The sequence below is a fragment of the Xyrauchen texanus genome, chromosome 36, assembly GCF_025860055.1.
Source record: "Xyrauchen texanus isolate HMW12.3.18 chromosome 36, RBS_HiC_50CHRs, whole genome shotgun sequence".
Lineage (NCBI taxonomy): Eukaryota > Metazoa > Chordata > Actinopteri > Cypriniformes > Catostomidae > Xyrauchen > Xyrauchen texanus.
The window spans coordinates 31983449-32055537 of record NC_068311.1 but is presented as its reverse complement, the minus strand read 5'-3'; the positions used below and the strand labels follow the sequence as shown (position 1 = coordinate 32055537).

General features: G+C 40.9%; 2 protein-coding genes across 3 annotated transcripts in view; one reads left to right on the top strand and one right to left on the bottom strand.

The window, feature by feature from the left end:
• Nucleotides 1-13329: 13329 nt before the first annotated feature.
• LOC127629426 (ADP-ribosylhydrolase ARH1-like) lies at nt 13330-43633 on the top strand. Its single transcript, XM_052106513.1, has 8 exons — nt 13330-13686; nt 30626-30740; nt 30936-31044; nt 31141-31239; nt 31485-31590; nt 33783-34049; nt 36408-36622; nt 42612-43633. Exons 1-8 carry the CDS (start codon nt 13679-13681, stop codon nt 42758-42760), a joined length of 1068 nt encoding a protein of 355 aa, XP_051962473.1. The 5' UTR covers nt 13330-13678; the 3' UTR covers nt 42761-43633.
• A 21838-nt stretch (nt 43634-65471) lies between these two features.
• The window catches only part of neu4 (sialidase 4), a 21389-nt gene continuing 14771 nt past the window's right edge, over nt 65472-72089 (bottom strand). For both annotated transcript variants that reach the window (XM_052106510.1, XM_052106511.1), the window contains one exon: nt 65472-66668. In XM_052106510.1, the coding sequence (XP_051962470.1) occupies nt 65827-66668 (842 nt within the window). In that variant the 3' untranslated portion in view covers nt 65472-65826. The remainder of the gene's footprint in view (nt 66669-72089) is intronic.

Genomic DNA, 72089 nt, shown 5'->3' with positions numbered 1-72089 from the left:
CATTTTTTACGTCTTTTTATGTAATCGAGTATTTTATTTGGACTGTCTGTTTATATGTGTGTCTGTTGTTATTCAATGTCTGACCACTGGGATGTATGCTTGGTGACGGGGGGTGGGGGTGTCATATATTGATAAATGTTGATTCTGTGTTTTCATGTGACGTTTGTGTTAATTTGAGGATCAATAAAAATTGTTAATGACAGAAAAAACTATTACAGACAGTATTAACAATTCCCATTAAATGTTATAGCACAATACATACAATTTGTTCACTTTTGAATGTGTGAGACTGGAAATGCCGGAATGAAGAAGATTTGTTAGGTAAAGATTACATTTTACCGTAATATTGCTTTAAAAGTATAATATTGTGCTGACAGCCTCTGAAACTTACTGACATCTACCTGAAATAAACTACTCTGGAGCAGGTTATTTTCAGAGTATGTTAGTAACTAACTAACTAACTAACATACCCTGAAAGTTACCTCAGTTTTGGAACAGAAAGCTGAGGTTATATGCTTTCTCGGAGTAAATTTATCTGGAATACCCCACTGGGATGGCATGAGGGTGAGTAAATGATGAGAGAATTTAAATTTTTGGTTGAACTATCACCTTATGCTCAAGCTACTACACACACACACACACTCGCTCGCTCACTCACTCACTCGCTCACTCACTGTCCGTCCGTCCGTCTATCTATCATCATCTTTTTTTATCTCTCTCTCTTTTTTTAGGAGCTGGTTGCTTGTGGCAGGGAAACTGGCTTCATCTCTATAACTGGTGGTGGTTAATTTCACTGCGTGCTGTGCTCTTTGCCTTTTTTGTGGTACTCCAGTGAGTATGTGTGTGAGTATGTGTTATGGATGCAGACGAGGGCAGACAAGGAGTGGGATCTAAATGCGGGTTCTTGTTTATTTAATAAAAGAAAACACAGAATTAAACAAAACACTGGGAACAAACAAAACATCCACGATGGGATAACAAAAAATGTAAACATAAGCAACAACCATGGAGGAACACGGAACTAAGAAAACACGGCAGGACAGGCAACGAAGCGAACATAGAAACATCAACATTCAACGATCGACATACACTGGAGAACAAACAGGGTTTAAATACACAAAAGGTAATGAGACTAAACGACAAACAGGTGAAAACAATGAGTGACTGCTGGCAGTGATGAGGGCCGGGAATTGTGGGAAGTGTAGTTTTTAGACAAGGACTAGTGAAACACGGGGCGGACAACAAGGAAAACATGACATGGAATCTGATAAGTGACGTGTGAAACAGAAAACACGGGGCAGACGACAAGGGATCGTGACAGTATGTGTGATAGTTTTGTGGGTTTCAAACAAGTGTATTTTTTATGGGGTTTCCCCTTGTATTTTATTTCTAAATTGTGACGTGAACATTTCAGCGCTAGAGTTTGAAGTGCTTCCTTTTAAACCCTTTTGTTAATATGTGACAAATTTATTTTATTTTTGTGCTGTTATTCAGTACATGTCTCTTGACCTTTCCTTGGGGAAATGTACCTGTGTGTTCCTTTTTTTTTGTAGGTGGATTTAAATCCACATCAGTGAAATTCCCAGGGTGGCCAAAGTTTGGAATCCCAAAGTTTGGAATAATGCACAGAATTTGCTCTTATGGAAAGAAATTGTTACTTTAATTCACCAAAGTGGCATTCAACTGATCACAAAGTATAGTCAGGACATTACTGATGTAAAAAACAGCACCATCACTATTTGAAATTTTTTTATTTTTAATCAAATCTAGACAGGTCCCATTTCCAGCAGCCATCACTCCAACACCTTATCCTTGAGTAATCATGCTAAATTGCTAATTTAGTACTAGAAACCACTTGCCATTATATCAAACACAGCTGAAAGCTATTTGGTTCATTAAATAAAGCTTAACATTGTCTTTGTGTTTGTTTTTGAGTTGTCACAGTATGCAATAGACTGGCATGTCGTAAGGTCAATATTAGGTCAAAAATGGCAACAAAAAACAAAAAACTGCTTTCTCTAGAAACTCATTAGTCAATCATTGATTTGAGGAAAGAAGGCTATACAATGCTTGAAATTGCCAGAAAACTGAAGATTTCATATAAAGATGTACACGACAGTCTTCAAAGACAAAGGACAACTGGCTCTAACAAGGACAGAAAGAGATGTGGAAGACCAGATGTACAACTAAACAAGAGGATAAGTACATCAGAGTCTCTAGTTTGAGAAATAGATGCCTCACATGTCCTCCGCTGACAGCTTCATTGAATTCTACCCACTCAACACCAGTTTCATGTACAACAGTAAAGAGAAGACTCAGAGGTGCAGGCCTTATGGGAAAAATTGCAAAGAAAAAGCCACTTTTGAAACAGAAGAACAAAAGGAAAAGGTTTGAGTGGGCAAAGAAAATCAGACAATGGACAACAGATAATTGGAAAAGAGAGAACAGGATCTGAACCCCATTGAGCTTTTGTGGGATCAATTAGACTGTAAGGTGCGTGAGAAGTGCCCGACAAGACAACCACATCTATGGCAAGTGCTACAGGAAGTGTGGGGTGAAATGTCACCTGAGTATCTGGACAAACTGACAAACTGTCATTGCTGCACGTGGAGGAGTTTTTGATGAGAACTCTTTGAAGTAGTTTAAGAAGTTATGAATATTTTTTTTTTCAAATTGTAATAGTAATTTTTCACATTATTAATATCCTGACTAAACCTTGTGATCAGTTGAATGCCACTTTGGTGAATAAATTTACAAATTTCTTGCCATAAGAGTCAAATCTGTAAATTATCCCAAACTTTTGGCCACCAGTGTATATGCATATACACACACACACACACACACACACACACATATATATATTAGTTAAACAAGTATTATTCATTTGTAATATATCTAACATAGATATGAACTACAGTATATACATTTGAAGAAAAACATAGTTCTATACAGTGTGTGTGTGTATATGTTATATAGTATTATTTGTAAAATTATGATGTTATCATACCCAATACCTCTTACTAAAAATACTAATTTAGTGGGTCTTTGTATTCTGACATTTGCTCATTCAGGCTTTGTTGCTAACAGGTCTAAAGCACATAACTGGTAATCAGAAGGTTGCTGGTTCGAACCCCACAGTCACCACCATTGTGTCCTTGAGCAAGGCACTTAACTCCAGGTTGCTCCAGGGGGATTGTCCCTGTAATAAGTGCACTGTAAGTCACTTTGGATAAAAGCGTCTGCCAAATGCATAAATGTAAATGTAAATGTAAAAGGTGGAGCTGTCTTCAGAATCCCCACATATCTAAGAAACCAACTGCACTTGTAAAGCAGGATTAGGACACTGCAATAATATAATTAGACTACTGTACACATTGACTCACTATATAAAAATGGGACACAAGTCGGTACCACCCACAATAAGTAAAACCTCTTTGCCTCAAACATGGCATGTGCCATCAAGAACATTGGGATTAAAGCCAAGGCCAATCGGCACAGTAAAAATGACAAAAGTAAAATCAACAGAGTCAAGTGGCGTCATGCGAGGGTCGGACGTGTGAAAGATGAGCTCAGTGCATTTTGTTTGTTTTTAATTCTTTTTGTATCATAAACAGGTAAGATTCATTACACCCTGCTACATAACTGTTCTAAAGAAATCAACATGTAAAAAATTTCAAAATCCTTGGGCTCTGGAGATATTAAAAGACACTTACATGCTCAAGCTGATACCTCAGACAGGGTCATAGACCAGGAACTCGGTTTGGACGGTGCGGTGGGAGAAATTCAGCGGCTTCACGAATCTGCGCGACATAACAGGCCATAAGCTGGAAATCGAGTGAGCTCACAGGGTCCCGGCACACAGATCCACTGAGGGAGACAGGCCCTGATCAATTCTGGCCAAATTTTGGAGATCATCCGATAAAGATCTTGTGTTACGGGAGGCGAGGAGTAAAGGAAGGCTCTCTTGGAAAAACCACAGCTTTTTCTTGTTCCCAGAATTTGCAAATTCAACAACAGAGAAACGTGATAGATTCAAGTAATGCAAGAAACTCTTACATCAGTGGAAGATTAAGAATAGATGCTAAGAATGGCTGCAAAATATTTACATGCCCAAAGCAAGCATTGTCATTCATAGAGACAATGGGGTGAGTAAGCCATTTGGTGTTTCTCACGTGGCCCCCGAGTGGATTGACTCGCTAAATATACAGTCGACTGTCTGAGGAGGCTGGGCGCCATTTTGTTTTTGTTTGTGCTGGTTCCACCTAGCGGCTGGAGTTTGTTTTGTGTAGTAACACTTTTCGAAAAACTCTTGCACAAAATGCAGGATCGCTTTTGCACTAATGTTTCCGGCCAAATTGAGAATAGATACTAAGGATGGCTGCAAAATATTTACATGCCCACAAGAAGTGATGTCTTTCATAAAAGTAATGGACTGAGGAAGTCATGGCCTGAGGAAGTCATGGCATGTTTCTCATGTTGCCCACAAGTGAACTTGTCTCGCTGAACAAACACTTGACCATTTGAGGAAGCCTTTCTTGTTTCTTTTTGTGCTGGCTCCGCCTAGCAGCTGGGGTTTGTTTAGTAAAATAACACTCCACCAGGACAGTTGTGGATGAATCTGCTCATTCTTTGTGCTTATGGCTGCTATTGGCTGGAGTTTGTTTTGTGAAGTATTTTTTCAGGACATTGGAAGGATTAGGTCATCTGCTTCTCACTGAACATTCGTTTGACTGCCCTAGGAAACTGAATGTTTTTTTTGTGTGTGTGTGTGTGTGCTGGTTCTACTAGTGGCTGGAGTTTGTTATGTGGAGGAACACACATTCGAGACAGTTTTGTGAATGAATCTACATGTTCTTTGTGTTTTATTCTGGCTGGAGTTCATTTTATAGATTATTTTCTGTTATGTAATTCTGTTTTACAAAGTTTGTACAGAAGCACCTGACCAAGAAATGCACCTTTCCCTGAAGGAAGCTGGAAAATTTGGGAAGATTTGGGGTGGACACGTTTTCTTTAGTGCTGGCTCGAGTAAGAGCAGGTGAGTCATTACATTGATAAGTAAACATCTACAACTCAAATGTCTCAAACAGATTAAAGATAAATTATGAAGAGTCATTATTGTTTTATCAGAAATTCAAGGGCAAATGTTGATTTTGGCCAATATTTATGCACCTGTGTTGATGATCAGGGCATTTTTATAGATCTTGAGGGGATGCTGCAAGCTGCTGGCACGCCTCATGATATAATATTGGGAGGAAAGTTTGATCTATTGATGAACCTCGATCATAGTGAAGCAAAAGTGTGTAAGCCCCCTAGAACAACAGTGACACTTCACAGGATGTGTAAAATTCTTGGTCTTACAGATATTTGGAGACTTTTGAACCCATCTGGTACGGGCTATACATTTTCATCAGTCCATAAGATTTATTCTAGAATATAGATTTTTTTTTATACATATCTAAGTCCCTCATTTCATCTGTTGTGGATTGCTCATCTGTCTCAGATCACACCCTGGTGTGTTTAGAGGTGTTGCCACATACAGAGAAAAATAAATAATATAGTTGGCGCTTTAATGTGTCCCTTTTGAAAAATCCTGATTTCCAACAAATGTAAAAGGTTGAAATCAATGTTTATATGGAGACCAACTGGTCCTCAGTATCCTCTGTGGGCGTGGCTTGGGAGAACCTTAAAGTGGTTCTTAGGGGTCGGATCATACAGTATGCCTCATGCTAATGGTTCCAGGGAAGGACAGAACAATAATGGGGAAATTGGCCAACCCTGCCAGGTGCCCCTATCCAGAGTAAAATAATCAGAATTTAATCAATTTGTTTACAAACACCCAGTAGCGGCGGTACAAAGTAACTTAATCCATCCAATAAAAGTATTCCCGAACCCATGTATTTCCAAAATCTTAAAATGATAAAGCCACTCTAGCATATCAAATGCCTTTCGGAATCAAGTGAGATGGATGCGACCAGAGGCTTATCATTCGCCACTGACCACATGATATTGATGAAATGCCAAAGGTTATCAGAAGAGATGAAGCCCAGAATAAACCCCACCTGATCTATATGTATGAGAGATGTCATAACTTTACTTAATCTGTTAGCCAGAATTTTTGACAATATTTTTTTGTCCAGCTGGATCAGGGAAATTGGACGGTAATTCACTTGAATCTTTGTCCTTTTTAAGAATCAGACTGATTCAGGCTTGTGTCATGGTTGGCAGAAGCTTTCAATTCTTTAATGATTCCATATAAACTTTTAACAAAATTGGAGCCAGTTCTGCAGCATAAAATCAAAAAAATTCAGTGGCAAAACCATCTGGCCCCAGAGCCTTGCCTGTAGGCAAGGCCTTAATTAACTTGCCAAGCTCCTCCAATGTTATCTCAGAATCAAGATAATTTTTTTGCTCAGCCGTCAATTTAGGGAGTTCTAAAGGTTCCACAAAGTTTCTAATATCTTCATCAGTAGACAAAGATGTGGAACTGTAAAGATTAAGACAGAATTCTTTAAAAGCATTATTAATATCAATGGCTGAGGTAAATATTTCACACCAGCAGATTTCACTGAGGGAATGGTCTAGTCAAAAGCTTCCCTGCTTTGTCCCCCAACTCAAAGTATTACTGTCTTGCCCGTAATAGCAAAACTCCACATTCCACAACATATATAATAGTATTACACAGTAGTATTATATCTGCATTTCAATCATGTCAACTGTCTGAGCTTACACACACTTTTGCTTCACTATGATCAAGGATTGAGTCCATCAAAAGTTTAAAGTCTCCTCCCAATATTATATCATAAGGGGTGCCAGCAGCTTGCAAAATCCCTTCAAGATCTATAAAAAAGCCCCGATCATCAGCGTTAGGTGTGTAAATATTAGCCAAAATTAACTCTGAATTTCTGCTAAAACAACAATGACTCTTCCTAATTTATCATTAATCTGTTTGAGACATTTGAATTGAAGATGTTTATTTATCAAAGTAATGCCTCCCCTGCTCTTACTCGAGCCAGCACTAAAGAAAACATGTCCACCCCATTGATGAAATCTTGCCAAATTTTTCAGCTTCCTGTGGGGAAAGATGCATTTCTTCTTCTTTCTAAACCTAAACCTACTTTTAAGAAAATAAATAACCATCCTTTTTTTATGGGGTGCCCAAACCTATCCACATTCCACGTGGAGAGAGATAATCCACTAATACTAACATTTGACATATTAGAAAAAATAGATTGTGTGTCACAAACAAACCCCCGAACTTCTACCAGAACCAAAAAAAAAAGAAAAACAGAAAAAAGAATATAGCTGCGAGCAGCGATGGCGGGCCCAAGCCGGTGGCACCGCCACCCCCTGTGCCTTTAGGGTTGCTGTGCACGATGGGCAATAACGTAACCTCGCTTTGACTGTCGAGAAGATGTGTGCTGTAGAGCTTGCACTGCAAAAGTGCGCATTGAGGGCACATATCGACCACAAAGTATGCGTGAGCACCCTTCCGGTACCTAAAATGAAAAATGAGACACCCTACGGTTTCATGGAGTTAATGGACACATGAAAAAAGTACACAAGACTGAAAATTAATATGAAGTGTGCCATTTGGGACAGGGCCTATGACCGTGAACCACAATAGTCACATCTATGAGATAATTCAAATGAAGAATAATTTTTTATGTCATAGGATGTCATAGGTCAATATCTTTTGCAGCACTTAAATGTGTTAATCCAGAAGGCCAGTATTTATCTGGAGGTCTTTGTACAGGTTTATCAATGTAATTATAATTTACGCTTATGTGTTCCTATGATATGCAATGGAAGTACATTTTTATGTTTAACATGGGTGTATTCACAATACATAGCATACAATATAATATTTTAAGATTATTTATCATTATGTTATAACCGTCTCGTATTTTTAATGCAAAACAAAGTTATAAAACGCAATAATGGGGAATTCTGTTTGTCTAATAGCTGTTCAAGAAGGAAAGATGATGCCCAAATGAATAAACACTATATCCGTTTTTATATTCCCATGCAAACAACAATAATTGTCAACACCCAAAAAGTAATTACAAGAAAAAACAAATCAACTACAATAAACAAAACAATGTAACGGGTAGGTCATTGGTTGCACACTTCAATGAAGTGTAAATTGATGTGAGTAGGTCTTATCTGCTGGTATAGATCCTCAAACAATGTCCAAAGTAGCAGCAGTCCCTTTGTAGATTAATAATCCAACCATTTGCGATGAATTGACTCCAAACAATAACAATTCTCATGCATCTGACTCTTACAAATGAGGAACAGTCATAAGTAAGTCAAAAGTCCCAAGCTTACATCCCTCTGGGCTCTAAATCCATATTTATAGTTGGAGACATGCAGTGTTAAAGTCATCAACAAAGAGTCCTTTTTAAGTTGAGCTTGAAATGGAACATTTCCCAACCAGGACATAACACAAATACAGGTAAGCCATGCTTCCTACTGCTGCTGTTCTGCTAACTTCCTCTACAAACCCACCTTTACTTAAGGAGCACATTTAGGAACCATAGCACCCCTAGCGGTGTGGAAGAAAGACTGCAGATAAAAAAAAAAACTTCGTAACAAGCTTGTCTGTTACAAGTACATCACACAAATTTGACTGTATTCACCTGTAATGTCTCCAATAAGTACAGTATATATTGGCCTGTATGGCCATGATATATTGCCTTAGCTAGACTTTAGCTAACCTATTACATTAGCTAGTAGCTCATGAGTCATGAATGTTAGCAAGACACAAGTTAACTATATTTGCTTTTGGCTAATTAGCTCGACAAAATATCATCTACCTGATGTTTTGATTTTTTATTTAATAAATATATTTGTTTGACAGGGAAGCTGTGTGCAAACAGGAATATATATATTAATTTATTTATAAAAATAAATAAAAAACACCCCAGAAAAAAGGGCACTTTCTCTCGAGGAAGAAAAAGGGCAGGTGCTCAAGCCCCCTTTGATGTCTATGTGTGCACGTGCCTGAGGGTGAGTAAATGATGAGAGAAATATATTTTTGGGGTAAACTCAATTTATTTGAAAGACTATCTAGGCACATAATAACACTGCATTGCTGTGACTGTTTATAACTATTTCAAAATGTACAAGCTCACACTTTAAATGGTCAGTGCTTTGATTTTTAAATCATTAAAATAGCAACAGATCAGAGAAAAAAATGGAGATTGAGTGATTATTTTTACATTTTACATGCCATTCAAAAACGTGGCATTTTACAACGTAAGAGAGAAATAAAAAAAACTTGAAATAATACCATTTGTACTTTTCAATGACTTGGGATGTCTATGTTCAGGGCGATTTGGAGCTTCAAAGTTCCAACAGAGAAATTCCCTCCCCCTCCCCTCCCCACACACACACACACACACACACACACAGACAGAATGGCAGGGCCACTATGTCTGGCAGAGAGAGACAGAGAGAAAAAACACAGAACGGGAGGGGGCAAATTCCAAGAAATCCACATTCAAACCACAATATTTGACATTCTGTTGGTCGGAGCTAATGACTGTAAATTAGAAAGTTGTTCGGCTTGACGAGAACAATATACACGCCGAGTTTTGTAACTGTAGATAGAACTAACTAAGTTATAGCACACTTTATGTGTCCTTTTTTAGTCCTAAATCAATTTCCTCGCCACGGCCAAACCGTTCGAGATATCAATAATCCGTCCGGAATGTAGCATCCTCAATGTCTTGACTTCATGCCGACCGAGTTTGGTGGCGATTGGATTCATTCTCTAGGAGGAATATATATAATTCCAGAGCATGTGTTTCCAAACAACCCATAATAGCCGACTTCCTGTTGGGTTGGCGTAAAACTTAGAGCACGAAAGTTATTCGGCCCGATGAGATCTACAAGTGTACCGAGTTTCATATTATTACATGCAAGCATGTTTGATATATGGACAAGTGTTCGAATCCCATTCCAGGGGGCGCTGTTGAGCCCCCCTGCCACGCCCGGGTATCATCTTCGGCCCGACCCTGATGGCCGCGGGTTCTGACCCGTGTGCAAAGTTTCAAGAGTTTTCGAGCACGTTAAAGGCCCCAAAACCTTGAAAAACAAAAATAAAAGCATTCTCACTCAACAGCCAAATCATCCCCCTCCCCCCAGACACAGAGAGACGTAGGGTCAGTGGGTGAGGCAGAGAAAATTCTCCAAAACATCCACATTCAAACCAAAATATCTGACTTTCTGTTGGTCTGAGCTAATGACTGTAAATTAGAAAGTTGTCCGGCTCGATGAGAACAATATAATTACTGAGTTTTGTGACTGTGGGTCAAAGTGTAAAACCAACCCCTCACTTTTGTCAAAAGGTGGCGCTACTGAGCCCCTGCACCACGCCCGTTTCTGAAACTTTGCACATGTCTACTGGCTAATAAATGTGATGTGTCTGTCGAGTTTCATGCAATTTCAAGAATGCTAAGAGTCTCAAAAGCATCAAAAAGAATATTCGAGTTTGAAGCATTGCCGCGGCAACAGTATCCAAGATATCAATAATCCTTTCACATGTCTACATCTGCCGTGTGTTTACATTACACACCAAAAGTTTTAAGTAAATCGGGTAAAAATAAGAGGGTGATTTCAAAGCATTTTCAAAGTGACACACTTCCTTCTGCCAGTTGGTGGCGCTATAACTTTGACTCACAATAGTCACATCCATGCGATCGGCCTGTTACAGCGAACACACTGCTGAAGTTTCATCGAGATCAATTATTGTATGCAGAAGTTATAACACACTTCCTGTTTCTCTTTTCGCACCATCATTTCGTTTCCTCGCCACGGCCAAACCGTTCGAGATATCAAAAATCCGCCGGCAATTTTTCATCCTCAATGTCTTGACTTCATGCTGACCGAGTTTCGTGGCGATTGGTGGAATTCTCTAGGAGGAGTATTTCAAATTCCATTGCATGCGATTTCCAAACAACCCTAAATAGACGATTTCCTGTTGGGCTGGGGTAAAAAGTAAAAGTATGAAGGATATATGAAACGATGAGATCTATATGTGTACCGAGTTTCATATTATTACATGCAAGCGTGTTTGATTTATGGACCAAGTTTTTGGACCGCGTTCCAGGGGGCGCTGTCGAGCCCCCCTGCCACGCCCGGGTACCAGCTTCAGTCCGGCCCTAATGGCCGCGGGTTCTGACCCTTGTGCAAAGTTTCAAGAGTTTTAGAGCACGTTAAGAGCCCCAAAAGTGCCCGAATAGTCGTAAGAAAAATTATATTCTAACGAAAACAATAGGGCCTTGACTTTTCAAGGCTTGGGCCCTAAAAATTGTGCGCATTAACCCAATCCTTCTAAACTCAAACAGTCGATGTACACCTATGAGAGCCCCCGTGACAACATCACCATCAGATTGCTCAAGTCTGGTGCTTCTATGCAAATTTTGTGAGACAGAATTACACAACAGAAAATTATTTGTAAAACAAACTCTAGCCAATAGGTGGGATAAACACAAAGATGTGCGGATTCATCCACAACTGTTCCGAAGGAGTGATATTCCACAAAACAAACTCCAGCCACTAGGTGGAACCAGCACAAAAAGAAACAAAAAAGGCGCACAGTTTCCTCGGACGGTCAAGTGAATGTTCAGTGAGTCAAGCTCACTCGACTGATACACAAGAGCAACAAGTGCCTTAATCACTCTAATGATTGCAAGAAATATTCCAGAAAACAAACTCCAACCAATAGGAGACATAAGAACAAATAACATGCCGGTTCATCCTCAAACTGTTCCGAAGGAGTTACTCCATAAAACATGGTTTTCGAGCCATGTGGGCAGGTGGGCTTCATTACATTTAACGATGATTGGGAAGGTTAATGTTATTAAAATGAATTGTATTCCAAAATTAAACTACCTGTTACAATCTCTCCTTGTAGATGTTCCCCACTCTTATTTCAAGCAATTTGATAGCATAGCAAAGTCCTTCATTTGGAATGGTAAATGTCCCAGATTACATTTATAAAATTGAATTCCAAATATTCTGTTATGTTTTTTTTTTTATTTGTTATATGGAATCAATAAAAACTGCTAATAACAAAATAAGGTCATAATAAGCTGAGGTTATTTCAAGGACAACAGTGGGCAGTCACATGCACTCTTTATCAGCACACTTGGTCATGATTGGTTAATGTTGTGTCAATACTGACCACACAAAATGGTTAAAGGTCAGGTAGTACTTTATTAAGTTATTTTATTCAGTTTATTTGCATGCAGACATATAAACTGTAGTGTATTATAGGTTCCGTTTGAATAATTTTGTTTTTCTTTTGTGTCTTTTCAATAATCTGATTATTTTAGTGTTGTACCGCACCCAGAGTTGATCACCCTAGTTCGGCAATAGTCTCACAAATCCGTGTTTTTAAAACAGAACGTCATGTTTTATTATGTTTGTCAAAGTAATATTATGTTTATTCTTAAAAAAACATTCAAAATGATAAATTACTGATTCCTTTTTTGGTATTAAAATAATACAGGCGTTTATTGGACTTTCTTTGTGTACACACAGCAGGCATTATATTAAGCAGTACATAAACCTGTAAAATGAACAATGTTTCTGATTATTTAGTTTAAAATTAAAGCATCTGTCTATAGGACTTCCACTTCGTCTGCAAACATCGCGCGATTTTCCGTTACTTGTATAGGTTCCGCACAGGACGGGAAGAGCAAAGTGGGTGGTGTCTCGAAGGTAACCCCCGATTGCCTAAAGTCTCGCGAGAGCCGCATTGACCTTTCACACACTGTGGCTTTTGAGTTTACTTGGAGTCCTACAGAAACCCAACACATACCCCTAAATCTAACCATAAACCTAACCTTATTAACAGCGAATGAGGCTCTCGCAAGACTTAGGCTGCCGGAGGGGGGTTACATTTGAGACACAACCAGCAAAGTGTCCTGCTTGAAAGGTCACTTTTTAACTCCTCCCGACTGCAACCGGCAAATCTCACCGATCGGTAAATCGGGGAGTCACAAGTAGGTCATGTTCTAACAACTTCCGCGCTTTTACCATTTGAAAGCGTTACGGTCAACTAGCATGTTACGACAGTAAGTCGCCGTTTGCGGATACCAATCAAACGAACGGGGAGAGCCGTAAAGTGACACATAAATGTCGCAAAATCGTCCGTGACTTCCCCAATGAAACAGCTATTTTATCATAGTAAACGGCACATATAGTCCACTCAAAAATGATTTTTTTAGTGTAAAAATATTGAAAATTAGAAGTGAGGTGGTCAGTTGATTAAATTATGAACTGTTTCCTCATAAAAGCAGTTTTATTCAGCGTCGGGGAGCATCTCCTCCATAGACATCCATTCATAAAGCCACACGCCAGTGTATCGCTCATGTCTACGGGGCCGCCGCGTGATGCTATTCTAATTTAAAACCATCAGACGGTCTCTGGTGATATCTCCGGAAAATCAACTCTCGTGTTTTTATTTCGACAGATGTATAGCTGGAAAAACGTCGTAGCTCCAGACCATCTTTGGAGAGAGCCATTAAAATAACATCAAACCGTTTACTGCAGTCTGGTGACTTATAATAGGAATAAGACTTGTGAATATAAACGGAGTTTGTGTGCGTGTTGTTTGTCAGCCCCGTCCCCCTATAACGAGTCTCTGAAGCTGCCGTGAGATTCACACATGGACAGGTGAGTTACTGTGAGCACTAAATAATATTTTATATTGAAAGTGCATTATGTACAGCGATTGCTCCGCTACTAGAGAGTACGTTGATCGTGATGATACCAGAAAAAACATGCTATTTGATAAGTCTATTGTTTTATTATTTTAACAACACACTGCGGTCAGGTCTGTTTCATGTTCACACATTTGGACTTCTTTTTTTTTTTTTTTCAATAGTTTTATAATAATGGAAGCAATGCTGTACAGTTTTGCCAACTATTTCTCATGGGAAGTTGCCAAAGGCTCGCTGAAATGTTGCCAAAAGTAGCTTAATCACGTGTTGAAGTCATTTATTACGTAATACGTCAAATTTACATATGTAAATGAACTGGCGTGAGGAGCTACGGCATTTCTTTGAAGGTGCAAAACCATGTTTATTTGTTATTGAACTAATGATTTAACAATTAGTATTTAACTACTAATCATCTAGCCATCACTAATTTAACTTGTCAAACATTCAGACAGAGGGGGATTTATTTATTTTGTTTTGTAATTAAACTGCATTATTTAACAATGACAAAGTCCAAAATTATACTAGCAGTAGCAACCGGGGGTAGGCAGCGGTGTAGTTTTGGGGATGTTTTTATTATTATTTATTTATAAACATGGATCTATATGGCTTATAATGCCTCAAGTGGAGCTGTTCTGAATATGTAATATATATTTTTTTCTTCTTTTTTTGAAAAAAATATCATATATCTGTTGTGTGATGATGAAACTGTCTGTATTGTGCCAGTGTTACTGTGTCACAATTATATTTTTGACTGTGACACCTTATCTATTCATATCACTTTATTATAGATCAGTGTTTCATATCCATTCCATTCTTTCTCTCTCTCACCCTGCTCGATAATTTCTCAATGCTCTTCTATCGCTGTAGGCTTACTTTTCTTTTCTAAACGGAGAGTATGCATGTGAATTGAGGTTGAGTTTGTCGCAACAAATACCAACAACACATAAGCTCGTCAGTCAATCGATTTATAGAACTCCCTTATGCACATAAATCCAAATCCTAATGGCATACATGTCACTCATATTACTTTAAACACACAAGCAAATGAGACCCCATTAATAATAGAGTTTTGTGTCGCCAGAAAGCGTTTGAGTCACTTTTCAAAAGTTGATAAAATAAGTCCAAATACATTTTAAAAATAGCAACATTTGTTGGTTGGTGCTTTTTGAAGAAAAAGTTGCCAGGGCAGTCTTAAAAGTTGATAAATCTATCAACAAAATGGCTAAGTTGGCATCACTGATGCTGTAAGTGTTGTCATGTGGGTCAGAAGTTAGGGGCCATCTATAAAGTGTGTGAATCTTCAGTTTGTCTGATCGGCTTGCTTCATTAATTCTTTGATATGTCTTTCCTGTTCTTAAAATAGGTACATTTCTACTCTTTTAACAGATACTCTTCATATTGAAACATGATTTTCAAACAACCATAAAGTGATAGTTCACCCAAAATGACCTACAAAACTGAGATAGTCTTCTAAAAATCTTCATTTGTGTTAAGCAGAAGAAAGTCATATACATCAGGACCCATATTCACAAAATATCTTAAGGCTACTTAAGGTTATTAGTCTTCTACTAATGCAGAAATTCTGTATGGATTTAATATGAAACACAATTTTCATCAAATACGGGACGAGTCCATATTATACGGTACTATTGGCAACTACAGTGGGTACGGGAAGTATTCAGACCCCCTTAAATTTTTCACTCTTTGTTATATTGCAGCCATTTGCTAAAATCATTTAAGTTCATTTTTCTTCCTCATTATTGTACACACAGCACCCCATATTGACAGAAAAACACAGAATTGTTGATATTTTTGCACATTTATTAAAAAAGAAAAACTGAAATATCACATGGTCCTAAGTATTCAGACCCTTTGCTGTGACACTCATATATTTAACTCTGGTGCTGTCCATTTCTTCTGATCATCCTTGAGATGGTTCTACACCTTCAATTGAGTCCAGCTGTGTTTGATTATACTGATTGGACTTGATTAGGAAAGCCACACACCTGTCTATATAAGACCTTACAGCTCACAGTGCATGTCAGAGCAAATGAGAATCATGAGGTCAAAGGAGAACTGCCTGAAGAGCTCAGAGACAGAATTGTGGCAAGGCACAGATCTGGCCAAGGTTACAAAAAAATTTCTGCTGCCCTTAAGGTTCATAAGAGCACAGTGGCCTCCATAATCCTTAAATGGAAGACGTTTGTGACGACCAGAACCCTTCCTAGAGCTGGCCGTCCGGCCAAACTGAGCTATCGGGGGAGAAGAGCCTTGGTGAGAGAGGTAAAGAAGAACCCAAAGATCACTGTGGCTGAGCTCCAGAGATGCAGTCGGGAGATGGGAGAAAGTTGTAGTAAGTCAACCATCACTGCAGCCATCCACCAGTCGGGGCTTTATGGCAGAGTGGCGCGACGGAAGCCTCTCCTCAGTGCAAGACACATGAAAGCCCGCATGGAGATTGCTAAAAAAACACCTGAAGGACTCCAAGATGGTGATAAATAAAATTCTCTGGTCTGTTGAGACCAAGATAGAACTTTTTGGCCTTAATTCTAAGCGGTATGTGTGGAGAAAACCAGGCACTGCTCATCACCTGTCCAATACAGTCTCAACAGTGAAGCATGGTGGTGGCAGCATCATGCTGTGTGGGTGTTTTTCAGCTGCAGGGACAGGACGACTGGTTGCAATCGAGGGAAAGATGAATGCGGCCAAGTACAGGGATATCCTGGACGAAAACCTTCTCCAGAGTGCTCTGGACCTCAGACTGGGCCGAAGGTTCACCTTCCAACAAGACAATGACCCTAAGCACACCGCTAAAATAACGAAGGAGTGGCTTCACAACAACTCCGTGACTGTTCTTGAATGGCCCAGCCAGAGCCCTGACTTAAACCCAATTGAGCATCTCTGGAGAGACCTGAAAATGGCTGTCCACCAACGTTTACCATCCAACCTGACAGAACTGGAGAGGATCTGCAAGGAGGAATGGCAGAGGATACCCAAATCCAGATGTGAAAAACTTGTTGTATCTTTCCCAAAAAGACTCATGGCTGTATTAGATCAAAAGGGTGCTTCTACTAAATACTGAACAAAGGGTCTGAATACTTAGGACCATGTGATATTTCAGTTTTTCTTTTTTAATAAATGTGCAAAAATGTCAACAATTCTGTGTTTTTCTGTCAATATGGGGTGCTGTGTGTACAATAATGAGGAAAAAAAAATGAACTTAAATGATTTTAGCAAATGGCTGCAATATAACAAAGAGTGAAAAATTTAAGGGGGTCTGAATACTTTCCGTACCCACTGTATACCTTTGTCACAAGCATACCATCTCTGCAGAGCATCACATGCTTTTACCGAGGTTTGTGCGACTTCCTCAAGAAATCATATGCCATTTTTTCACATTTCAATTTAAGTTTTTATTCTTTAGTGGGTTTCTATTGTTCCAAACAGAGATCCCTGACAGTGGCTTTAAAAACTGCCTAAAGTGAAAGAGGAAGAAAGCATCGGAGTAGGGCTGGACAATAATTCAATATCAATGTGTATCGCGATATCATTTTTTTTCAATTTCGATAGGCTACATTACAGCATTTTTCACTGACTAACGTTCAGGGCGCAACCGTCAGTTCTAGGGTTGTGCCGATAGACGATGATATCAGGGATCGCCAGTAGCTGATGCCTTTGACGATATCAAGATGATTTTTGGCACATTTTCCCATTAATATAGTATTATTATCAAATTAATATTACAGTTAATTTGCCCTGCCATATTTTCACATCGACATCACCGCATATAATCGACACTTGCGGATTATAAAAATGATTTGTTTTTTCAATGAATGAAATATTGAAAAAAAAAAAACAGACTACAAAACTACATCCCACATCAAAATTAAATTGCAAGGTGATAGACCTATATTCACAAATTATGTCAAGAGTGCTTGTTATAAAAGACACATTCTTTTACAGCTGTTGTTTGAGCCATGGCGAAAATGGCATCGTCATTCATCAGCATTTCATTTTCTTTGCATAGCAGATTAACATAACAGCAATTTGTTATTTCATTGTTATTATTAGTGTCATTTCAATTATTATATGATTAAAAATTATTAAAAACTCTGCAGTGTGGTTCTCCGGGATGAATGTCGTTTCGAGACATTTGCCTCCAGTTTCCAATCCTCCGAAATATAATGGACTGTCACAGACATGTAGGGGTAATGTTTATGCTTGACCACATGTCTGTGGTCAAAGAGACAAAGTCAGCCGCTTTCAAATCTTTAGTGATGCTCTCCCTCGTTTTATTGTACAGTTTGGGATAGCAGTGTTGGTGAAGTACTTGCACCCCGGCAGCTCGTTTGCAGGTTTGGAGTAGTTCTCTAAAACAGTGTTTCCCAACCTTTTTTCTGCACAGCACAGTTTTTATGATTAAAAAAATTCTACGGCACACCACTATCCCTCATAGACTAACCATCGTCAATATTTTTCCTTTTCAAGAACTTGTCCATGTTTTCTGTCCGTCTTAGTAGCGTGTTTACTTGTAATGTTTGAAATTCAGCGATTCAAACTATCAGTGCGTTAGACTTTCTCATCGTCCGTCATTTTGACTAACAGGGTCATAAAAATTCTGTCATAATCTATTATTACCAGTCATTTTAATGTTCATATTTGAATGATAATAATACATTTAATAGCTTTTATATTCGTTCTCATTTTCATTTTTAATCATGAACTCACAGGACGAGCCTATAGCATATTATACATTTATTTATTTATGAAGAGAACAGATGAACAACAGAGACACCACACGAAGCAGATTCATGTTTCAGTGGAGGCCACTAAAACACAACATATGAACAACGCAATATTAATAAACCCTCCACTTGAGTTGCAGAAAGCGTCACAGAGGGGCCATGTAATAAAGCGGGAGGTGTGCACAATAAACATTGAAAACAGGTATTATGAAGAGAAGAGAAAAAAGCTTGTAGTTGCTTCGATAGCAGAAAGTTATAAAAGGACTTGTTTAGTTTTAGATGATTTAAATTAGTTCAATAACTGGGGTCTCTGATATTCATAAACGATAAGGTAATATTTAATTAAAAGAAATAATGAGACATTCAATGTCTCCACAAAATTTGGACAGTTTTTAAATATTTCTTGTTACTTAGTACTCTCAAAGATATTGTTGGCGAAGCAGAAACATGTGTGAAAAACACTTTGGTGTGACGTCGCTTCTTAGACTTCAATGTATTCTGCAGCGCTGACGCGAGTCATGTGATGACCCTTTACACTTATAAACATCACTCACTTCATAGACTTCTATGTATTCTGCAGCGCTGACGCGAGTCATGTGATGACCCTTTACACTTATAAACATCACTCACTTCATAGACTTCTATGTATTCTGCAGCACTGACGCGAGTCATGTGATGACCCTTTACACGTATAAATATCACTCACTTCATAGACTTCTATGTATTCTGCAGCACTGACGCAAGTCATGTGATGACCCTTTACACTTCTAAATATCACTCACTTCACAGACTTCAATGTATTCTGCAGCGCTGACACGAGTCATCTGATGATCCTTTACTCGTATAAATATCACTCACTTCATAGACATCAATGTGTTCTGTAGCGCTAATTAGTTCTGGAGCGCTGACTAATGCGTTGCATCTTTAACGTGTTATATTTAATGTGTTGCATCTTCAATGGGTTATATTTAATGCGTTACATCTTTAATGCGGTTATATTTAATGCGTTACATCTTTAATGGGTTATATTTAATGTGTTGCATCTTTATTGCAGTTATATTTAATGCGTTTCATCTTTAACTCTTTCCCCGCCAAACACGGAATTTTCCGTGTTTTATGAAAAAACGCTTCCCCGCCAAACACGGAATTTTCCGGGTTTCAGTGTTTTAGGTGTTATACGGTAAGGAAGACCACTGCACATGTTTTGAAAGAGTACGCAACTCTTTGATCAAAGAAACAGACTGCGATCGTCTCAAACATGAAGAAGTGGAGTATGAGAAGCTCAAAATATCAGACATAAACATGCCTTTTTCTCAGCTTTTTGTCTGAAATGTTGTTTTTTGACAAAACCTACCTCTGTTCAAGTCGCAATAAAAAAAGAACAAATTAAGATAAAATAAAATCTTTTTTTTTTTGCCTAAAAGCAGAGGCCCAGATCTTTATTTTGATATATAGCATCTTCATATATTCATGGAAGAAAATATTCTGCGGGCCATTAAAGTTTAGCGAAAATCGTCAAAAACCCTGGCGGTGGCTGGCAACTTTTTTTTTTAAAAACGCTGGCGGGGAAAGAGTTAATGGGTTATATTTAATGGGTTGCATCTTTAATCCGTTACATCTTTAATGCAGTTATATTTAATCCGTTACATCTTTAATGCAGTTACATTTTAATGCGTTACATCTTTAATGCGTTGCATCTTTAATTCAGTTATATTTAATGTGTTGCATCTTTAATGCATTGCATCTTTAATGCGTTACATCTTTAATGCAGTTATATTTAATGTGTTGCATCTTTAATGCATTACATCTTTAATGCATTACATCTTTAATGCGTTGCATCTTTAATGCAGTTATATTTAATGTGTTGCATCTTTAATGCAGTTATATTTAATGCGTTGCATCTTTAATGCGTTGCATCTTTATTGCAGTTATATTTAATGTGTTGCATCTTTATTGCAGTTATATTTAATGTGTTGCATCTTTATTGCAGTTATATTTAATGCGTTGCATCTTTAATGCGTTGCATCTTTAATGCAGTTATATTTAATGCGTTGCATCTTTAATGCATGACATCTTTAATGCAGTTATATTTAATGCGTTACATATTTAATGTGTTGCATCTTTAATGCAGTTATATTTAATGTGTTGCATCTTTAATGCAGTTATATTTAATGCGTTACATCTTTAATGCAGTTATATTTAATGTGTTGCATCTTTAATGCAGTTATATTTAATCCGTTACATCTTTAATGCGGTTACATCTTTAATGCGGTTATATTTCATGCGTTGCATCTTTAATGCAGTTATATTTCATGCGTTGCATCTTTAATGCAGTTATATTTAATCCGTTACATCTTTAATGCAGTTACATTTTAATGCGTTACATCTTTAATGCGTTGCATCTTTAATTCAGTTATATTTAATGTGTTGCATCTTTAATGCATTACATCTTTAATGCGTTACATCTTTAATGCAGTTATATTTAATGTGTTGCATCTTTAATGCAGTTATATTTAATGCGTTGCATCTTTATTGCAGTTATATTTAATGTGTTGCATCTTTATTGCAGTTATCTTTAATGCGTTGCATCTTTAATGCGTTGCATCTTTAATGCAGTTATATTTAATGCGTTACATATTTAATGCATTACATCTTTAATGCAGTTATATTTAATGCGTTGCATCTTTAATGCATGACATCTTTAATGCAGTTATATTTAATGCGTTACATATTTAATGCGTTGCATCTTTAATGCAGTTATATTTAATGTGTTGCATCTTTAATGCAGTTATATTTAATGTGTTGCATCTTTAATGCAGTTATATTTAATGCGTTGCATCTTTATTGCAGTTATATTTAATGTGTTGCATCTTTATTGCAGTTATATTTAATGCGTTGCATCTTTAATGCGTTGCATCTTTAATGCAGTTATATTTAATGCGTTACGTATTTAATGCATTACAGCTTTAATGCAGTTATATTTAATGCATTGCATCTTTAATGCATGACATCTTTAATGCAGTTATATTTAATGCGTTACATATTTAATGCGTTGCATCTTTAATGCAGTTATATTTAATGTGTTGCATCTTTAATGCAGTTATATTTAATGCGTTGCATCTTTAATGCAGTTATATTTAATGTGTTGCATCTTTAATGCAGTTATATTTAATGCGTTACATCTTTAATGCAGTTATATTTAATGCGTTGCATCTTTAATGCGTTGCATCTTTAATGCATTACATCTTTAATGCGTTACATCTTTAATGCAGTTATATTTCATGCGTTGCATCTTTAATGCAGTTATATTTAATCAGTTGCATCTTTAATGGGTTGCATCTTTAATGCGTTACATCTTTAATGCAGTTATATTTAATGTGTTGCATCTTTAATGCAGTTATATTTAATGCGTTACATCTTTAATGCAGTTATATTTAATGCGTTGCATCTTTAATGCAGTTATATTTAATGCGTCACATCTTTAATGCGTCACATCTTTAATGCGTCACATCTTTAATGCAGTTATATTTAATGCGTTGCATCTTTAATGCGTCACATCTTTAATGCAGTTATATTTAATGCGCTACATCTTTAATGGATTATATTTAATTTGCTGCATATTTAATGCAGTTATATTTAATGCATAATAGCTTCATTAATGTTCAAATAATACAGAAGCAGATCATGTAAATAAGTCTCTGAAACGGTAATTTCTATGTGTGGTCAGCGCCTCTTCTAAGAGTTGTGTGAATGTCCCGATCTAATGGGGAGAGATTGAAACTGCACCGGCTGATGCACACTCTGTCACAGGGACACTCATCCCTCGAGCACACATGCTTAATGCAGCTAGATTATAACGTGATGACTTATTGAATCATAAAATATATCACTTTCCATTTCTTATTGTGAAGATGTGCAGCTTTTTTAATAAGAGAGAGTTTGTTTTGTGTGTGTTAAGGATGGATTGAAGTGAACAGAAAGGTGAGAGAGTCTTTGCCCCATTATACACTGCAACAAAATAAATGTTTGTTTTTTTTGTGCTTTTTTTCCCCAATAAAAATAGCTAAAACTCATTTAAAACGATGTACATTTTCTTTAACAGCTATACTGCAGAAGAAACAATTGTTATCTGAGAATGTTGAATATAATAGTAAAAATTCAAGATCTATTCTCTTAAAACACTCTCAGAAGTATAACCAAGTGAAAAAAAATACACTTATACACAACATACACTTACACACAAACACAAAATACACTTATATACAACGTATACAAGGATTTTAATGAAAATTAACAAAAACAAATGACTGGTAAACAAAGGAACAAAGAAAACCTCCACGATGGGAAACAAGAACATAAACAGGAAAGACATCCTCGAAGGGCACATTCAAAACATGGTAGATCTGGATACATACACATTTAAATTCATACAACAACTGACCAAGAAAAAGCAAACAACAGAGCATTATATACACAGTGGGTAATGGCTTAATGAAACACAGGTGAAGACAATGAAAGACAGCTGGCAGTGATGAGGGCAGGGAATTATGGGAAGTGTAGTCCATGGGGAACAGATGACAGAGGCAAAACACAGGGCAGACAACAGTGAATCGTGACACTTATATATTATTATATTTTTGTTATATAAAAAATACACTTATATACAACATACACTTTTATACAAAATACAATTTAATACAAAATACACTTATATACAACATACACTTATATAAAATACACTTTTATATAAAATACACTTATATACAACATACACTTTTACAAAAAATATTCTCTCAAAGCACGTCTAAATATCTTGTTGCTTCTCAAGTAAATTTATCTTGTTAAGGATTTTTAGACCATTTTGAATGGTAAACAAGAAAAAACTTGATACAAATGGAGTTTTAGCAGTAAATTTCTTTACTGAATTAAAGGTAATAAAAAGTATTTTTCCCTTTAATTCAGTGAATGTTATTAAGAGGTATTTTTAAAAGATGATTTTTTTCCCCTCTTTATTGTTAGTAAGCATATTTAATACAACCTTTTAAGCCAGAACACAAGCTGAATAATAGTTTGCTGATGATTAATCGTCGCAATAATCGCTGAATAGTCGAATAATCGTTCTAATAATCGATTATTAAAATAATCGTTAGTTGCAGTGCTAAACCATACTAGACAGGGCTTCGTACCAGCTTTTTATCTTTGTTGGAATGGGTTTAGCAACAACTTTAGGATGTATTCTTTAGATTTGCTGCAAGGGTATTTCACTGAGCCGAGGAATGAAACACATTGGACTACTGGAGAAGAAATAAATGCTGTTCCTTGTGAAATCAAAGTAGTAAAGCTATCTTCTATTTTATTTAACCTGACAGGGTTCCAGACTGCGACCATTTTTTGAGAATGTGCGAGTTCAAATTTTATGTAGTCGCATTTGTGCGAGTGGACGCTCGCGCAACAGAACGCCGTTGTATCAACAGCAGCTGCTGCAGTCCGTAACTTATGTTCAAAATGAACGAGTACATCATGAATCCTTTTTCCAAATCGTGTTTTTGACTTATCCTGAATCACTACGGTACACCTATAATAAGTGTTTATATTCTGACTATTTTATCCCGGGCTCGGCTTGGCTGCGATGTTGCCCAGTGCCTGCGTGACTCGCCATAGACATTAACGGAGAGAAGTAGCTCCGGCTACAGTGTTCTTCCGCAAGAAACGTGCAGTTTATTTATAAACAACGTACACGTCACGCTCATCGCATACTGATGGTGAAACGCGCCAATTCCGAATTCACGAATTAAAATGAAAAGGTCAATTGCTGAATACTTTAAAAAACAAAGTGTGGAAGTCAATGATGCTGGACACAACTGATGACGAGAGCACAGGTGCGGACAGGGAGGAACCGAGTGAGCAAAGGAAAAAGAAAAGGCACAACTTCCAGCAGCAATGGCTTAGACAGTACCCGTGGTTGCGATACGAGGCTAATGCCATGCATTGTTTGTACTGTAAACAGTGTGGCCCATCCATTGCAGGTCATTCTAAATTTGTTACAGGGTCTACGCAATTTAAGATTGAGTCTTTTAAACTGCACAATGAAAGCAAAAAACATAAAACCTGTAGGGACCGGTGTGTCTCACGAAACACCGAGCCCCTTCCTACGTCTTTTCAGCGGTTAGATGAGAGTAATCGCTCGACAGAGGAAAAGGAAATGATTATAAAATGTAACAAAACTAGGGTATGCAGATTAAGACCACTATTCATTAGCATGCATTGATTAATCCCATGGCATGTATCAGAAAAAAAAAAGGTGCGACCAATTCATATGCTGGTGCGACCAACTGAGAAAGTTGGTAGCACCAGTGCAACCAGTGGAAAAGTTAGTCTGGAGCCCTGCCTGACACCTTTTTTTGTGCAGAATATGACTATGACGGGGGCTGGCAAATTTTTTTGACAGGGAGTGCCATTCTTGATTTTCCTGGTCAATGGCTGTGCCACCCATCCACCCACACCCTATTTCAACCTTTTATTTCTCATTACAAATGATATTATCAGCATAACAGCTTAGGTTAAAAATGTGTGCAAAACCCAATTATTATGATATAATTACGATCCTGCATGTGAATTTTCACAAAGCATCTTTAGTGCTTCAATAAAAGAAAAGCTGTCTTTTTGTACAAAATGAGTTAACAGTTAATGTCACAAATTTGATTACTGATCATGAAATGACTCAAGATGGCGCCGAGTATGGCTGCTGCGTTGCGAGCTCCGTTACAACACTGCGGTTTATTGTTTGTTTTGTTTACAGTTCTTAGTTTTTTTGTCTTGGATGTTGTCTGCCTTATTGTTTACGACAGACAAACGCTTTTGGACATTGGTTCTACAATTACACATCGAAAACCGGACTTTAAATTCCTCAACGCCGACCCGCTGTTTACAAACACGCCGGCGGAGCCCTTTGTCTGGGCTGCTCGGCCGCGGAAACGCAGAAGGAAAAGGGGAAAAAGAGCCGGCGTTCTCATCAGAGTAAGACGTCGTGCAAATCGACCCCCGCTACCCAGTATACTACTGGCAAATGTTCAGTCTCTGGACAACAAGCTCTGCGAGCTGAGAGCGCAGATCTCTTTCCAACGAGAGACAAGGGATTGCTGTGTTATCTGCCTTACAGAAACCTGGCAGGTTGCGGAGATTCCAGACTCGGCCATCGAAATCACAGGCTTTTCCGTACACAGAGCGGACAGAGCGAAAGACCTCTCGGGTAAAAGCAGAGGTGGTGGTGTATGTTTTATGATCAACAAATCATGGTGTGATCAGAGGAACGTACATTTCAACAAATCCCTCCCCCGCCCCCCCATTTGGCAAATCGGACCACTCTTCCGTTCTTCTTCTGCCCACTTACAGGCAGAAACTGAAACGGGAAGCACCTACCCTCAGAACGATCCAGTGCTGGTCGGACCAGTCAGACTCTGCGCTACAAGACTGTTTTGATCACGCGGACTGGGAGATGTTCCTGTCCGCCTCTGATGACGACATCGAGGTTTACGCTGACAGCGTAACGTGTTTCATCAGGAAGTGCGTAGAGGATGTTGTTCCGACCAAAACGATATGGATATACTCCAACCAGAAACCATGGGTTAACGGCGATGTTCGCACGGCACTCACTGCGCGGACCTCCGCTTTTAATTCTTCTAACACGGAGGAGCGTAAACAAGCCAGTTATGCCCTCCGTAACACTATCAGTGAAGCCAAACGCCAGTACAGGCACAAACTTGAAGGTCAGTTCAACACCACTGACTCTAGAAGTATGTGGCAGGGAATTAACATCATCACGGACTACAAACGGAATAAAGACTCCGCCGTGAACACCGCTGCATCTCTCCCGGACGAACTTAATACATTTTATGCTCATTTCGAGGACAATAACACGTTCTCGCGGAGAGAGCACTCGCGGCTGACGCTTCAGATGTTGGTTCACTCTCCGTCTCTGTTGTGGATGTAACCCGATCCTTCCGACGGGTGAACATCCGTAAAGCTACGGGTCCAGACTGCATTCCGGGCCGCGTCATCAGAGCGTGCGCGAATCAACTAGCAGGTGTTTTTACAGACGTTTTCATTCTGTCCCTCTCCCTGTCTGTAGTCCCACATGCTTCAAAACATCAACCATTGTGCCTGTACTGAAGCAAGCCACAATCACTTGCTTAAATGACTGGCGTCCTGTTGCTCTGACCCCCATCATCAGCAAATGCTTTGAGAGGTTAATCAGAGATTACATCTGCCCTGTTCTGCCCACCTCTTTGGACCCATTGCAGTTTGCCTACCGCAACAACCGCTCCACTGATGATGCCATTGCATCTACACTTCACACTGCTCTCTCCCACCTGGAAAAAAGGAACACATACATGAGAATGCTGTTTGTAGACCACAGCTCAGCATTCAACACCATAGTGCCCTCCAAGCTTGATGAGAAACTCCGGACTCTGGGCTTAAACAGCTCGCTGTGCAGCTGGATCCTGGATTTCCTGTCAGGCAGACGTCAGGTGGTTAGAATGGGCAGCAACACCTCCTCATCACTGACCCTCAACACTGGAGCCCTGCAGGGCTGTGTTCTCAGTCCACTCCTGTATTCACTATACACGCATGACTGTGTGGCAACACATAGCTCCAATGCCATCATTAAGTTTGCTGACGATACGACGGTGGTAGGTCTGATCACTGACAATGATGAAAGAGCCTACAGAGAGGAGGTGCGCACTCTGACACGCTGGTGTCAGGAGCACAAGCTCTCCCTCAACGTCAGTAAGACCAAGGAGCTTGTAGTGGATTTCAGGAAGAAAGACAGAGAACACAGCCCCATCACCATTAATGGAGCACCGGTGGAGAGAGTCAGCAGCTACAAGTTCCTCGGTGTCCACATTACTGAGGAACTCACATGGTCCGTCCACACGGAGGCCGTTGTGAAGAAGGCTCACCAGCGCCTCTTCTTCCTGAGACGGCTGAGGAAGTTTGGAATGAACCACCACATCCTCACACGGTTCTACACCAGTACTGTAGAGAGCATCCTGACTGGCTGCATCACCGCAAAAGCCCTGCAAAGGGTGGTGCGAACTGCCAGAAACATCATCAGAGGTGAGCTTCCCTCCCTCCAGGATATATATAACAGGCGGTGTGTGAAAAAAGCTCGGAGGATCATCAGAGACTCCAGCCACCCGAGTCATGGTCTGTTCTCACTGCTACCATCAGGCAGGCGGTATCGCAGCATCAGGACCCGCACCAGCCGACTACATGACAGCTTCTTCCCCTAAGCAGTCAGACTGTTTAACAATTGATCTCTCACGATCAATAATTTGCACTGCACTTTATTAATCTATAATCTCACACTGGACTGTCAACATATTCTCCTCAATACAACTACTTTACATTTTATATATATATATATATATATATATATTATATACTCTTTACTTATTGTATATTGTGTATTCTATATTGTGTGTATTGTCTACTGTACATTGTATATAATTATAGTGTTGTGTAAGTATGTGTACATTTGATATGTAAATTGTTGTTGTGTAAATATATTGTTTACTGTAATTAATATATGTCTCGTCACTGTCATGACTGCAGTGTTGCTCGGACCTGCACACAAGAATTTCACCTACTGTTGCACTTGTGTACGTGGTAGTGTGACAATAAAGTGATTTGATTTTGATTTTGATCATACATTGTGTGGAATATATAAATATATATATATATATATATATTTTTTTTTTCTCCCTAATTTGGAATGCCCAATTCCCAATGTGCTCTAAGTCCTCGTGGTGGTGTAGCGACTCAGTGACGAACCTCATTTGCCTCCTCATCTGAGACCCCCAATCCGTGCATCTTATCGCGTGACTCGTTGAGCACGTGTCATGGAAAATCTTTGAAGAATCTCTCTAAAATGCAAGAAAACTCAGAGTCCAGGTTTCCAGATGCCAAAGTTGAAGTTTATTGTGTCACCAACAAACTTGAGAAGGCCAGCTGTCTATTCTGACTCTTCTATACAGTTTGTTATCTGGCATTACCTAATTTCTACGCCCCTTCATTATTTTTGTAACCAATGGATATTATTCGACACCATTATCTCACAGAGCCTTTTGATATCTTTTTCCTGGTAGAAACTTGGCTTTAGTCTTTTTAATTAATTTGACCACTAGTTGTTTTTACTCTTTATCTTCAGCTGTGTTTCAAGGTCCATAGCCTCATTATTTTGTTACAGCTGGGTGCTCTTTGTGGTTTTTGCAGCATCAACAATTATAGTAACCTCATATGCTCTCTCCTGGGTCACACAAAGGCCAGGAAACTCATATAAGTACTTTGATATAAAAACATACTATACACGTTACTGCGGAGACATGGCGCATGTGGAAGCTTCAAACTATTCTCCACGGTGTCCACACACAGCTCCCCATGCACCCCACCAAGTGCGAGAACCAGATTATAGCAACCACGAGGAGGTTACCCCATGTGACTCTACCCTCCCTAGCAACCGGGCCAATTTGGTTACCCCATGTGACTACCCTCCCTAGCAACCGGGCCAATTTGGTTGCTTAGGAACCCTGACTGGAGTCACTCAGCACTGCCCTGGATTCAAACTCACGACTCCAAGTGTGATAGTCTTTACTTCCTGAGCTACCCAGACCCCCAGTTGTGTGGAATCTTAAATATTTCTTATATTTTGTAATTGTAATCATGTAATCACTAGCATGCAAGCAACAGCGAGAGAGGAGCAGGCTATATTATTTACAGTATATGAAGTTTTTTGCACCTGTATTCCAATCTACATCTTGATGTAATCCTCCTTTATGATCATGCATCATGGTTTCGCCAGCTGAATGGGAGGTTAAACACTTTTAAAGTGTGACAAGAATTGTGCTGCGCGTGAAAGACATTCGTGCATCACAAGCCGATCATCTATTTAGTCCTTTTCGGTGAATCGCACACGTAAAATACTGAAACTTTATTTCCAGGTTTAATTTATATTTTGAATAGACTTAAATTTTGAATCCCACGATGTGGGTTTATGTTTTCTCTTTTAATCGTTTAATGTCATTTTAGTGTGACCGTGGTTTAAGGAGGGTGTCCCTGTAATGCGGGGTTGGAAATCTCAAAGATTAATTGTGGTGTTTTCCTTATTTCATCACGTGTTATTCTGAAAGTAAAACGAAACAAATGAAACACTGAATGGAGGCTGTCAATCGCGCAGCCTGAACAACTTCTGCGATTAATAGAAAGTGAAGCTCTGCTGGCTCGTGATGTGTGAATGGCTTACGCGTGTTGCACGAGTCTGTTGGGTATATTGAAGTCTCGTCATATTTTAACTTGTTGTTTAGCCTCCCATTCTGCTCATGAAAACACGCTCCGTGATCATGAGGAAGGATTATGTCAAGATGTAGATTGAAATGCAGGTGCGGAATTTATATAAATAAAATAGTCTACCTCTCTCGCCATTGCAGGCATGCCAGTGTTTAGCCCTCCATGTGCCGCAGCTGATATTAAAACGTCTTGGCGCAATTGCATATTTCTCAGGATAATAACAAATTGCGATTTGCGTCACCTAATTTATATACAATACACCCACAGTAGCACAACACGTACACTCCCAATCTCGCCCACTTGTGCTGGCTAGAAAATTGCTCTTAGAATTAGCGCTGTCACGGAAATTGGATAAGATGGTCATACCGCTGTGCTTTGCAAACTCAATAATAGAAAATAGAGCCAATATTTGGAGACGGTCCCTTAAAGATTGTTCACCCACCATCCATAGAGATCAATGCTTTTGTAAACATTTTAAAAACGTTGTTGAAGAGAAAACAGCATTGTAGCTGATTGATATACTTGCCAATAGTAATAATTAACTGATACCAACCTTTTTTGACCCACCATTAGAAAGCTATTGAGAGAAGAAATGTTATGTTTGAAACCAACTTTACCGCAGTGTGGTGCTTGGTTAAAAACCTTGGTATTACTATAGTAGATTTCCAGAACACTATATGGGATTACCATGGTGCCATGTTCAGAAAACTTTGGTTGTACCGTGGTAGCCTTACCAGACCTCAAGTGAGTGTCGCATGGCACCTATAATGTGTGGATATTAATGGATGGATGTTCTTGCAGACCTGTCTCTAAGGAACATTATATAGCGGGCATGCTGCTCAGTGGTGTAGGAGATGCGATGGGATACAGGAATGGGCTGTGGGAATTTAACAAATCCGGTCCTGCCATCCACAAGGTCTGACAAACTACAATTACAGCATACAACTATTTTCTGTTTAATTTATTGGTACATCTTCAACCTAGAAGAATACCAAATAATTTATTTTTAAATGTTTTGTCACGTGTTTTTGAACTGATAAATGTGAGCAACCAGAATATTCCTTTAATGCTGGTCAGTATTTGCCATCAGTAATTTATCATGTTCAAATAGGAACTGCAAAACCTCGGAGGACTGAAAAAGATCTGTGTGAAGCTTCCTGATTGGCCTGTTAGTGACGACACAGTGCTTCACCTGGCAACTGCTGAAGCTCTAGCAACAGGTTGGTCCATCATTCGATGTGTTTGGACAGGAAAACAGAATGATGATGTTGATTTCACTTAAAGGTCATTAAGGAGTCGTCATTGTTGTCTTGCAGGTAAAGAAGGTGAGGCGTTACTTCATGAGGTTGCCTTGCGTTATGTGGAGGCAATGAAGGACATGGACAACAGGGCACCAGGACATACATGCATTCTGGGTAAAAAAAGGTTTTTAATTAGGGCAGCTTTTCTGTCTGTAATCACATATTACACCAAAATCCACTTAAGGGTTGATCAAGACCATTATCACATCTTTATTCTAGGATGTAAAGAACAAAAAGAATCTAACTGCATTGAAGCTTATTAAAGAAGGAAATATTATATATTGTGACAGTGTAGGTTCTTGTGTGTTGTCCATTCATATCTTGTCTCCTTCTTTTATAAATGCTTTCTCTGTGTAAAGGGGCTTCACAGTTGCGTCCGGGCACTGAAGGGGGTTACAGGGTCCCCTACAATCCAAGGGGCGCAGGGTGTGGGGCAGCTATGAGGGCCATGTGCATCGGCCTTAGGTGAGGGTCAAACATGTTTGCATTTGTATTATTAACCCTGTAAAGCCTGACATATGAATTGTCAGAGAATTCTATTTTTTGACATTGAACTGTTTTTAGTTCCATTTAGACAAATTATAAAAAGAAATCGTTAAAAAAAATAAAATCATACACTTTATGTATCATATTTGATATATTAGACTTAAGGTCATTATCCTCCTGAGGCCCAGCGATTTATTTTTGTATAGGACATTTTTTTTTTTCCAAATTGGAATGCCCAATTCCCAATGTGCTCAAAGTCCTCATGGTGGTGTAGAGAATCTCAGTTGCCTCTGCGTCTGAGACAGTCAATCCACGCAACTTATCACGTGGCTTGTTTAGCGCGTTACTGCGGACACATAATGCTTGTTAACGCAATTCTCCAGGGCATCCACGCACAACTCATCCCGCGCCCCATCGAGAGCGAACCACATTATAGCAACCACATGTGATCTATCCTCCCTAGCGACCGGGCCAATTTGGTTGCTTTGGAAGCCTAACTGGAGTCACTCAGCACGCCCTGGATTCAAACTCGCGACACCAGGTGTGATAGTCAGCGCCTTTACTTCCTGAGCTACCCAGGCCCCCATAGGACATTTGATATTGAGGTTTTTGTACAGGGGTAAATCTTGGGGTATTATCAGATGACTCTTTGGGCTTTTCAGAGATACCAAATGTTTGAGAGTTTGACCAGGACAACTTCCACTCCTTGGTCAATAAATATGGGTTGAAATTTATCACAATACAATTTATTTTTCAATAAACATTTTTTATCATATATATTTTATGCACCAAACACTCTATTGACATTTAAAAAAGGGAAATTGTTCAACTTTTTTTTCTGGGTCTCAAGAACTTGTGGTAAGGTGACATTATAATAGCTTTTAATGTAAAATAATGAGATCTTTATAAAGACGGGGCAGACTGCATATATGAAAATACACAGAAATATTATTTCACACTTTAAATACATCTTATAAAATGTCAGAATTTTCAAAGGGGGGTTTCAATAAAATAATATAAAACATTTTAACTAAGCACAAGTAGCTTATATTCAGCAAATATTCATTTTAAAATATCAGTAGCAATATAATCATTGCCATCACTTTTACTTTATTAAAATAAGATGTAATTTATCCCAACAAGAGTCACTTTTCACGCCAATCTGCCACAAATAGATCGATATAAACATTGAAACCACTTTTTTCTCAGATAACCATTAGATGGTGCCATAAACATTTGAAACTTGCATACCATAGGTTGTTTGGCTCGTCAGCTTGAACAGAGAGTGAAACTGGAACCGTCAAATGTTGCGTATCATATTTGATACACACAGCGTTATAAGGTTAAATACAGTATATTTGGCACAGGGATGGCTAACTTTATTTGGCCAATAACGATTAGCTAAATATACAGTAAAAAGGTAAATGCGTGTTTTAGATAAAACAAGTCTGTAAGATCTTCAATTTCTCCTTGTGTGATGCCATTGTTCTGACTTTGTGAATGACATTAGGTGGAAGACTGTAATTTCAACAGCTTTTGCTGCAAGCTAAAAGGCCATATCATATGTGAAGGATGGAGTTCACAGTCCCAAGATTTCAAGTAGATGATTTCTGATGACTTGCGTGTGTATTTGCTCAAAGTCACAAGATATATTTAAATAGCATAGCCAAAATAGCTCCTTAGTGCAAAACCCCATTAATAGTTGCAGCAAACATGAGAATGTCGCTAAATTTTGTGACAAATTCCCCATATTGGCAACACTGCTAGTCAGTGGGTAAGGTTGATTAGTTTCAATATTTTAGTGACACTGCTTCAATTAGCATGCTGTGCTGTAGCTGCTAGACAGTTTGCACAGTGAATACTCTTTGATAACTCACGATTCACATTATTTTTGAGTGCCTCACGCAATGAACATTACACTGTTAAAACTGGGTGTCAAATTAGACCCTGCAATCTGTTCCATTCTATTGCACACTGCATTTTTTTGAATGCAAAAATGCATCTGATGTAAAAGCCCCATAAAAAACGTGTGTCTGATGATGGGTGAACCTGAAGCTGGCCTAATTATACAGGGCTTCCTTAAGACAGATTTCGAAAACATGTAGTTTTGCACGGCCGTAATTTAGCAGTGGTGTTGTTTGTTAGCTACAGTAAGTGTCTTTGCTCCTCAGATACCCTAATCCTGAGCAGTTGTCCTCACTGGTTGCGGTTGCTGTGGAGACTGGACGAATGACTCATAATCATCCAACCGGATTTCTCGGAGCTGTGGCTGCAGCTTTGTTCTCTGCCTATGCGGTCCAGCGCAGACCAGTCATGAGCTGGGGTTTGGGTTTGTTGGAGGAAGCTTGTCCTGTAGCAAAGCAGTATGTACAGACTGCAGGATATGCTGTTGGCGAGACCGAGAAAGACTGGGGCTACTTTACTGACAAATGGAAATGGTGAGAAACTACAGTGGATATAAAAATTCTACACACCCCTGTTAAAATGCCAGGTTCTTGTGATGTAAAAGAATGAGACAAAGATAAATCATGTCAGAACTTTTTCCACCTTTAATGTGATCTATAACTTGAACATTTCAATTGGAAAAACAAACTGAAATCTTTGAGGGGGAAAAATAAAAAAAATTCACAATAACCTGGTTGCATAAGTGTGAACACCCTTAAACTAATACTTTGTTGAAGCACTCAGTCTTTTTGGGTAGGAGTCTATTAGCATGGCACATCTTGACGTGGCAATATTTGCCCACTCTACTTTGCAAAAGCGCTCCAAATCTGTCAGATTGCGAGGACATCTCCTGTGCACAGCCCTCTTCAGATCACCCCACAGATGTTCAATTGGATTCAGGTCTGGGCTCTGGCTGGGCCATTCCAAAACGTTAATCTTCTTCTGGTGAAGCCATGCTTTTGTGGATTTGGATGCGTGCTTTGGGTCATTGTCATGCTGAAAGGTGAACTTCCATCTTCATCTTCTTCTTTCTAACAAACGCCTGAAGGTTTTGTGCCAAAATTGCCTGGTATTTGGAACTGTTCATAATTCCCTCCACCCTGACTGGTTCCAGCTGAAGAAAAACAGCCCCAAAGCATGATGCTGCCACCACCATGCTTCACTGTGGGTATGGTGTTCTTTGGGTGATGTACAGTGTTGTTTTTACGCCAAACATTCCTTTTGGAATTATGGCCAAAAAGTTCAACCTTGGTTTCTTCAGACCATAACACATTTTCCCACGTGCTTTTGGGAGACTTGATGTTTGTTTTTGCAAACTTTAGCCGGGCTTGGATGTTTTTCTTTGTAAGAAAAGGCTTCCGTCTTACCACCCTACCCCATAGCCCATTCATATGAAGAATATGACAGATTTGGTCTTTACTGCACCTCATCTAGCTGTTTTTTTTAGTGCCACCTTTTTAGACATTGTTTAAGGTAAACAATGGAACCTAAAACCTAAACAAAGGAACCTCAACTTTTAAAAGTGTGTCTCGAGATCCCTTCATACTGTTGGATGTATAGAGTTGCATCTAGCTTTTTTAGCACAAGAATGCATTTGGTCTGAACGGCCCTTGAGCTTTAAAATGCTGTGTCAAGCTAAAAGAAGTTTGAAAAGCGCTTCTCAATGATTTTGTTGAGCTTTGTCCAGTCAAAGCCCCTTTCTAGCGAGTCAGTCCATGTTTGGAACACTCTCCGGAGGATATTTCCGGTCATGACAGTGCAGCTCCCATCTACTTGAATGGAGAAAGACCAAAATCTCAAAAACTGTTGATCAAGATCAGCACTAAAATCTGACAATACTGGTATCATAAATGCTGCTTCTTTACCTTTACCATTTTCCCAGCTTGTATAGCTAATGCGCATGCACGTTCTCGAGTTGATTGACAGGCAATGTCTGTATCTAAAAGGTGATTTGCTCTTTTACCTGTAAGGCGGGACTCCCTATCTACATCCGTTGACCATTGAATGCCGTTGGGCTTTTCAATTTCTCCCATTCATTTTAATGGCCCATCTCTGGTTGTTATTCACTCTAAAATCAAATCAAGCCATTGATGAACTCGACCAGTTAATTCTAAGTGCTATTTTTGTGCCAGCACAAAGTGCAGGTGGCCGTGGGTGGGACTGTTTGGTCTATCTGTGGCTGTACAGTATGTAAATGAAGTGGCACAAAGCGCAATTTTCTATTTTCCTGAGAAGTTGGTCATTGCGCTAAGACATTTCAAAACCACGCCAATTCTCAGAGCAAAGTCTAAATTCAATTCCTACATTTGCAGTTTGGAGATTCCACCAGCACATGGTAATAAAGTTCATGTCCAAACTGTAAATAAATATAGTGGAACATTACACTGTTTTAGCTGTTTTATAAATCAGAAATGTTTGAGATTTGTTAAACTTTTTGAAGGTTTTATTAGTAGTACTACTATTGTAGTAGTGGACCTTGATTTTACTGCTGATTTGAAACATGTTCTATGATTGGTCTTTCCCCATTCAAGTTGATAGGAGCTGCACTTGCATGACTTCTGGTAACAACTTGAATTTTTGTCTGTTATTATCAGAAGCCTTCAGAAAACTTGGGCTATGAGGTGTGAGTCACATGGACAACTTTTGGGTGCTTTTTAAACTGCTATGGAAATCAATGATCACAACATTCTTTAAAGCATCTCCATTTGTGTTCCAAATAAAGAAATTCATAGGGGTGTGGAATGACATTGAGGGCGAGTAAATAATGACGGAATGTTAATTTTTGTTTGAAATATTCCTATAATTTGACCATTAAAATCTTCACATGTGAAATATTTTAATTTCTTCTTAAGGTATTTGGATCTCCGGGGATTGTCTTCTGGTACTGGTCCAGTTGTCTGGCCTGAACCATACGGTTTAGCTGAACGAGACAGGACCTACAAGAGTTTCAGCCTGTCTGGGTGGGCGGGTAGCTGCGGTCACGATGCTCCAATGATAGCTCTGGATTCTCTGTTGGGGGCAGGATCAGACTGGGAGGAGCTAATGAGTCGAGCAGCATTTCATGGAGGTCAGTAGGCAGTCCATTAACTTTAGGTGTTTGACTTCATGGAGCACTGCACAAACAGATTACCATGTGGCTTGATGCGATGCTAGGGTTCCCACATGTCCTGAAAAACCTGGAATTTTGCAATGCAGTTTTATTATTCATTATTCATTTCTTAAAATGAATGAATAAAATAGGCATTCCCACAGATTTCTACTAGCCCTAGCTCTGTAACTAGTGGAATCTCAAACAAATTCTTTTTTTTTTTTACAGTAGAATGCTACTATAGAGGACTTGTGAAAATGTAATGTTCCTATCTCCCACTAGAGATAACCAACACGAAATTGAAGGGAATTTAAAAAAATTGCACATTCTCGCCCCCATAAAAAATAAGAGAAGTCTCAAACCTGAAATGTTCTGCATGCACACTACACTAGCTAGGTCCCCCCCAAAAAACTGACCCGATGTCAACATGCAGCACTACGCATGGCATAAAAAGGGCACCACATACCAACATGAAAACATCATCCCAACGGTGAAGTACAGTGGAGGGAGTGTCATGATTTGGTGCTGCTTCAGGGATGGATTGCTTGCCATCATCAAGCAAATGAATTCCCAAGTATATCAAGATATCCTACAGGACAATGTCAGGGTGGCTGTGCACCAGCTGAAGATTAGTAGAAGTTGGTTGATGCAGCAGGACAATGACCCTAAACACTGAAGTAAATCCACTATAGAATGACTTAAAAAAATTCCTCCTTTTGGATTGTCCCAGTCAGAGCCCAGACATTAACCCAATAGAGATGCTGTGGAATGACCTCAAGAGAGACACCAGACATCCTAAGAATATGTCTGATCTGAAGCAGTTCTGAAAGGAAGAATGGGCCAAAATCCTGAATGTTGTGCAGGTGTAATCCGCAGCTACCAGAAACACTTGGTTGAGGTTACTGTTGCCAAAGGAGGATCGACCAGTTATTAAATACAAGAGTTCACTTACGTTTTCCACAGCACTGTGAATGTTTAATGGGATGTGTTCAATAAAAAGATGAAAGAATATAATTGTTTGTCAGTGATGTCCTTCAGGTGGGCCAACACCAGTCTCTCAAATTATTTCATGACCACAGACGTCAAGGCGACATGTCTGTAGTCATTCATTCCTGTGATTTTTAGTTTCTTTGGGACAGTAATGATGATTGAGCGTTTGATGCAGCATGGGAATTCACACTGCTCCAGTGATATTTTTGAAGATCTGTGTGAAGAGGGGGGACAGTTGGTTAGCACAGGATCTAAGACACGTGGGTGAAACATCATCTGGGCCTGAACCTTTCCTAGTCTTTTGTTTCCGAAAGATGGGGCACACCTCTTCGTCACAGATCTTAAGTGCAAGTTGAGTATCAGGAGGTGTTTGTGTGAAGTGAAGTGAAGGTCAGAGCTGTTAATCGTGTAAAAAAAAAAGTTATTAAATAATAATTGTGTTTATAACCCCAGTGAGCAAGTTAAAACTCCATACAATGTTGATTAATGGAGAAAAATAACCTTGGGAGAAACCAGACTCACTGTGGGGGCCAGTTCCCCTCTGACTAACCCCAACCTAACCCTAAACCAGACTCACTGTGGGGGCCAGTTCCCCTCTGGCTAACACCAACCTAACCCTAAACCAGACTCACTGTGGGGGCCAGTTCCCCTCTGACTAACCCCAACCTAACCCTAAACCAGACTCACTGTGGGGGCCAGTTCCCCTCTGACTAACCCCACCCTAACCCTAAACCAGACTCACTGTGGGGGCCAGTTCCCCTCTGACTAACACCAACCTAACCCTAAACCAGACACACTGTGGGGGCCAGTTCCCCTCTGGCTAACCCCAACCTAACCCTAAACCAGACTCACTGTGGGGGCCAGTTTCCCTCTGACTAACCCCGCCCTAACCCTAAACCAGACTCACTGTGGGGGCCAGTTCCCCTCTGACTAACCCCAACCTAACCCTAAACCAGACTCACTGTGGGGGCCAGTTCCCCTCTGACTAACCCCAACCTAACCCTAAACCAGACTCACTGTGGGGGCCAGTTCCCCTCTGACTAACCCCAACCTAACCCTAAACCAGACTCACTGTGGGGGCCAGTTCCCCTCTGACTAAACCCAACTTAACCCTAAACCAGACTCACTGTGGGGGCCAGTTCCCCTCTGACTAACCCCACCCCTAAACCAGACTCACTGCGGGGGCCAGTTCCCCTCTGACTAACCCCAACCTAAGCCTAAACCTGAGTCACTGTGGGGGCCAGTTCCCCTTTGAATAACCCCGCCCTAACCCTAAACCAGACTCACTGTGGGGGCCAGTTCCCCTCTGACTAAACCCAACCTAACCCTAAACCAGACTCACTGCGGGGGCCAGTTCCCCTCTGACTAACCCCACCCCTAAACCAGACTCACTGCGGGGGCCAGTTCCCCTCTGACTAACCCCAACCTAAGCCTAAACCTGAGTCACTGTGGGGGCCAGTTCCCCTTTGACTAACCCCGCCCTAACCCTAAACCAGACTCACTGTGGGGGCCAGTTCCCCTCTGACTAACCCCACCCTAACCCTAAACCAGACTCACTGTGGGGGCCAGTTGCCCTCTGACTAACCCCACCCTAACCCTAAACCAGACTCACTGTGAGGGCCAGTTCCCCTCTGACTAACCCCACCCCTAAACCAGACTCACTGTGGGGGCCAGTTCCCCGCTGACTAACCCCAACCTAAGCCTGAGTCACTGTGGGGGCCAGTTCCCCTCTGACTAACCCCGCCCTAACCCTAAACCAGACTCACTGTGGGGGCCAGTTCCCCTCTGGCTAACATCATGAATATAATGTAAATATTACTTATGAATAGTTAAATTCATGGTTTAAAATGATTAAACTATGTGTTAAGGGTCAGTGTTTAAACATCGATTTTGTTTGAACTGTAAGATTAATGACCAATGTCTTTGAAATCCATCCTGGATTAACTGCAGAAGTTCACATAGATGCAGTTGACCTTGTTAATTGGCTGATGAAGGCTTTTGTTGGCAATTGTTAGTCTATGTATTCCATTTCAAGATCGTAGTCCATCAATAGGCCGAGGTGATGCAGGCAGAGATCGGGGATATGAAACGCAGTTTAACCTGGCCGGTAATTTCAGTGAGGTTTGGTGTGGTCCATCCTAAATCCAAGGTTCAGACAATGGCATATGAAGTATCCCATGTCTTATGGTTGGAGTTGCCATCAGTTCATCCTCTGAAGTCCATCATAATAGACTGAAGTGATGTTTGGCTGGCCCCGGCTGCATTTAGTCATCATAATTCAGCGACACGTAGCAGTGGAGTCCAACACCGAAGCAGGAATGGTGCTGGATCCAGCTGGTTCTGGTGACCTCAGGATAGGAGTCCCGAGGTTGAGACAGGGAAACAAATAAAATAATATTAGCATAGATGCCATTACATTTATTGCAGAGTTATAAATCATGATCAATGTTTCTGGTTCCGGCAGACCCAACTAAAGCAGCCTAATTGTGGGTTGGAGGATAAATTAGGTGTATGCCTGGCTAAATAGCCGAATCTTTAGTCTAGACTTAAACTGAGGGAGTGTGTCTGAGTCCCGAACAGTGTTTGGGAGACTATTCCATAGTTTAGGAGCCAAATATGAAAAGGATCTACCTCCTTTTGTGGATTTTGATATTCTAGGAACTATTAACAGGCCAGAATTTTGCGATCTTAATGAACGTGTTGGAATATAGCGTGACAGAAGATCACTTAAGTACTGCAGAGCTAGACCATTCAAAGCTTTGTAAGTAGTTAACAGAATTTTAAAATTAATATGGAATTTAACAGGTAGCCAATGTAACGATTATAAAATAAGGCTAATATGATCATATTTCTTGGTTCTTGTTAGCACTCTGGCTGTTGCATTTTGAACCAATTGAAGTTTATTTATTGATCTTGCTGGACATCCTCCCAGTAATTCATTACAATAATCTAGTCTTGAGGTCACGAACGCATGAATTTGTTTTTCGGCATCAGCAACAGAGAGCATGTGCCATAATTTAGCAATATTTCTTAGGTGGAAGAATGCTGTTCTACAAACATTAGAAATTTGATTTTCAAAAGGACAGATTGGTATCAAACATAACACCTAAGTTCTTCACTGTTGAAGATGATGTAACAGAACATCCATCTAGAGTCAAATTATATTTTAGCGGCTTATTTTTAGAGTTTTTTGGTCCAATAATTAGAACCTCTGTTTTGTCAGAATTGAGTAGAAGGAAATTTGTGGCCATCCAATCTTTTATTTCATTGATACACTCTGCTAATTTGGAGAATTGTGAAATTTCATCAGGTTTTGAAGAAATATAAAGTTGTGTATCGTCGGCATAACAGTGGAAACTTATTCCACGATTCCTGATAATATCTCCCAGGGGAAGAAGCATATACAAGGAGAAAAGCAGAAGCCCTAAAACTGATCCCTGTGGCACTCCATACTTTTGTTTGGTTTGACAATTCCTCATTTACATAGACAAAGTGGTAGCCATCTGCTAAATATGACCTAAATCATGCTAATGCAACTCCACAGATGCTAACATAATTCTCCAGCCTATTCAAGAGAATGTCGTGATCTATCGTGTCGAATGCAGCACTAAGATCTAAAAGCACTAGAAGAGTAATGCAGCCGCGATCAAATGATAAGAGCAAGTCATTTGTAACTCTGATAAGTGCAAAATTAGAATACTCCACATGCGCTCCATTTTCCGAGCTGCTCTCTTGAGAGCATGAGTGTGATCATTGTACCGTGGTGCAGGGTTTATTTCTTTAATTTTCTTTAACCGAAGTGGGGCAACAATATCAAGACTGCTAGAGAAGACTGCATTTATATTTTTTGTTATTTCATCAAGTTCTTCTGGGCTTTGGGGTTTATTGAGTGTATGAGGATCTGGAAGAGTATTAGTGAAGTTATCTTTAGTGGTCGAAAGAATAGTTCTACCTGAACGATAGCGTGGTGTAGATTGAGTAACATTAGATGATCGCAGCATACAAGAGACGAGGTAATGATCCGAGATGACATCACTCTGCTGCAGAATTTCTACATTATCAACATCAACTCCATATGACAGAATTAAATCTAGCATATGATTATGGCGATGTTTATGGTCCTGTTTGTCTGACTCAAAGAGAGTTGAGCATATCGATAAATGCTAATCCCAATGTGTCATTTTCATTATCTATGTGAATGTTGAAGTCCCCAACAATTAAAGCTCTATCTACAGTAAATACAAGATCTGATAAAAAATTTGCAATTTCACTAAGGAAATCAGAATAAGACCTGGGTGATCTATACATTGTAGCAAGGACAAAAGACGACAGAGTTTTTTTATTTATATCTGACGGTGTCACATTAAGCATTATTAGTTCAAAAGACTTACACTTATATCCTGTCCTCTGAGTAACACCAAAAACTTCACTGTAAATTGTGCTTTGGTAGAAAGAGATTTAATGTTTAGTAGCCCTATTTTTATATGATGTGTATCTTTAATTTGCTTTTGTTCAAGTTTGACCTTAATACATTTTTTTCTAAATTATTTAGTGAGGGTTTAGTGAGCCATTACAAACACAGACTCGAGCTAGGCACTAGCAGCAACAGGTAAAATACACGCAGATGAAAAGTTAGAAAAGCGGAAAAACCTGAAACGTGGTAAAATGACAAAGGATAAAACTACGAACATATGAGAAAAAGAATAAGCAGCCTAAGCATGCTACAAACACTCATGCAGTGTGCCGTCAGCAACAGGACGTCCAGTGATGTCAGCTGTTAAATTCCTTACAATTCCCACCCCTTTATTCCACAATCTCGACATTCTTTAAAACATCCCCTTTTTGTATTTCCTAAAGTTAAATGGGTTTTTAATGACAGTAATTAAATGTTGACAGAATACAATTTTTTGGGTGAACTATTACTTCAATAATATTTGTCTGTTGAACTGAAAGTCTTTGCACCATTCTCTTTCTACAGGAGACAGTGACAGCACCGCAGTGATCGCCTGCTGCTGTTGGGGTCTGCTGTACGGGACAGGGGGAGTGCCCAAGTCTAACTATTGTAACCTGGAGTACAGGGACCGAATGGAGAGCACGGCTAAAGAACTTTATGCTCTTTCTCACTAATGAAGAGGCAAAACTCACACAGGACAACACGCCTCATATATACACAGAAAAAGATGGAATTCAAATAATTTGGGTTTTTAACTAATTCAGTAAAATAAGGTATGTCAGTCTTTATAAGCGATTAACTCGTTATTTAGCAAACTTGCATGTTTTTACATCCGTAAGGTGCATTCACACATACAGCGATTAATCTGATATAGATTGCAAAGATGCTGTACATTATCCAGTTGTATAAAATCATATTTGCTGTATCACAGTGTATTTGTGTTATATTCATAAAAAAAAAATAAAGTCAGTTTTATTTGTATAGCACTTTTCACAACACACATAATTCAAAGCAGCTTTACAGAAAATTATGCTTTAAGAAATTACACATATTACTGCTTCTTTTTCTGTTAGAGTCATAATAGTGCAGTTTATTAGAAAACATGATTGTAAATTGTGCCTTAAAATAAATATAGTATGAATAAGTAAATTATATTTGTATTTAGACCCCTGAAGGCAACTGTGGCAAGGAACACAAAACTCCAACGTTAACTGAACCCCCCACCCCCCAAAAAAAATAACCCTGATTTGTCGTATCTCCAACGGTTGCTGACAGCTTATTTCGCCTCAGTAACTTCCGGCTCAGTTGCTGTGTGATTGCCTCTTTAGTTGTTTTTTGTACATTTTAATGGACTTTTTTTTTACTGTTTTTTCCTGGAGAAGGTTGAGAAATCAAGCCTTTTCATATACAAATTTTCGCTAATGTATTAGCTACAGTATATCAGTATCCAAAAACATTTAGGACACACATGCATGATTGCTGAATTCTGTGCTTTAAAACCTTAAATGAGAAATACAGTGAAATAAATGATTAATCAGAAACTAAAAGTAATAGTTTTTTTGTGTTTTCTGTGTTTTATTATTTCCTCAGGGTAAGGGTGGGTAAGATAAGGCCAGATGGGTTGGGTATCTGATAAAGGAAGGTTGCTACATGTATAATTAATTATTCAAAGCTCCTTTTCCTGTCAAAAGTCCCATCAGTTTCCTTCCAAGATTCATTCATATATGATTTATGAATCCACAAGTCTGCTTGTTCAATTAAAACCTCTTCATTTATAGTGTCCACCCACAGTCTGTGCCATTGTTGTTTGTGACTGTTCATCTAAAACAACGATTTATATGCCATGTTCTTCCACAAAAAGCAGATGATTTGGAAAAAAACTGATCTGACTCACCGTTCACTTGTATTGTGTATAATAACACTCTTTATATTGTAAGTATTGTCACAGAACATAAATACATCACTGGCATTGGGAAGAAACACACCTGCCCTGGTCTCTTCAGGTCCTGGATACGTGTAACCGAGTCGCTGCCATGACACTCGCTTTATGCCAACCTGTGAGATTACAAGCTGCTGGGAAAAGCCGCAAACCACGTGTTCCAGACTGGGAAAGGTGTGCGCCCATTCGCGCCCATTCGCCCCCCTTCTCTGGACTGCCCAACGTTAAGTGAGCCCCCTGATCACAACGAGAACACTGCGTTTACTTTCAGTGATATCACACTCCCCTTAGACACCTTATTTACACCTTTTGTGTTTATTTCAAATAAATGACTTTCCGATGGCATGTACAGCCACTGTCTGTCATTGAATGCATGGAGCATTGAACGATAAGGGGAGAATAGTGAAATTGGCAATAGGTGGACTTGAACCAGGTTCAAATACACAACTAACCAGCTGTCTTTCTAATGTCACCACATCAGATCTTAAGACATGGAAGGTCAAATTCACTCTGTGTCTTTTCTGCAAAGTGTATGTTAGGGCTTTAATAATTTGATAGGTTCCATGGGATTATTGGTGTGCATATAGCCGGTCTTTTTCCCCAGTGCTATTTACATTTATTGCATTAATTGGCCACCATAGCGGGACCCGCTATGCAGTCGCACATGTTGCTTGATAGGCAGGGCCGGCACTGGATCCAATGTGACAACCTCTGTCTCTATAAGTCACAAAAAATATTGAACAGGCACTGAAATGTACGTTAGATCTGTACAGTGGTGGAAAGACTACTGATTTTTTTACCTAGGTAAAAGTACTGAAATAATTAACTTGAGTACAAGTAGAAGTACTGAGAAATATTATGACTCGAGTAAGAGTAAATAAGTAGTTTGCCAAAAATTACTTTACAAATTACTATTCTGAAAATGATATTATATAGTGTATATACGCTTCCATTTTTAGAAGACATTTGTTTCTTCAAAATAAATTGATGCTTCTTTTTACCAAGGATGCCTTAAATTGAACAAAAATACTGCCAAAATCATTAATTACAAAATATTATTGCAGTTTGAAATAATAGTTTTAAGTGGTATTTATTCCAATTGGTCTTTACCCGTGATGGAAAAACATGAAAAAAGAAATGGCTGGGCCGTGGTCAATAAACGAGGTGCAGATGGTCCACTCGTTAGCAATGAGCGAAACGAAATGGTCTCTCAGAAATTGTCTCAGCTGTTGGCCGCACACGGCTACTATGGGACCTACCAACAGTGTTGGGAAAAGTAAAAGTATAAACTAAAAGTGACGACAGAACCATCAAGTAAAAGTGGAAGTGGTTCAACCAAATAGACGCCATCTAAACCGGCGAGCAATGGGAGGGAGACTGTCCTGGACTCGGCCACGGCGTTGATCCACGACGGAGCATGGTACATTTTGTTACGTTAACTCTATACGTAGGTTAGGAAGAAATTGATCCTCTATGATTTTGCAGCAATTATCCAGATATGTAATGAGATTAAGCAAACTGTTATCAACTCCATCATGCCAACTAAAGAAAATAAGTCAAAAATAAACATTTCATACAGTGTTTAGTGAGAGATATGATTGATTCAGACACTAAAAGTGGCTCTTACATTTACATTTATGCATATGGCAGACGCTTTTATCCGAAGTGACTTACAGAGCACTTATTACAGGGACAATCCCCCCGGAGCAACTTGGATTAAGTGTCTTGCTCAAGGACAAAATGGTGATGTCTGTGGGGATCAAGCGGCTCTTCTGTGTTATGGCATTACAGTAGTAATAATAATTTAGTTTTGGTTACATTATGTTTTGTGATTTCTCTTACCTTCTATATATAACATCCATTCTTTTACACACTTTTGGCCTCTAGCGGATGAGGCTTCATTCATGAGTGTTACTCGCTAGAACAGTTTATTTTGAACAAGAGGGGTGAACGGTTACGGAATATAATGCAGGAGCACAATACCGAACTGATGTGGACTGATGGAAGAGGAGCCTGTCTGTGCACATGATGGTGTAGGAACCGGACGGTGGGAATAAAAAATTATGTTCAGTCAAATCTCAAAAGAAGATCGCAATGTATGTAATTGTGACTATATCAGATATTATTAATAAAACACAGGAACTCGTTGCGTGGGTATTTTTTTGCATCTTTATTTTAGGGATATTTGCACCGAGTCCCCGTTAATTTCCTAAACTATATTGTGTTAATGTTTGACACAGTTAAAACATTGCCTACCTTAAATCAAGTGAAGTTTGATCTGTGGTTAAATGTGTTCAGACGGTCCCCTTGTACCTGAATGAACGGTTCCTTTCCAGAATAAATTGAAATATGCAGAAAATCACAGTATTACATTTCTTGTATAGTGACGGGGCAGAAAGTCTTTGAAGAGAAGAGAGGACACCGGCAGCAGTTTATGCAAGCTGCTGTGCTCATGATGCTTAGCTCTGCCGGCTTCTCTCTTGCTGCACGCAGAGCATTTTAGTTTATAAACAGATTTAGCGCTTGCTGTATACCTTTCTTCTTCCCAAAAATTCAGAAATAATGTTTTTTTTATTTTTTTGTTTGTGCTTTGTAATTGTGATGAAAAATAAATGTAGCGAAGTTGAATACTTCATTTTTAATCAACTCAAGTAAAAGTACTATTATTTATTTATTTATTTATTTATACTTAAAAAAAAGTAGAAACGTGAAAAATGTATTCAAATACTATAACGAGAGTGGTTGTAATTCTTCCACTTCTTGATCTGTACACATATCTTGATATCTAGATAATAAACTGTATACAATTCCATGCATTTCTACAATGACCAGTTACGTTCAAATGTAGGCATCATACAAACATCACTTACTATAACTTTTCCACTCTTCCGTTCTGCTTCTGCCCGCTTACAGACAGAAACCGAAACGGGAAGCACCCACCCTCAGAACGATCCAGTGCTGGTTGGACCAATCAGACTCTGCGCTACAAGACTGTTTTGATCACGCGGACTGGGAGATGTTCCGGTCTGCCTCTGATGACGACATCGAGGTTTACGCTGATAGCGTAACGTGTTTCATCAGGAGTAGGCAGGCAAGATGGCGCCAAGTAAAGTCACAAAAGTTCGTGGCTAATCGGCGTTTTCAATTTTCAATTTTATTATCCTCTTTTAAACTCCATTTGAATCCAGAATACCTCATAAAACGTCTTTGTACTGTATCGCATGGATTAACTTCGCCGGGAAATTGCTTTGCCAACATTGCAACTTTCATCAGAGACTGCCGAGCACTGTAGCCAGCTAACCACAACTCTGCTTATCTCCGGTTAAGCTAACTTGCAACATATCTTCATCTGAGCACGGCGCTAAGCGTAAAGATAAATAAGAGAATCTCACCTAAAGGCACGAAGGCATCTGCTGTAACAACTGGTGTCAGGCTCGTTCTACAACTGCTGCCCATGTTCCCTGCGAACATGACTATACTTTCTCCAACATTCGCAGCCAGAGCCCAGAGCTATCAGCCATGCCAGAGTCTGACCCAGATCCTGCCAAACCAGAGGGAAAGAGACTCAAAGGTGACTTAACTCTTACTGATTTGCAAAACAACATTGCTGTCATTATCAACGCGCAAGCTGATAACCTGGAGAGCAGGATCAATCATAACACTGTCAGCATCAAAGGTCTGAAAAAGTCAATTGACTTTTGGTTTACTGAGTTGAAAGCTTGAAAACAGACTTGAGATCGACAAAAACCACATGTGAGAATAATGTCCAGAAGTTGTCCGAGGTGGAACTGAAAATCAACGAGGCAGAAAGGTACTAGCGCAGATGGAACCTCAGACTCCACGGTATCCCCGAGAACAAGCAAGAAAACATAAAGGAGAAAGTTACCGACATTTGCTGTGCTGTTGTCGGGGAAACGCAGGAAAAGATCAGAGAAAATATTGACATTATTCACCGTCTGGGTAGCTATAACGACACGCAGAAGAGACCGAGGATGACCATCATCCGCTTCTCCAACAGATCAGCGTGGGACCTGGTGTGGAGAATGGCAAAGGGAGGTAGCTTCCTCAAAGAGAATAACCTGAGATTTACAGAAGATCTAACCGCGGCTGACAAAGCTATGCAGGATATTAGAAGGCAAGGAGATATGCCCACCGCTGTCTCCACTACAAGCACAACCGACACCTGCTCAGATGAACACTACAAGACCTCCCTGATGGTCGTCTGTAGTCACGATTCAAAATTTGCATAAACACTGTTTATAGGTAGGCCTACAATTCCGTTTAAATCTGCTAGGCCTGTGAGGATAAGGTTATGTCATTCCCGGTTGGTTTAGTCTAAAGTCCTTAGACTATTAAGGGATGAAAATTGTTTGTTGTTGTTGTTGTTGTTTAAGTTACTTAATTGAATACTTTTTACACTGTCTTTATCAGTTGTATCTCTCAATGCCTGGGGACTAAGAGAGAATATTAAGCGTAAAGCTCGGTTTTTATTCGTAAAACAGCAAAAATCAAATGATGTTTTTTTTCAGGAATCACATTCAGTGGTAAATGATGCTGCCTTTTGGAAAACTCAGTGGGAAAATGACATATGGTTGTCGCACGGTTCAGAAAGATCTGCAGGGGTTGCTATCTTAAAGAATAACTTTGATGGAGATGTCTTGCACACAGAAAGTGACCCCAATGGCCGTTACATGTTATTAATTCTTAATATTGATAACAACATTCTCCTGCTTGCCAACATATATGGGTATAACACCAGACTTGAAAATTACTTTTTGCTTGATGTTTTAGAATCCCGTTTTTTACATTGGTTATCCAAATACCTAAATTTACTGCTTCTGGTGGGTGGTGACTTCAACATTGCTTTAAACGGTTGCTTAGACAGATGGCCTCCAAATTCAATAAATTCCTCATCTTCCAATTTGTTGATATTCATGCAAAAATGTAACTTGATAGACATATGGAGGGGAAAAAATCCTAATGTTAAACTCTATACGTGGAGTAATAAGGCTTGCACTTCAATGTCACGTATTGACTATTGGTTAATTTCTGACCGCCTAAATAGTAATTGCATTATGGTTGATATACTAACAACTCCATTAACAGACCACAGAGCTGTGTCACTCCAAATCTCCAAAGCTAGTCAATCATTAAGAGGCTCCTATTGGAAACTTAATAACTCTACTTTAAAACATGACCTAGTAATTAAGAAGGTCCAAACATTGATTAATTGTTTCTGGAACAAGGCTTTAATAGAAAAATGCTTTTCCAGAAACTGGGAGCTCTTTAAATTTGAGGTGTCAAAATTCTTATGAGCGTACGGGTCCTTTATATCCAAATCCATAAAAGCGGAAGAAACAAAGATAATTACCAGAATAACTGTTCTCTTTCAGATTGTGCCTGAAAATCTATCAGAAAATGACAAACAGGATTTAATTTTACTGCAAAATCACTTGAATGAAATATACAGAGCAAAAGCAGAAGGAGCCTTTGTGAGATCAAGGTGTAGATGGTTAGAGGAAGGAGAGCAGAGCACTGCCTATTTCTTCCAATTAGAACAATCCCGCAAAAAATCCAACTCTATTCAAAAACTCAGCATTAATGGTGTTATTACTGATGTTCCCCAAAAGATAGCTAATTACTGCTCCACCTTTTATAATTTTTTTTTTATAAATCTCAGTATTATGAGGTAGCAGCTAACACTTTTTTAGGATACCTCACTAAAACAAAGTCAATCTTGAATGACCAAAAAGATCTTTGTGATAGCCCAATAATTGCAGATGAAGTCTTGTCTGCCATTCATCATCTAAAACTCAACAAATCTCCAGGTGTTGATGGCCTAACCTCTAAATTTTATATTGCTTTTGCAGAACAACTTGTCCACTTCCTTCACCGCGTGCACACAGAAAGCATTGAAAATAAAACTCTCCGTCCCACTCTATCTCAAGGACTTATAACCCTTATTCCAAAACATAGGAAAGACCCGCTATGCATTGACATCTGCCTTCTTAATAATGATTACAAAATCCAAACCAGGTTTATGAGGCATAGACATATATGCAATAACATTAGGCTTGTGCTGGACCTCATTGATTATGCTGATCTTAGTGATAATGATGGCTATATAATGTTTCTAGATTTCTGCAAGGCTTTTGACACAGTCAAACACAACTTTCTCTTACGGGCCTAAGATAAATTTGGCTTTGGCACTTACATTGGTACATTGGTTACAAATGGTACAGTCATTAAAACCATATATAAGAATGCAAATTGTTCAATTAGACTGTGTGGAGGCACCTCACCTAGATTTGACCTAAAGCGTGGCGTCAGGCAGGGGTGTCCTTTCTCACCATACTTGTTTCTGATCTGTGCTCAATTACTCTGATTTCATTAAGACCAGCCCCTTGAAAGGTATCACAATAGCTGAAAAAGAAATGATCATTAGTCAGCTAGCTGACGATACTTCCTTATTTTTAAAGGATGCATTACAGGTTTCAGTTGCTATTGATACAATTAAGACATTCTCTAAATCCTCTGGTCTATTCTTAAATATCAATAAGTGTAAGCTGCTCGCCCTTAAAAATTGTAACGTTCCAGCTATCTCTACGGCAGGGGCGAAAATTTCATCAAAATGTTGGGGGGGGACAATAAACACAACAATTCTCAAGAGCAATTTTTGAAGGGGACCCCAAGGGGTTTTTTGTTGTTGCCCCATTTGCATTTGTATTATTTTATTTCTTAAACAATTGTTTTAAGAATATATCAGTATATTATTTACAATACACATATTTTAATGATATTTTATGGGGGGGGACCTGACCCCCCGCGATTTTCCGCCTATGCTCTACGGCTAATCAGAGATCACATCTGCTCTGTGCTGCCCACCTCTTTGGACCCATTGCAGTTTGCCTACCGCAACAACCACTCCACTGATGATGCCAATGCATCTACACTACACACTGCTCTCTCCCATCTGTAAAAAAGGAACACATATGTGAGAATGCTGTTTGTAGACTACAGCTCAGCATTCAACACCATAGTGCCCTCCAAGCTTGATGAGAAACTCCGGGCTGTGGGCTTAAACACCTCGCTGTGCAGCTGGATCCTGGATTTCCTGTCAGGCAGACGTCAGGTGGTTAGAATGGGCAGCAACATCTCCTCATCACTGACCCTCAACACTGGAGCTCCAAAGGGCTGTGTTCTCAGCCCACTCCTGTATTCACTGTACACACATGACTGTGTGGCAATACATAGCTCCAATGACATCATTAAGTTTGCTGACGATACGACGGTGGTAGGTCTGATCACTGACAATGATGAAAGAGCCTACAGAGAGGAGGTGCCCACTCTGACACGCTGGTGTCAGGAGCACAAGCTCTCCCTCAACGTCAGTAAGACCAAGGAGCTTGTAGTAGACTTCAGGAGGAAAGACAGAGAACACAGCCCCATCACCATCAATGGAGCACTGGTGGAGAGAGTCAGCAGTTTCAAGTTCCTCTGTGTCAACATTACTGAGGAACTCACATGGTCCGTCCACACTGAGGTTGTTGTGAAGAAGGCTCACCAGCGCCTCTTCTTCCTGAGACGGCTGAGGAAGTTTGGAATGAACCACCACATCCTCACACGGTTCTACACTAGTACTGTAGAGAGCATCCTGACTGGCTGCATCTCTGCCTGGTACGGCAATAGCACCGCCCACAACCGCAAAGACCTGCAAAGGGTGGTGCGAACTGCCAGAAACATCATCGGAGGTGAGCTTCCCTCCCTCCAGGACGTATATAACAGGCGGTGTGAAAAAAGCTCGGAGGATCATCAGAGACTCCAGCCATGGTCTGTTCTCACTGCTACCATCAGGCAGGCGGTATCGCAGCATCAGGACCCGCACCAGCCGATTACATGACAGCTTCTTCCCCCAAGCAATCAGATTTTTGAACACTTGATCTATCAGGATCAATAATCAGCACTGCACTTTATTAATCTTATTATCTCAAACTGGACTTTCAAATTATGGCAGCGGGGGCGTGGTCAAGCGCCCGTCCGGGAGAGAAAAGCGGTAAGGGCGCTTACACCTGAGCTAAATTATGTCTAGCACCTGTGTCTAATTGCAGTAGCATGAGGAGAGCGGCATAAAAAGCAGCAGCCACAGAGCCTCGAGAAGGAAGAGCCCGACACCAAGGCCAAGAAAAGAGCTGTACAGTGTCATTTCATAAAACTGTTCAAAAGACATTAAAAAGGAACCTTACCTTTGTAGCCGACGCTGTTTCCCGTCTCTTCCTTAGTGGAAAGTTCCACACTGGTGCCAAAACCCGGGAAAAGAAGGAAAAAATTTTCCAAGCTATGGAAAGGAGTCGCCCCATAGAGTCCTCCCAGCTGGCGGAAGTCCTCCAGTCCCTCGCTACACTCCATCAGAGCCACCAACAATCCCTGCTTGAGCTCCGGCAGGACCAGGATCGTCGGTTCTTCGAGATAATGCGGGCTCAAGCAGAGGACTGGCTCGCCATCCGGAGCCTCCTCGGCCAGGAGGCCGCTCCAGCCGCAGCCGCGACCTCGGACACCCGCGCCACACTGCCCCCGCCCGCGTTACAGAACATGGGGCCGGCAGATGATCCAGAAGCGTTCCTTGACCTATTTGAACGTACGGCGGAAATTTGGGGTTGGCCACAAGACCAGTGGGCAGCCCGCCTAGTCGCTCTCTTGTCCGGGGAAGCACAACTCGCGGCGCAACAACTGCCAGCAACAAACCTCCTGGCCTATACAGACTTGAGGAAAGCCATCCTGCAACGGGTTGGTCGGAGCCCGGAAGAAAATCGCCAGCTCTTCCTTGGTATGAAACTGGATAAGTCCGACCACCCGTTCGCGTTTGCCCAGCGGCTCCATGATGCCTGTCGGAGGTGGCTGCTTGCGGGGGACCTCGACGTCGAGGGACTTGTCGATCAGGTGGTACTGGAGCAGTTTGTTCAGCGCTTGCCCAGGAGAACGGCGGAGTGGGTCCAGTGCCACCGCCCGGCGTCGCTGGAGGAAGCCGTTCGACTCGCGGAGGACCACATGGCGGTGATTCCGAGGGCGGATGAGCTCTCTCTCTCTCTCTATCTCTCCCCCCTTCCCCTGTGTCTTCCCCTGTTTCCTCCCCCTCCCCTATGCCCTCTCGCTCTGCTTTCTCCCCAGGGCCCGTTCCTGCCCCACGCAGGCGTGGAGTATACCAGAGACCAACTTCCCGGCCGTGGGAGAACATGCCCACCCCTTCCCCGTCCTTCAGCCGCTCTCCTCCTCAGGTGGGGGCGCCCGCAAGCACAGGTAGGAGGTGCGGAGACCCGGACCACTTCCGGGATCAGTGTCCGCTGATGGAGGTAGGGATGGTGGTGCGGGTCTCCGATGTCCCGCAGGCTGCCCCCGATCGGGCTGGAGCATACCGGATTCCGGTAAGGATCAAGGGGGGTACTTACCAAGCATTGTTGAACCAGACCACCATCCACCAACGCTTGGTTCAACCCGGGGCTTTGGGCTCAGCTAAACGGGTGAGGGTGAGGTGTGTGCACGGGGATGTTCACAAGTATCCCATGGTGACTTTGGCGTTCAAATTTCGGGGAGGAAAACATAGTGTGGAGGCAGCGGTTAGGTCCCGCCTCACCCATTCGCTAATCTTGGGTACTGATTGGCCGAATTTTAGAAATGTATTAGAGGGAATTTGTGCGGATGGGTCCTGCATGAAAATGAAGAGATGTGTGATGTGCGATGCTTTGGCAGGGGAGGCGGAGCCGGGGCCATCCTCGGCTGCTCCAAATGACGAGGGAAGGGGCGAGGTTGTCGCCCCTCCTCGCAGGGAATTCCCGGAGGGGGACTTCCCCTTGGAGCAGTCGCGGGATGAAACCCTTAAGCACGCTTTTGACCAAGTGAGAGTAATCGATGGTCAACAACTCCGGCCGGGCGTCAAAAATTCATATCCATATTTTACGGTTATTAAAGATCGGTTATACAGAGTGACGCAGGACGCTCAAACAAAGGAGGAAGTGACACAATTGTTGATTCCACGGAGCCGCCGGGAAATGATTTTCCAGGCGGCTCACTATAATCCTATGGCCGGTCACCTAAGGGAAAGGAAGACACTTCTCCGTCTAATAGCCCGTTTCTATTGGCCGGGCATTGGCGGCGACGTCCGGAGGTGGTGTGCGGCGTGCCGCGAATGTCAGCTGGTAAACCCACCGGCCACCCCAAAAGCGCCATTGCACCCCCTTCCATTGATTGAGGTCCCCTTCGAGAGAATTGGAATGGACCTCGTCGGGCCATTAGAACGGACCGCACGCGGACATCGCTTTGTGTTAGTCCTGGTGGATTACGCAACGCAATATCCGGAAGCAGTGCCTCTGAGCAACATCTCAGCACGTAGTATTGCAGAGGCACTCTTCAAGATAATCTCCCGGGTGGGGGTTCCGAAAGAAATCCTCACCGACCAAGGCACTACTTTTATGTCACGAACACTTCGCGAACTTTACGAACTATTGGGCGTTAAGTCGATTCGCACTAGCATGTACCATCCTCAGACAGATGGACTGGTGGAACGATTTAATAAAACGCTCAAAAATATGATTCGTAAATTCGTGCACAAAGACGCTAGGAATTGGGATAAGTGGCTGGACCCCCTGTTATTCGCAGTACGAGAGTTTCCGCAAGCCTCCACAGGGTTTTCCCCATTTGAACTGCTGTACGGGCGACGCCCACGCGGGGTCCTCGACGTCATCCGTGAAGCTTGGGAGGAGGGACCTTCTAATAGTAAAAATGAAATTCATTACGTTCTTGATCTTCGAGCAAAACTCCACACACTGGGGCAATTAACACAGGAGAATTTGCTCCAGGCTCAAGAACGCTAACGCCGGCTGTATGACAGGGGTGCTCAGATACGGGAATTTGCACCGGGAGATAAGGTGCTTGTATTACTCCCAACGTCGAGCTCGAAATTGCTCGCCAAGTGGCAAGGACCCTTTGAGGTCACACGACGAGTAGGGGATCTCGATTATGAGGTTAAACGTATGAGGTTAAACGGCGCGCGTCCAATATATCACCTCAACCTCCTGAAATTGTGGAGAGAAGAGGCGGCCTCTGTGACGTTGGCAACGGTATTTCCGGAGAGGGTGGAGCTCGGACCAGAGGTAAACAAATCCTGCAATCCTAACACCCCGGTTGCTTGTGGAGACCACCTCTCACCGCGCCAACTCGCAGAGGTTTCCGAACTACAAAAGGAGTTTGCAGACGTGTTTTCTCCTCTACCGGGCCGCACAAACATCATACAACACCACATCGAGACTTAGCCGGGCGTGGTGGTACGTTGCCGCCCCTATCGCTTGCCCGAACATAAAAAGAAAGGAGTTTGGGAAGAATTGGACGCGATGCTTGAGATGGGAGTAATAGAAGAATCCCACAGCGATTGGTCCAGCCCGGTCGTCCTTGTTCCCAAGGTCTGATCAAATCTCAGACACAGAACAACAATACCCGGACTCCGTTATTATTATTCTTGGGGACTTTAACAAAACAAATCTCACACGCGAACTGCCCAAATACAGACAGCACATTACATGCCCCACCAGAGACAGGAATATATTGGATCACTGCTATACTACATTAAAGGATGCATATCGCTCTGTCCCACGTGCAGCTTTGGGACTCCTACAGGCAGAAATTAAAATCAACAAAGCCAGTTGTAAGGACTGTAAGGAGATGGACTATTGAAGCAGAGCTGGAACTACAAGCCTGCTTTGACTGCACTGATTGGAGTGTTTTTGAAGCTGCAGCTACAGACCTGGATGAGCTCACAGATACTGTTACATCATACATCAGTTTCTGTGAGGGCATGTGCATCCCTACTAGGATATTTTTATCATTCAACAATGATAAACCATGGTTCACAGGAAGGCTCAGACAGCTTCGTCATGCCAAAGAGGAGGCTTACAGGGGTGGAGATAGAGTCTTGTATAATCGGGCCAGGAACACACTGAATAGGGAAATCAGAGTGGCTAAAAGAAGCTACTCTGAGAAGCTGAAAAACAAGTTTTCAGCTAATGACCCTGCATCAGTGTGGAGTGGCCTGAAACAACTTACCAATTACAGGACTCCTACCCCCAACCCTGTGGCGGACCAACGACTGGCTGACGACCTGAATGTGTTCTATTGCAGATTTGAAAGGCCCAATTTCACACCCCACATGCACTCGGTCCTTCATTTCACACAACCATTAACACCTCCTGCAACCCCCCTCCTCCCCCCTCCTGCTACATTACCTGCACTCAAGATCTGTGAAGACGATGTGTGCCGTGTCTTTCGGAAGCAAAGGTCAAGGAAGGCTCCAGGCCCAGATGGCATCTCACCAGCGTGCCTTCGTTCCTGTACTGACCAACTGGCCCCCATCTTCACTCAGATCTTCAATAGATCACTGGAGCAGTGTGAAGTCCCATGCTGCTTCAAACACTCCGTTATTATCCCTGTCCCTAAGAAACCAAAAATCACAGGACTTAATGACTACAGACCTGTCGCCCTGACGTCTGTGGTCATGAAGTCATTTGAGAGACTGGTGTTGGCCCACCTGAAGGACATCACTGGACCCTTTCTGGACCCCCTTCAATTTGCTTATCGAGCAAACAGGTCTGTGGATGATGCAGTCAATGTGGGTTTGCATCACATCCTGCAACATCTGGACAGACCGGGGACATACGTAAGGATCCTTTTTGTGGACTTCAACTCGGCTTTCAACACAATCATCCCGGATATACTCCGGATTAAGTTAAATCAACTCCCTGTTCCCACCTCTACCTGTCAGTGGATTACCAGCTTTCTGACTGACAGGCAGCAGCTTGTGAGGCAGGGAAAATTCACTTCCACCACCTGTACCATCAGCACTGGTGCCCCCCAGGGATGTGTGCTCTCCCCACTACTCTTCTCCCTGTACACCAATGACTGCACCACCAAGGACCCCTCTGTCAAGCTCCTGAAGTTTGCAGATGACACCACTGTCATCGGCCTCATCCAAGATAATGATGAGTCTGCATATAGAAAGGAGGTTGAACGGCTGGCTGTCTGGTGCAGTCAAAACAACCTGGAGCTGAACACGCTCAAAACGGTGGAGATGATTGTGGACTTTAGGAGGAACACCCCAAAACTGACCCCCTCACCATTCTAAACAGCACTGTGGCAGCAGTGGAGTCATTCAGGTTCCTGGGCACTACCATCTCACAGGATCTGAAGTGGGAGATACACATCGACTCCATTGTGAAAAAGGCCCAGCAGAGGTTGTACTTCCTTCGCCAGCTGAGGAAGTTCAACCTGCCACAGGTGCTGCTGAAACAGTTCTACTCAGCAGTCATTGAGTCTGTCCTCTGCACTTCTATAACTGTCTGGTTTGGTGCAGCTACGAAATCAGACAGAAGACTACAAAGGACAGTTCGGTCTGCTGAGAGGATTATCGGTTTCCCCCTGCCCCCCATTCAAGAACTCTACACTTCCAGAGTGAGGAAAAAGGCTGGTAAAATCACTCTGGACCCCACTCACCCTGCCCACTACCTTTTTGAACTGTTGCCTTCTGGCCGGCGCTTCAGAGCTCTGAACACCAGAACTGTCAGACACAGGAACAGTTTTTTCCCTCAGGCCATCCATCTAATGAACAATTAAATTGCCCCTTTGAGCAATAATTATGTGCAATACACAGTCTAATTCTATTTATTTTATCCAACATATCCACTTCTGCCATTACTTACATTGCTCTGTACATAATATACAGTTTTTTTGTACTTAACATAACAGATTGTAATAGATTTGCACTACGTGTGTGTATGTGGGTATGCATGAAGGTGAGTGTATGTACGTATATGTATAATTATTTATTTTGTATTCTTTTTTGTTTTAATTACCTATGTCTTGCTGCTGTTTTTGGTATTGTTTGTATTGTTGTACACTGGAAGCTCCTGTCACCAAGACAAATTCATTGTATGTGTAAGCATACTTTGCAATAAATCTGATTCTGATTCTGAAGAGCGACTGGTCTGTGCGATTCTGTGTGGATTATAGAAAAGTCAACGCGGTGTCTAAATTTGACGCGTACCCAATGCCCCGTGTTGATGAACTGCTCGATCGGTTAGGTACTGCTCGGTTTTATTCGACCTTAGATCTAACGAAGGGTTATTGGCAGATCCCCTTGACACCAATATCCCGTGTAAAAACGGCCTTCACCACGCCGTTTGGATTACACCAATTCGTGACGCTTCATTTCGGTTTGTTCGGGGCACCAGCCACGTTTCAGCGTCTCATGGATAGGATCCTCAGACCGCACACTGCTCATGCCGCTGCCTATCTGGACGATATCATCATATATAGCAACGATTGGCAGCGGCACATGCAATATCTGAGGGCCGTCTTGAGGTCGGTGCGGCGGGCGGGCTCACGGCAAACCCGAAAAAGTGCGCGGTTGGGCGTGTGGAGGTACGGTATCTGGGGTTCCACTTGGGTCATGGCCAGGTGCGTCCCCAAATTGACAAGACCGCGGCGATTGCGACTTACCCCCTTTTTGGTCTTGGGTCTAGGGCGAGGCAGTTCCTGGGGCTGGCTGGCTATTACAGAAGGTTTGTGCCTAATTATTCGGATGTCACCAGCCCGCTGACTGACCTCACTAAAAAGGGGGCTCCAGATCCGGTCCAACGGTCGGAGCAGTGCCAACAGGCGTTTATACAGATTAAAGCTGCACTTTGTGGGGGGCCGCTTTTGCATGCACCTGACTTCTCTCTCCCTTTTGTTTTGCAGACGGACGCTTCAGACAGAGAGCTGGGGGCCGTACTCTCGCAGGTGGTGGAGGGGGAGGAGCGCCCGGTGCTGTACATTAGCCGGAAGCTCTCCTTGAGGGAGACCAAGTACAGCACCGTAGAGAAGGAGTGTCTGGCCATCAAGTGGGCGGACCTCATGCTCCGATACTACCTGTTGGGGCGGGCCTTCACCCTCTGCTCGGATCATGCCCCACTGCAGTGGCTCCACCGCATGAAAGATACTAATGCCCGGATCACCCGTTGGTATCTGGCCCTCCAGCCTTTTAAGTTCAAGGTGGTCCACAGACCGGGGGTGCAGATGGCTGCCACTGACTTCCTCTCCAGAAATGGGGGGGAGTGGTAGGCAGGCTGGATGACGCCCCGGCCTGAGTCGGGCGGTGGGGGTATGTGGCAGCGGGGGCGCGTGGTCAAGCGCCCGTCTGGGAGAGAAAAGCGGTAAGGGCGCTTACACCTGAGCTAAATTATGTCTAACACCTGTGTCTAATTGCAGTAGCATGAGGAGAGCGGCATAAAAAGCAGCAGCCACAGAGCCTCGAGAAGGAAGAGCCCGACACCAAGGCCAAGAAAAGAGCTGTACAGTGTCATTTCATAAAACTGTTCAAAAGACATTAAAAAGGAACCTTACCTTTGTAGCCGACGCTGTTTCCCGTCTCTTCCTTAGTGGAAAGTTCCACACAAATATATTCTCCACAATACAACTACTGTATATATATATATTTTTATATACTCTTATTTTTTATTTTTATTGTAAGTGTATTCTATACTGTCTGTATTGTTTACTGTACATTGTATATTATTATAGTGTTGTGTAAGTATGTGTACATTTGATATGTAAATTGTTGTTGTGTAAGTATGTTGTTTACTGTAATTGGTATATGTCTCGTCACTTTCATGACTGCTATGTTGCTCGGACCTGCACACAAGAATTTCACCTACTGTTGCACTTGTGTACGTGGTAGTGTGACAATAAAGTGATTTGATTTGATTTGAAATGAAGGGAATTGTCTATAAAACTATTTACATTGTTCATGCCAGTACTTGAGTGAGTGAATAAGTAAACAAATGAGTGAAAAATACTCGACAATAGATGTGATGAACTGGACATTAGGAACTACCTCATCATCTAATCAAATGCATTACATTTTAAATTCTTGCTTCTGAAAGTAAATCTAGATAAGATGTGGGATTATAATTAGCCATTTTAAAAGTATTGAGAAGTTTCTGCAGTTTAATAGTTGGTTGTATATCACTGACATCTATTTGAACAAACAAATGATAACACATACGAGTGCTGTCAGTCGATTAAAGTGCTGAAATTTGACTCAAAATAAACGTCACTTGTCAAAATGCACTTATTTCCATTTTAGGAAAAAACGTATGTAACAATATAATGCTTTATTAACATTTTACAAGCAAATCCTTCCACTTTATAAAGATAAAATACACTTAAATTGCACCAATTTAAGTAACATTTTCAGATTAACATTTTTATTGGTTGCTTTTCAACATGGCACATAACAAAGCAAAACATTCATATCTTCCCAAATTTTCAGCTTCCTGCAAGGAATGATGCATTTCTTGAAGAAACACTATATCATATTTCTTATGTTTAAGAAAATAAATAACCTTCCTTCTTTTTATGGGGTGCCCCAACCCATTCACATTCAACATGGAGAGAGACAATCCACTCATATTTACATTTGATATTAAAAATAAATTGTGTATAAAAGTGAAATTATAAAGAACACATTCCAACATTAGTGCAACAATCAAACCCTGAACTACCCCCAGAACCAAACAAACAGAAAACAGAAAAACGTGGACATTAACCCCGCACATGACAGCACCAATCGGCGTCCATCCCTCTAAACTCAAACAGTCCATGTACCAAATACTGTTGAAATATTGTACTGTTTACAAACAGTGTAAAGGGATTTGCAACCATGTATTAAAAAGTGAAAGTTTGATTTATGATTGTTAATCTGTCCCATTACTTTTGGTCCCTTAAAAAGTGGGAGGCACATATACAAACTGTTGTAATTCCTACACCGTTCACCTGATTTGGATGTAAATACCCTCAAATTAAAGCTGAACGTCTGCAGTTAAATCACATCTTGTTCATTTCATTTCAAATCCATTGTGCTGGTGTATAGAGCCAAAAAGATTAGAATTGTGTCGATGTCCCAATATTTATGGACCTGACTGTATATGAGAGTGCAGTGTGTGAAAATGGAGAACTTGTGAAAATTTGGATTCCCAGATCGCAGTTCTATAGGTATTTACAGCTGTGCTACCTGCTCGGTTTTGTTTTTGGGAGTGGCAGAGACTCTGGGAGAGGTGATTACTGCTTTTGGAAAAGGTCATGAGGCATCAGTGTATTACTCCCTGTTAATTCAGAGTCTGGGGGTTGGACCTTTAACTTCTATCAAGAGATTATGGAGAAAGATTTAAACTTGGGAGTGTGGGCTAGGATTATATAAAACGTAAAGTCTGCATCTAGAGATGCAAGGGTTCACCTTATGCTATTTAAGATTTTACATTCTGTTCTGGTCTTAAAGACACACCGACCTGCTGGCAATGCCAATCAGAAGATGGAGACACAACCCATGTATTTTGGGGGTGTGGTAAGATCCAAGAATTTTGGTTAAAGGTCCAGAGTTTTGTGTATGACATGTTGGGCACTCAAATTTAGCTTTGCCCAAGATTCCGTATTGTGGGAGATGGGGCGGTCATAATTTGGGGGGTAAACACAAAAAATTGGGTTCTGACCAGTGTTATGATTGGTAGGCAGGATGGCAGGATTAAGGGGATGTAAGTCGGATGGAGCATGTATGGAGATGTGGAGGGTGGCTGCTTTCGAGGAGGGGTCAAGCAGAAGGATGAGGCTTCAGTATTTGTTTGATAGGAAATGGGGTTACTACTTATTGTTTCTCGGGGGGGGCAGTGAAGAGAGTTGTTTAGTTTTAAATATACCTAATCATTATATTTTTTTGTTTTCTTTTTGTTTTATTTTGTGTGTGTGTGTGTGTGTTCGTATTTTGACCACAGGGGTGTTAGTTGGTGGTCAGGGTGTGGTGGGTGAGGGGAAGGGGTAATAGTGGGGGTTAAATGTGATTCAATCTGTATATGTTGTTTTTTTATCTGTGATATGTCTAAGAATCAATTGAAATTTTATTATTTTTATCAAATTAAATGATTTTATACAGAACCTCATAAATGGAGATGGAATTGTTGCATATTAACATACAAATGGAAAGAGATTTACAAATAGAAAGCTGGTTCACAGATAAATTGAATGAGATCCACAAATAAATGTAAGGAGTTTCACAAAAACTGGCTAACCTGGCTGACTGCATGAGTCAGCTATTTTAAATTCAACCAAGTTTCTTCTCTGAAATGTTTTGTCAAAACCTTTACTCTTAATGTTGCATGGCAGTTCCAAATCAAGGATCAAGCTATGGAAGGCCTCCAGCGATGATGTCTGGTAGTGGTGACTGAGCTTCTCCACATCTTTGAGAACTCTCTTGTTGTTGAGGACCTTTTCAACTTTGTGGAGTGCTATTGAACCTTGTCAAATTAAAAAAATAACATGGATATTTGAAGGGATATTAGGGATTATGTTTTTCAGTGTATTTATCACATTTACTTTATGTATAAACTGTTTTGATTGGCAGGTAATTTACAAAAGTGAAAAATATTTAATTACTTGGAGGGCACAATTTCAATACATCCTGTTTGGAACCATTACTTTGGATCCCTTGAATCTCTGTCTATATGTTCACACTTTGTGAAGATGGGGTCTTCATGGACGTGTATATTTTGAATGTGTTTGAGCAGTGAAGTCCACTTGGCCACCTTCTCAGGCCCTGATGTTGATGAAGTTGAGCTCCAGTACATGTGGTTTTTAATGCTGCTCAGCCACTTCAACACCTTACAGTCCTTTATTTGTGGAATTTTGTCTAGTTTCTTAGACATACCTGACAGAAAGTACATATGCAATTGATGAATATTCCAGACATTGTTTCATGACAACGCATTTCAAAAAGTGTGTCAGTAATCCACACTGTATGCTATGAGAAACACAAGGATGAACATTTACCTTTCTCAAAGTGCCACATACTGTAGAACTGTGTGATGTTGTGTTCTCTCAGAAACGTCTAAACCGGTGGATGATGGTCAGTTACAATGTATTCCACCGCCAAAACTTCAGAAGATCTAGACATTGCTTTAGGCCCTCCTTAACTACCACCTTACTTCATTGCTCTGGGGATGGGTATACAAAATAGCAAAGATGTAAACATATAGAATAATGTTTCAACATGTTGCAAGGCAAAAAGAAATATTTTCCTAAATGCACAACACACCTGAACAAGCTGAAGGTCCATGTAATTATATAATTATATAAGGCTCTAGAGATTGACCATTTTGTTACACAGTTTTAGGTAAAAGCCAGCCCACAGCTGAATCCTTACCAAAACATTAACATTACAAAGCAAGTTAGCCAAGCATTACCGTGAATTCCAGATGTAAAATTATCATTTGTAAAGTAAATCCATCTCCACACTTGATCACTATTTTGCTCAGGTTTGTTGTACATGCACATCTTCATTGCCACTTCATGGTTTTGTGTCAGTTGTCTGGGACGGGTACTCCTAGTCAGGGTAAGAGCATTCTGCACAATTGATAAAAAACAAATAACCGTTACATGTTAAAAACCATTACTGTATTGAAAAGAATGTTACACAAACAAGATTTGGCCATGGAGATTTGTGATGTCTTAACACCAGCAGCACAATAGTTCCACAACTGTTTCCATTTTATTAGGATGTGGAGCAGAGAGCACCAGTTCTAAACTCTTTTATTATTATTATTATTAATGTTCTCCTGTATCTCACAGCCCATATAAATCCTGAGTAAATAATTGAAACGCATTGATTTACATGGTTAACATAATTATTTATTGTCAGTAACATTGGACTGGTATTCCATAACTCTTGACTAAAATATAAATCCTTTGAAATATTACTTCTATAGATTTTAAAAACACATTAACATAATGTGAAACCACATTATTGACATAGAAGATCTTGTACACTGTGTTATATAGGGTATTAATTGATGGTTTGTGCTCACTAAGATCATCTAATATGATTCATTTTTTATAAATTCACTATCTGTACTACTGATCTCTAGTAGTGTGTCTGTTTGGATCTGCCATATAAAGTTGAGTAAAGGTTTTGACAACACATTTCAGTCAAGAAAATTGGTTAAAATTAAAATAGCAGATTCATACAGTCAGCCAGGTTAGCTATAAAGCTAATGATCAGGACACTCTACAAATGAACAATTTTCAGCTGTCGACATTTAACAAGACACTACATATGTTTATAACTGAGAGAAAATTATACTAACCTTTAATCGCAGTGTTCCTCTGATGGCGGCATCGCAAAAGAGTTTGCGGTCTTGGGCCTTATCTGTAGGTGCTTGATTCCATGCTCATGAGAGCTCTGTGACTCTGGTCCCGCCATGATAGTAAAACAAAGCATGATTGGTTGAAGATAGAACAGATTGGCCTGAGTAATGTGGCCATTATCTGATTATCTTGAGTAGACGATGGGTGGAGTCCACGTATTTGTAGATTTATGTGCACGTCTTGATGCTAGATAGGTTTAAAAATGGACTTACGTATGTGGATAGCAATCCACAAATGCACAGGAAGCGATCCACAAATAAATGCGCACAATTCACAAAAAATGTGTTTGTGAGTTAAAAATATATTTGTAAATTATATTTTTTATTTGCAAATCTCATTTTATTTATTTGTGAATTCACTTTATTTTTGTGAAACTCGTTCAACTTATTTTTGAATCTTTTTCCATTTGTATGTTAATATGCAACAATTCCATCTCCATACAACACAATCCTAAAAACAAAACTGGAGTTATTTTTGTCAAATAAAATGCTGCATAATACAGCATCACAGATGAGATATTGCTTGAATATAATACAGTTACTATTGATTTATTATTATTAGTTGTAGTAGTAGTAGTAGTAGTAGTATAACAGTTAATATTGCATAACTATAGAGTACAGTACAGTAATACTACAGTATTTCTGTCATTCTTTTTTAATTTCAATTGAGCTTTTCTTTTGGCGGAGCTTTTATTTTGAAGTGTTTCTGTTTTGTTAGATCAAGGAGCTTGGACGTAATGAAGGCAGATTGCCAATCCGGAAAAGCCGGTTGCTATGTGAATCACAGTAATTAAACCGCAAAAGGCTACTAAATAAATAAATAAATTATGACTGACTGTATAAAAATTTAATTATCGGCTGCAGTATCGAACACGATTCTGATACAAATATTGGTATTGGTGCATCCCTAGTTTTTAATCCATGTTCATCTCCATATTAACATACGCTAAACCTGCTCCAGGGCAGTTTACATTCCAGATCAGAGATCTCATACAGATTCTGAACCAAACAGATGTGAGCAGTGACACTGTCCCTTTATCTCTTGCTCCAATTTAAAGTGCACTTAAGAGAAAGAATTTTAAAAATCCACAAAATCAGCTTTTTATGATCATTATTTATTTGCAACAGTTCAACAGACAAGTAAATATATAAGGAAGGATAAAACAAAGACTCTCTCATCAGCTCAATTCGCTCATAACACATAAAAGACATTTTTGGGAACCATCTGTTGGCTTAAATCTTTTTCAAATAGGGATAAAAGAAAATCCCCCTCATCTAGCTCTCTGCTTTGATCTTAGATTTTAGTTTGGAATGCCACAAACCCAACCTGAGCAATGCAAACAGTGAAGGGCCCAGTGCTGTTATGACTCCTTTATCAGCACTCTTAGAATGCCTCTCATCCAATCAGATTCAAGGACTGGGCCTAACTGTTATATTGGAAAATGAATCCCATAGTCAATGTACATGTACAACATAAGAATTACATGATGAATGCTCAAGTGAAAATATACTTTCAAGGTTGTGCATACAGTCAGCAGACACAGCAGCGCTGCCACACTCTTCTCCTCTTCTTCAGCTCTGTGTCTCTATAGTTGTTTAGGGGAAGGTGGTTTATCAGCTCATACAGTGTAAAGATGCAGAAGGAAATCTCATCGTAAGCCGTCCTTGTGCCATTCTCAAACAGGCAGGCAAACAAAGTGAGCGGCAGGGCATCAGCAGACATCACCTCAATATATGCCAGGTCAGAGTAGGCACTGGGGCCGTCGTATATCACCCAAGGGCCTGACCAACTGTCTGGGTCCCGTGGCAGAAGACTGAGGTACACGCCCAGGTCACGACGGCCATTCAACCAGGTCGGGTGTGTATATACCACCCACGTAGGAGGAAGGAAATTTTGTGGAGATATCAGAGCTGCAATGGTTCTGTAGATGGTCTGTCTCAGAGAGTATTGTGATTGTACAAGCTGGTAGAGCGGAGCTGGAAATCCGATCACGCTGCCGTGACACCCATTTCTCGGCTCCACAAGTTTCTGCACCAGCTGACCATCATGAAAATCTGCTCCATTGTTAAAGCTTACAGCCTGCACGCGGCAGCCGGATGTACTCCGAGCGTTGCAGTACAGAATGTTCAGTCCATCTTCCTCATCTACTGACACCATCTGACACTCCACGCTCTCTGGCGCCACCAACGCCTCCCCAAAATGCCACACGTTTCCATGTGTGTCACTATAAAAGCAAAATAAATGCGACGAAGTCTTGCATTTCTTGCCAAAGCAATGTCTGCAGTCAATGTGATAGGCATAGGCAGGAATGATTAAACGTCCAGATTTTAACTGTGTTCCATGACCGGGACCCACAGCAAAAGTGGCCCACTCTGGCAGAAAAAAAAAAATGAATACACAGTGAGTCTCATTCCCCAACCATATGTATGCACTTATTTGTGCTTGAAATCTGCATATACAAGTTTATTACAAAGAAAATATGATTTATTAATAAGTTTACACTAACAATTATTCTAAATTTATGAAAACATTCAGGACCAACTGAAACCACACATATGCCAAAAATCACATACTCGTGGTGTCCCTTGCAAACATGGAATGAACACAAAATAAATGAAATTATACAACCTATAATATATACACCAATCAGCCACAACATTAAAACCATTGACAAGTGAAGTGAATAACATTTATTATTTCGTTACAATGGCACCTGTCAAGGGGTGGGATATATTAGGCAGCAAGTGAACAATCAGTTCTTGAATTTCATGTGTTGGAAGGAGGAAAAATGGGCAAGTGTAAAGGTCTGAGCTTTGACAAGTGCCAAATTGTGATGACGACTGGATCAGAGAATCTCCAAAACGGCAGGTATTGTGGGCTGTTCCCAGTATGCAGTGGTTAGTACCTACCAAAAGTGGTTCAAGGAAGGACAAATGATGAACCGGCAACAGGGTCATGGGTGCCCAAGGCTCATTGATATGTGTGGGGAACGAAGGCTAACCCATCCGATCCCAGAGAAGAACTACTGTCAAGACAACCTTTATTTTTAGAGCACATTTAATCACAAAAGAAGTTAACCCAAAGTGCTTTACAGATCAAACAAACAAAATGACAGTGATATTTCAGCAATAATTGAGCAATAATTATGTTCAATACACAGTTAAGTCTATTTATATTATCCAACATATCCACTTCTGCAATTACTTACATTGCACTGTACAATATACTGTATTTTTGTACTTATATAACGGATTTGTTTTAGATTTGCACTACGTGTGTGTATGTGGGTATGTATGAAGGTGAGTGTATGTACATATATGTATAATTATTTATTTTTATTATTCTTTTTTTGTTTTTTGTTTTTAATTATCTATGTGATGCTGCTGTTGTTGTATTGTTGTTGTATTGTTGTACACTGGAAGCTCCTGTCACCAAGACAAATTCCTTGTATGTGTTAGCATACTTGGCAATAAAGCTTATTCTGATTCTGATATAAAAAGAGATTTATTTAAAGTTAAATATAAAACATTTAAATACAACATTATGTATTTATCTATTTCAAACTATTTAATGATCTGTTCAAAAGCTACAGAATAAATTTTTTTTTAAAGAAGATTTAAAAATGGTTAATGATGAAGCTGACCTTACATGGAAAGGGAGATTATTCCATAGATTAGGACCTTTCACTGAAAAGGCATGGTTACCCTTAGATCTATAGTGGCAATGAGGAACCCTCAATAAAAGTAGATCAGAAGACCGGAGCGCTCTGGTGGGGGAGTAAGAGTATAGAGTGTAGAGATGCTAAAACCTGGGAAATATGATCCCTTTTTGTTGACCCTGTTAAAAGCCTAGCTGCCACGTTTTGAACTAACTGTAGGTGGGATAACGCAGTTTGGGGCAAACCAATGTACAATGAGTTGCAATACTCTAATCTTGATTAAATAAGTGAGTGGATCACAATTTCCAAGTCTTTATGGAAAAGAACCTAAAATCAGAACTTCGGTTTTGCTTTCATTTAATTGTAACAAATTGTTTGCCAGCCAATATTTAATATCTTTGAAGCAATTTAGGGCATTTTCAGATGAACAATTCTTGTCTACACTAACTGGGAAATAAAATTGGGAATCATCAGCATAACAGTGATAAGATATGCTGAATTTATGAAAAATAGAGCTCAGAGGAAGCATGGGGGAGGGGGGTCTGGTCTGATAGTTAGTTAACGCACCTTTAAAATTTCATAAGAGACCTGAATCTTGTCTCTTTTCCACTTGCACTCTGCTTTTCTGCACTCTTGTCTGCGAGCACAGGTGACGTCATTTAGCCAAGTCTGTGAAACACCCTTAATTATCCTTGGCTTGAGCAGAGTGACATTATCAAGTGTAAAAGTACAAGATTTATTAAAAGCTTCAGCCAATGATTCAGTGTCAAGTCCAGCTAAGACATCATCTGTGAAATGAATTAGATAAAATCCTAAAAAAAGATTGGCAGTAGACGAGTAAATGGACCAGGAGTGACGTTAGGGCTGAGAAAAAGTAGGCAGAGGACATGTAGAGACAGATTAAAACATTATTGAATGATGGTCAGAAATGCCAATATGGAAGACCTCATCTAAATTAGATACAGAAAGACCATAAAACAAAACAAGTTCTAATGCATGACCCATTTTATGAGTAGGACCAGTGACACAATTTAAAGATGAGATACATTTGTTTACCAGAGGTTTTAATGAACAGCATAAATTAATATTAAAATCCCCAAGAATCAGAGAAATTCCGAAAACTATTGGATGAACTGTTGGACGTCAAAACTGGAATACATGTCCATAGGCAGCATTCTGCATTTAAAAGTGTTTCTAAAAACAGTGGCAACACCACCTCCTCGTCCTGAAGTCTGCGGAGAGTTTAAAAAGTCTCAGCCTGTCGGTGTTAGATCCCCCAGGGCCATTTGTTTGCCATGATTCAGCCAGATCTCAGTAAAAAGTCAAATAATCATGATATGAATATGATCGATATTGAATGTGCATTAATAAGGGCCATCTTAATAGTGGTGACATCTGTGTTTTGCGGTGAAATAAAAGATTTGCATTTCAGCAAACTGAGATTATCAAAATTGCCACCCTGCTTCACATTACTTTCACCGGTCGGAGGGTGACGAAGTGAAGACCAGATGGCCGTTATGTGGTGGCTGTCAGGGGAATCAGCTGGTAATCTGCAGGGGTGTTGGCATGACCCTCGATGGACATAATGGGGGCAACGTGCAATTCCAAGAGCAGCACAACAGTTATAAACTCCATCTGACAGGTGGGCCGAGAAATTCAAATGCCGTAAATCCAGACATGAGTATAATAAAACCATTGATGATTGCATGAACTTGCAAACAAGCAGGGAGCTCTCCGCTGAAACTGGCGAGGGGCAACAGCAAATCTCCAACAGGCCAAGATGGACAACAAAAGGCAGAACAACCTCAATAAATCGACCAACATGACCCAAATTCAAAGTCCACGTGCTCCAGCCCCACTGGACATCGACGATGTACAGAGAATCAAGCAGTCTTGGCAAAGACCATCGGTTAGTGCAGCGGTGTTAATTTCAGTTGAGGTAATCCAGTCAGATGTGAAGTGTTGTGTAAATTTCAAACAAACTAAAAAGTCAATAGTCCATAAGATTGTCCATAAAAGAGAAGTATAAAACTTGATTTCCTGAGGTCGCTCATACAAAAGGCCACTAAAACGTCTAGGTTACGTATGTAACCTCCGTTCCCCGATGGAGGAACGAGACGTTGTGTCAGAGAAGTGACACTAGGGGTCTCTCTTGAGCGCCGATATTCACCTCTGGACTATGAAAAAAGGCCAATGAGAGTTGGCAACCAGTATTTGCATGTCCCGCCCCCGGACATACGGGTATTTAAGCGCCGCAAATACGGGAGTTCATTCAGGATTTTTCTGAGGAGCCGGAAATGGTCCGGCCACAACAGTGGCTCGGCTCAGCGACGTGGCAGGGAAGACACAATGTCTCGTTCCCTCCATCGGGGAACGGAGGTTACATACGTAACCTAGACGTTCCCCTTCTGTCGCTCTCTCCACGTTGTGTCAGAGAAGCGACACTAGGGGTCCACTTATAAAAGTGCCATGCGCTGAGCCGTGTACGTGAACTGCTGATACAGGAGCGAGCAGGTATTCTTACGTGCAGGAAGACCAACTGTATCAGGCTGCACGTACCCTTCCCGAATGCCCCATTTAAGCCATCAGGATTCCTTATCGTTACCCTGGAGGGGAACAAGGTGCTGGCCGCCAACCTGGGAACGGGCCAAGCCTGGCCGGGCCTCTTTTCTCTCTATGTTTCTTGCATAGAGCAACTAAGGCCGGGGCCCTTACACGCATTGAGGGAAGGGGGTCTTAGCCCTTATTCAGGGCGGAGAAGACCCTGCGGAGGCCACGCCTACCCGAGAGGGGAGGCAAGTTTAAGTGGCAAAACCATCAGAGGCCTGCTTAGGGCCTATGTGGAAAAGTCGGTGCGGTGGTGGATCCAGCCTCATAGAGGGGGGAACATACAGCACGGCAGCTGAGGCAGCCATGACTGCCTAAGGGAAACACGGGAGTCAGCTCGCCAGAGGGGACAGAACCGTGGTGTTACACACAGGGGGAGTCTGAAGGAGGCCTTACCTGTGGAGCGCCTATACCAGTACAGGGTAGCTTGCGGTACCCGCAGTGGCTTGGGTCAGCGAGTTCCTCCGCTGAATTGTGACCCACGAGGGCTAGGGAGGAATCGACCAGTGTCCCAAACCTGAGATCTCCTGGGAATGAAGGCGCACTGTTTCCCCTGGTTAGGGGGAAGGGTGCTAGGTGCAAGCGATTCACCCGGTCAGATCGTGGGCGTGCCACCGAGTTCTACGGGCTCGGTACCTGAGAAAACACGGGACGATACTGACTCAAGTCGGAGATTGTAGAATCTCACAAAAGTGTTAGGTGTTGCCCAGCCCGCTGCTCTACAAATGTCTGCTAGGGCAGTGCCCCTAGCCAGTGCCCATGAGGACGCAACACTCCTGGTGGAGTGAGCTCGGACCCGCAAGGGGGGCACGGCCTGGGTGTGATAAGCCAGGGAAATGGCGTCGACAACCCAGTGGGCGAGTCTCTGCTTGGAGACAGCTTTCCCTTTCTGCTGTCCCCCAAAGCAGACGAAGAGCCGCTCAGAGCGTCTGGTGCTCTGTGTGCGGTCCAGATAAATACATAAAGCACGTACTGGACACAGCAGTGAAAGGGCTGGGTCTGCCTCCTCCCGGGGCAGCGCTTGCAGGTTCACCACCTGATCCCTGAAGGGGGGGTAGGAACCTTGGGCACATAGCCCGGTCGCAGTCTTAGGATCACGAGAGTATCTGCCGGACCGAACTCCAGGCAAGCGTCGCTAACAGAGAACGCATGCAGGTCCCCGACCCTCTTAATGGAAGCGAGCGCGATCAGCAGGGCAGTCTTGAGAGAGACTCAGAGGCCCTGAGGCCAGCTGAGTCAAGCGGCTCGAAGGGGGGTCTCTGGAGTCCCGTAAGGACGACCGAGAGATCCAGGAGGGGAACAGGTTAGGCCGGGAGGGAGTTATCCTCCGGGCACCTTTTAGGAACCTGACGATTAAGTCGTGCTTACCAAGAGACTTGCCATCTATCGTGTCGTGGTGGGCCGCGATAGCGGTGACATACACCTTGAGGGTGGAGGGGGACAGCCTCCTCTCCAGCCTCTCCTGAAGAAACACGAGCACTGACCTAACTGCGCACTTCTGTGGGTCTTCGGCTCGGGAAGAACACCA

Excerpts from the sequence above, each read along its gene's own strand:
- LOC127629426 (XM_052106513.1), top strand. Across the intron at positions 31,240-31,484 it reads AGGACATACATGCATTCTGG|GGGCTTCACAGTTGCGTCCG; the intron begins GTAAAAAAAGGT and ends CTCTGTGTAAAG. Across the intron at positions 34,050-36,407 it reads TTTACTGACAAATGGAAATG|GTATTTGGATCTCCGGGGAT; the intron begins GTGAGAAACTAC and ends TTTCTTCTTAAG.